The sequence below is a fragment of the Acyrthosiphon pisum genome, chromosome A2, assembly GCF_005508785.2.
Source record: "Acyrthosiphon pisum isolate AL4f chromosome A2, pea_aphid_22Mar2018_4r6ur, whole genome shotgun sequence".
Lineage (NCBI taxonomy): Eukaryota > Metazoa > Arthropoda > Insecta > Hemiptera > Aphididae > Acyrthosiphon > Acyrthosiphon pisum.
In genome coordinates, this window is record NC_042495.1 from 56546432 (window position 1) to 56598719 (window position 52288).

At 29.9% G+C, this 52288-nt stretch overlaps 4 protein-coding genes across 5 annotated transcripts; 2 read left to right on the forward strand and 2 right to left on the reverse strand.

Moving 5' to 3' along the window:
- Positions 1–2912: 2912 nt before the first annotated feature.
- LOC100164718 (protein cueball) lies at positions 2913–27025 on the forward strand. Its single transcript, XM_001949772.5, has 7 exons — positions 2913–3531; positions 15365–15580; positions 15679–15871; positions 17276–17729; positions 19807–20246; positions 25085–25397; positions 26108–27025. Exons 1-7 carry the CDS (start codon positions 3462–3464, stop codon positions 26237–26239), a joined length of 1818 nt encoding a protein of 605 aa, XP_001949807.2. The 5' UTR covers positions 2913–3461; the 3' UTR covers positions 26240–27025.
- A 1911-nt stretch (positions 27026–28936) lies between these two features.
- LOC100166730 lies at positions 28937–31870 on the reverse strand. The gene is made up of 7 exons (XM_029489713.1): positions 31852–31870; positions 31561–31643; positions 31151–31502; positions 30949–31073; positions 30655–30889; positions 30368–30591; positions 28937–30300 (listed from the first exon to the last, which is right to left on the reverse strand). The coding sequence occupies exons 2-7, from the start codon at positions 31621–31623 to the stop codon at positions 30154–30156; spliced, it is 1146 nt and encodes a 381-aa protein (XP_029345573.1). The 5' UTR covers positions 31624–31643; positions 31852–31870; the 3' UTR covers positions 28937–30153.
- Positions 31871–32906: 1036 nt separating this feature from the next.
- Positions 32907–35271, forward strand: LOC100168805 (male-specific lethal 1-like 1). Of its 2 annotated transcripts, none has more exons than XM_016803196.2 (6): positions 32907–33599; positions 33695–33971; positions 34044–34159; positions 34244–34368; positions 34442–34654; positions 34866–35052. In XM_016803196.2, exons 1-6 carry the CDS (start codon positions 33237–33239, stop codon positions 34975–34977), a joined length of 1206 nt encoding a protein of 401 aa, XP_016658685.1. In that variant the 5' UTR covers positions 32907–33236; the 3' UTR covers positions 34978–35052. The 2 variants fall into 2 exon arrangements, with proteins under 2 accessions (XP_016658685.1, XP_001949745.2); XM_001949710.5 differs by having other exon boundaries at positions 32910–33599; positions 34035–34159; positions 34866–35271.
- A 2034-nt stretch (positions 35272–37305) lies between these two features.
- Positions 37306–39871, reverse strand: LOC100166065 (actin-42A). The gene is made up of 5 exons (XM_001948093.5): positions 39732–39871; positions 39488–39625; positions 39134–39373; positions 38254–38628; positions 37306–38135 (listed from the first exon to the last, which is right to left on the reverse strand). The coding sequence occupies exons 2-5, from the start codon at positions 39611–39613 to the stop codon at positions 37746–37748; spliced, it is 1131 nt and encodes a 376-aa protein (XP_001948128.1). The 5' UTR covers positions 39614–39625; positions 39732–39871; the 3' UTR covers positions 37306–37745.
- Between the last annotated feature and the right edge of the window lie 12417 nt (positions 39872–52288).

A 52288-nucleotide genomic window follows, 5' to 3' on the forward strand; every position in this document is an offset into this window, starting at 1 on the left:
GAGTACGTCATGGTCATATCAAATGTTCGTTTACTAGTTTTAATATAGTGTGGCTGTGTGCTGTTAGTTTTGATATTAGAGTGAATAATTGACCTATATGGTTATATCCATACTTTTGGGTAAGAAAATTATCTGTGCTCAACCCGTTGGCGATTTTTAAATATTTTAATTACCAAGTTAGAAATGAGTATGTGAAATAAAAAAAATAAGAATGCTCATATCTCGCTTGAAAATTAAAATATCGAATAAAAGCCAACGCTTAAGCAGAGATAATGTTCTTACTTAAAAGATTGTTAATAGGTAAATTCACTCTAATACCAAACTAATAGCACATTGTTGAAACTAGTGACCGAAAATTTGGTATGTCGTACAATTTGTGCACCCTTAAAAGTATTGATATAGTTGCGCCTATACCTATGCTTTGTAGTTTAATATTAGGTATATATGTTTAAATTTGTAAATTTTACCGGGAACCAATTCGGATGGTAATCAGTCAAAATATCCAAGAACAAAATTTTCAAAAGTCAAAATATCTTAATTTGAAATTAATGTAAAAAACCAATTTTATAAACAAACACAAACATTTTAAAATGTCATTACTCATTAGTCATTATACTCAAAATATAATCTATACATATAAAATCCAAATACCATTTAACCAATAGTCACTAATCGCTGTAACTCAAAAAGTACGCAATGTACGAACCTGAAATTTGGAATAGAGGTTCTTCCCATATTTTTACCGTGCATTAAGAAAGGATTTGCTGAAATTCACATTTTAAAGAGGTGCTCAAACATGGATATTGAGGTTCAGGATGGAAATAATTGGAAATTGTATTTTTATTTATTAATAGTTGCCATTGGTTACAGTTTACAGTAGAATTCAGTATTTATTTATTATTGATATTTGGGCAGATCAGGTAAAAGCTTGCATCTAATCAAATTATTGAATATCGCCTACCAGGGTGGCTGAGTTGCATTTGCTGCAGTAAGTTACACCCAAAAAAGTCGAGCAATCATAATTTTTTTAAGAGTTACTATTTTTTACGGGCATCGAAGTGCACGGGTTCAGCTAGGTAGTATGAAATAAAATATTGGTTAAAATGTAAAATAATTAAATTACGCAGATTATAAGATAATATTTTATTTTCTAACAAAATTAGCACAAATATTGAATTAAAAATTAGCTCGTAAAATTAATTCAACCTAGAGACGCTGTATTAATAATAGTAAATTAATTACCTACTTTAATACCAATAATATCACAAAATATACTTCACAAACATTAAATATTATAGTAAAATAATATATTATAATATTATTGTTAATTATAATATATATTGTTATTTTTTTTTTATTTATCATAGCGTTTAACACAAATTAAAAGTTCAGCCATGTGGTGGAAACTGGAAAGAGGGTGGGGCAATTTCGGCCCAGGAGAATACAAAAGTACCCGCCTACTTACTCATTTACCAATTCAATTACTATATTCATCGATACAACCTTTGAACAGCTTATGTTTACCATAGTTTACACGTTGATAATATTCCACAAGACCTAAGTAGGTACTTATATAACACAATAGCGAATAATTTGAACTATTTATGTTAAAATATTTTTATATTTTATTAAAAATCTTATTCAATAATAGTGTACTTTTAGACTTGAGCAATTTAATAATTTTATTATAATCTGTTTCGTATAAAACACCCTTTTCTGCTGCTATGAGCCAATAGCTCAATATACATGAGCTTCTATTTATAGTTCACTTTATGTACTACAAAAACAAAATCTGTGTGACTGTATACACCTTTATATGATTTCTAAAAAATGTTTCTATGCTTGCAATTTTATGAGTTAATATATTTGAGCTAATTTTATTAGAAAATATTTGAACTCATTTTGATTAAAAATTAAGTATTATATACTAATCTTCGTATAATAGTTGTATTATCTTACATTTCAACATTTTATTTATAAAATGGTTTTACTAAATATTTAAAATTGGATATTTTGACCTCGATTAAATAAGAATATATGTAGCTTTCAATAATGGGAACCAGTTCGGATGTTAATATTCAGGTATGGGATCATGGGAACTAATTCGGATGCAGTCTACTGAATAATATGGCAGAAAAATACGGCCGAGGACTATATCAGCTAAGAACATAGCCATACAAAAAAAAGTAATGTAACAATAAAATTTTTTTTTTTAAATTTATCCAACAAACGAGTATGAGAGTATCATGTTCATGATAAATATTAAATACCTACCAAAAACGGGATTTACCATAACCGAATACTGTGACATTATCGTCGCATTTTTAATCGAATATTAAAATTATATTTTAACAATTCAGCACAATCTGAGCGATAGTAGTAATAATAGTAATTAATTATTATACAAGTATACAACTATCCGAAAAATTTGAGTGCAACACACTCACAGAAATTCACAATATTGTACAACGCACATTGACATATTTTATATCGAATCGTCGAGTTCACGGAAAGCGCACGTGCGCCAGTCGCCGGTAGTACCACGCGTGTCGTTGACCGTCGCAGAAAAAACCCGCGAACGGGTTGACCGTCGTGGCGGCGTGGCGGGGCGGTACTCTGCGGTAGATATCGCGAAACAAGCGCGGTGCGCGGGGTCGTCGTTGAATTTTTGAAAAAGCACTAGCGCGGCGAACGGAGGGTGATCGGCACTCAGCCGGTAAAGTTGTAATGACTGGTGTCGTTTCCTACACCGTTGCGGACAGACGAAAAAGTACAAACACTTTATTATGATAAAATAATAATAATTATTATTATTCGAAAAACAATTGGCGGCGGACGCGGGACGGTTGATAAAAAACTCATCGGCGCGCGCACGTCAAGTTGCGCCGCCGCACGCCGGACCGGACTCGCGTCGCGCTGGCCTGTCACTCGGCACCGTCTAACCGTCTCGCTCGGTCGCACGCACACACGCTCAGTACAGCTGCCTACTCGCACTGCACACACGCGCGCGCGCAGAAGCAACGCAATACTCGTTCACAGTTCGCACACGTACGCCGACGTAGAGTCGAAAATATTAATAACTCGACGGCACGACAGACTGCCGCCGATCAGACTGAGCTCAGTCGTGTCTCAGTATATCCGCCGCCGCCGTCCGCCGCATCCCGGAGGAGCGCGTGTCGACTGCACGCGGCTAATTTCAAATGTTCCGAATTTTTTCCACGCTATCACCCGTCACATTTAACGCGACACTGTGCCTTCAATAGTTATTTATAGTCCATATTTTTGTATTTTGGATGTACTATTAATGTTATTACTTATGTTGTATTTGTAATAATTACCTTTTTACTGTCGAGACTAACACACAATAACTTAATATTTTTATAACACTACTCCGAAAGCACATTATTATATAACACAATATCGTATAATTTATTATACATACCTACCTACGCGCACACGCGATGAGTTTCCTAAAGTATACATTCGTATTGGTTTCGGTCGTTTTGGCCACCGCCACGGTTCGAGCATGGGGTAAGTCGTACTTATCATTATAATATTATTGCCTATATTTTCTATATTTTAACAATGTCATATTATTATCATTATGTGTACCTCTAATATCATTGTTTATAAATCCTACTATTACTATACTATATATAGTAGTATTTACTATTTATACGTTTATAATCAATGACAAATGACAATCATTATATCATGTGCCTACTTGTTCGCTCACAAGTCGCATATTGGCATATTATTTTATTATTATCGTTGTTAGTACCACGGGTACGTAATTGATGCACGGTGTATCTATGATTATTAAATCATTAACAAGCATAACGATTATAATAGACATGTGCGTACAGTTGTAGCGACGCACACGCACGTCTATAGGCCGTCTCGCGCTCACGGATAATGTATGCGTACATTATTTTTGCCTACAGAATTTTTTTTTGCACGTGATCGGCCATAGACCGAACACCGTTCGTCACGTACGCCACACGCCCGGCGCACATGACCTTTCCCTATTTCCCGACCGCGGCGGCTGCCGGATTCTTTTTCACTTCTTGGTTCTTCTTTGGTTACTTCTTCTGCCTCTTCGCCGTCCTCAGCCCGCCCTCCCTGCGTGCGCGTGTACCGTTCGCCGCCGAGTGGCGTACGTGACTAGCTGCACGTACACCACACGGGTTTTTCATTCACCCCGCACCCCAACCCCCCGACAAAACTGCCTACGCCACCGCCGCGCCGCTCCCACCCTCTGGAACAATAAACGTAAAATGTAAAATTTTTAGCGCCGTCGTCGACCCCGCGTTCGTCGGATTAGGATTTATCGACAATCGACATTAATATTATTACAGACATAATACCTACCACTGACTATGATGAATAATATTATACATTTTTTTTTTGAAAATTCTACATTCTGTACTTTGTTGTAAGTATAGGAACATACATAGGAACATTAAGTTGGAGATTAAATGTCGGAATCATTAAAATATGTTTTTTATAGTATTATTTAATAATGATAATCACTGACGAATACTTGTATTTTATCATCGTTTTTTCCCCGCAGTCTTTGTTTTTTGTCTTGTTTTCCCCAAAGAATGTCGGACGCGATTGTTATAGTATAAAACGAGTTAATTTGTTGATCTTTTGCGAGTCGGTTTTATAATTTCCAGAACGACTGACTACAAGTTCAATGAATGACGTTTTACCCCTTCTCTTGTTTTCAATCGGTCGAAACTCGTTTGTTTATTTATCATACCGATATGGCGATACCTTATTATTTATTAAATACTGGTCAAATTAGTCGGACGATTGCGTCATGTTCACGGAGCTCGTTGTCTGCTCGATTTTAGCGTTTGGCAAGCATGCTCTGCATTATTCTTCCCGAGTGGAAATTGTCTCATTTGACATGTGCTTCCACTATAAGGCGTCGTTGAAAAGTTCCAAAGGAATATTCTTTTTAAATGCCCACCCCCTTCAAAAAAATATAATTTCTGTTGGTTTTTTGCGTTCTGTCCAATCTACTTACTTTGGAGTTATTTGCTGGGGTGCTAGACAAACAGTTATTCGAGTATAGCACCGTTATGGAAATGTGTTTGTCTATATAGCAAAGTTAATAATACTGTTCACTTGTTATTATATTGTTGACAATGTTATAGTTTATTGGGCAACTTAACACCCATCAGCCAGTCATAAAATTAATCAAAATAATCATTGTTGGTCGATAAATATTATGATTTTCTGATTGAAATACAACTACCTCGACAACTAATGGGAAAAAAATGAGAACCCAATGTGAGCTTATTGATTGATATAAGAAATATTTATCGTCATACTAGTAGGTGCTTATTGGCATTCTTTAAAATTTTTCATTGACGTGCAGTAAGTTAATTATTATTAGTTATTGCATTATTAATTTAATGCTTAATTACTAGGATATTTCGAAGGTCTTCTGGTAAAACAAATTTGTTGAATCAAACCAATGAATAGGTATAATATTATTATCATAATAAAACAAAAACTAGTTGTCAAAAATAAAAAGGAAGAAGTCGGTACATAATTGATTTTAATATATTTAAAATTTAATATTATTTTCTATTCAAGTAATTTACTTATAATAATTAATGTTAAATTGTTTAGATGCCTAGTACCTACTAACAACTGTAATTTACCATTATTATTATAATATTATTATTATATTTACCATTACTATTATTTACTCGATTATTTACCATATAATAATATGCGCACATTGTAAGTATCGGTTTTAAAATATAAAAAAAAACGTTAACTACGTAGTACGTTAACTTTCTATAGATTGTCAATACGTGAAACCTACTTAAGCTAATACATTAGTATATTGTATATCTCGAGGTATATCTATACCTAAATCGCTAATTAAAATATCATTATGTAAATACGTTGTAGCACAATAAACAGTTCGATTAAATATTAACTTCTTTTATTGTTGACAAATGAATTTCTATTATTGTTGTTATGTACTTTTCTCGTAAAAACGAAATTTTCCATAATTCACAAGTACTTTTACATTGATATTCATAAATTATTTCAGTATTTATGTTTTTAAAAATCTAGGTAATATAGTGATATATCTGAAAAAATTTGTATTTAGTTTTGAATACAATTTTTTTTCTAAATAGAAGTACCTATTTATTTACTTTGTTTATTTGAATAACTTCATTAAATAAGTGCCTCCTTGAATTATTTATTTATCATATTATTTAGTGTTTATTTCAGACCTTTTAGGTATCGTGGGGGTATCGTACATTTTCAAGGGAGTATGCTATATGAGTAAATTTTGAGGGATAATAAAAATATCGTAAGCCATTGACTAAATAATTAAGCTTGATTTATTGGTATTAGATACCTACAAATACATAAATTCTTAAAAATGCATAGTTTAATTCTTCAAATGAAAAAAAAAATATATTAATATAATATTGATAATACTCCATTTTGAGCTTAAGTCATTAAATTAAACGAATCCTGGGCTGATTTTGACGTGTGTATACATAATTAATTCATTCACAGTATCTTTATCGAGTTTTTGAGGTTTCCTTCTGTACTAATTTTCACGCAGGATTTCAATATTTCTTGTCCCATTTGATTTCTTATTTTGCTCATAATTCTATTCATCATCGTACAGAAAGGTTCTGCAGAACGGTAGATGTTTAAACTTTCATTGAAGGCTGAATCTTTCACGAATTTTTAAATAGTTCCAAACTACTTGTCTAAGTAAGAAAATGAGGAAACGTTGAATATATTGTTCTATAATATATCTGCGGTAAAAAAATGTCCCATAAAAGCGGGTCGATTAGGTGAGCGAAATAATTGCAACAAATTTCGGTGACTCGAATACTCGATAATGTTCGGTATGTGTGTGGTCTATCCGATAACTGAGGAATACCGTAGTGTCACATTGAATATAATATTATAAATTGTAATATATTAAGAAAAATGACCGGTGTATAAGCAATTGAACCGTTTGACTTTTTTCTAATTCACTTTGGATCAATGTAAGAATAAGTCCCGGAAATTTGGATCTCGAGTACTTACGCTATTTTTCTTGTACAAAATCAAAACACTGAATATTAAAATTTAAAAATATCTACGTATACATTATATAATTATACAGTGGACATTTTTATACTGCGGTGACGCGGGCATTCGTTTTTAATTATTATGTATATAGTAGAATGTACAATTATGATGTTATCGTTTAGTGTATCTAGTGTAATATTCTGTCTCCGATTCCGTCTATTACGTAGACATAATTCACAAGTATGGTTCCTCATAATTTATGTTATCCTAGAACGCTAGTATTGCACGTATACACATTAACTTGCGGAATGTGGGGCCTTGTGGGCAAGAGCGCAGTACTCCTTCGCGTATTTTACAAGATTTGGATGGGGGAAATCAGGATTTCAAAATGTCTGCATTTTTTTTTATAACTATTCACCAGTTGTATTATTTTTATTGTTATAATTAGTTTTCGGCACACTATTACTTATAGGCCTAGTTAAATACTTTTTTACGAGAGATATGTCTCCTTTGACTCTACGATGGCCGCTCATTTGTGAAGTATTCGTTATTCCAATTATATTTATATCGCTGGACTGCTGGAGTGATCTAATTTCTAATAACACTTAAAATTAATTTAGTTATTTTGTATATTAAACTGGCATAATGTACTTTTTTAGTATTGAATTGAAATTCTACAAATACTAAACACCCTTTGAGTATTGATAAAATTGTGCTGTGAAAAACTACCTTGTTTTTATTTAGTAGAAATAATATAGCGACCTACTTTGGGCGGGTAAAAATAAAATATTTTTAATTACCCTTTAATGTATTATTAATTTAATACATTTTTGTATCTTGATATGGAATGGTTAAGATAAGATAAAACTTGCCAAGGTAATAAAATATTGCATAATGTACCTATCTAGTATAAAGGCTAACCTAAAATCTAAATAATTTTATGAAATGTTTTGAAAATATTAAAGGGGCTCGAAAGTAAAATTATTCAAATATACTATAGTGTACCATATTAGTAAAAAGATCAACGAACTTTTAAATGCTATCGTCATATAATTTATTTATATAAATCAAAAATGTAAATTTAATTGTTTATAGTATTGTAGTAATTAAAAGCATTTTGTTTTAATGATAATGGATTACATTTATCAAATTACCTTATACCCAGACAAATTATTATTATTGTTCTGTTTTTATTATTATCAAATTATATAAACTACACATTTTTAATCTAGTCGAAATATTATTAACGATTGACCTAGGGTTTAATGACTTTTTTAAGTTTATTAATAACATTAAATACCAATAATTATTAGTAGGCGATAGATATTTTTTTTTTCAAAAACTAAATAAATAATAACAAATCAATAACCTAATTTTGTCTGTAGAGTTAATAATATTATATTATCATTATTAAGCCGAATGCTCACTTATCTTGTATACTTTTACTATACTATACTAGACGATTGTAGTATAAACAAAACACTTAATGAATGGTCTTAAGACAAGTTTTAAATAATATAATATGTATTATTATAATTCTTATCATATCTAACAGGTTTTTTAATAATACAAAAAACTATTTAATGTACCTATATATAATTCTAACCTCTTATGATATATCTTAGTATTAAGAGTAATTTTTGGGATTTAAGAAAATTGTATTTCATAATTCATCGGAAATTCCTCGAGAAATCAAAAAAAAGGATTAAAATGTTTTCAGTCGAAACCAATACGAAAATGGTTACAAAAAAAACGAAGTTTCATTTCAGTTTTTATTGAAATACATGATTGAGATAATATAACAAGCTTATGCCACTAACAAGCAATGGATACTTAATACTTATTATAGAATCAAGGTCAACAATGTTATGTATTCATAATTTTTTAAATAATTAAAAAATATTTTTAAAATTTAATTATTAACTGTTAATTATTTTAGTTTCTTCTACATTGTTCATAGAATAAAATAATTTTGTTTTAAATTCGAAATAATATAGTATATTATGCAGTCGTATATTATTATAAAAACAATTTTCTAGATTCTAATTGTTTTAATTAGTTTTTATTTACAATATTCAAACTAACATTTAATATTGTCTATTGTACGATCGTCGATCTTCCAAACACCATTGAAAGTATAATATTACGTTAGGTAGTTAAATTAGGTTAGGTATGTACGTTAAATAATATTTAAAAAAGTCAAAACTAATTTTATTTTGCCAAAACCACGCGATTTCCTTATATAATTGCATATAGTGTTCGAATGTTAGGTATTTCAATATTATGTAAGATTTTTACATTTTAGATTTTTATGCTTTTCTAATTTTTTTGTTTAGTAGGACTTGATAAATACCAAAATATCATATAAAGCAATTTGCCATGAATATTAATACCGGTTTTGTGTATACACATGTATCTCAAAATATATTTCAATCAATAATTTATTTTCAAGGTGCCTACTTAAATTATATGGGTTTTCGTATATTTATCATTTTTCAAACTGTAGATTATTAAAGTTTCAGTAATATTGTATATTTTGTATATAAGGAAATGGTTCATAATATTATCCAAAGTTCTTACAGTATTGGTCATTAACAGCGGATATTGAACAAAGTGAAATCACAAATTATTGAACAGATTACAGATATGTCTATGATATTCAAGTATTTTGATGAAAATACAATGAATAATTATGCAATTATTCAAAGCTAGCATACTAAAAATCAGTTATTATTTTATGCAATAACAATTATTATTGTATTTAAAATTTAAATATTTAATATTATAACTGGTTTTCATACTTATTTTTATCCTAGACATTTTTACTAGGTATTGTATTATCTATCTAAATTCTTTGAAATAATGTACATTTTAAAGAAATTCGTAAATGAGCTTATATTAATGTTTGGCAAAAAATTAAATATTTTAATTCAACTGACTGACTAGTTTCCGAGATTATCGTTATTTAATCAAAAAGGGGGGGTTATCCTTGCGTATATACTACAAGACGTTGCAATATTTCTTGTGTGTACGTGTCGTTGATATCTTATTTAATTTCGTATTCCTGGATTGTGTGTAATATTTTGGCCATAGAGATAATTAAAATACTTTAAATTCATAGATTATATAATTTATTTTTACAAAGTAGATATAATTATCCTTACGCCATATAGTGATAGTGAGTCAGACGAATTTTACAGATAATATACGTCTTTTTATTCGTATCTAAACGATCTAATTTTTACCAATTAATATTAAATATGGAGAATTTTGAAACTGTCATTGGTGAAACTATAAAAAAATCCCAAAAATGTATATTATTATTTATTACCAGAATAAATTATAGTCAATTTCGCATCTCCCAATCAATTTCGATGTGCGTAAAAAAAATAGTAGGTTATGAATTATGATCGTTGAGTTACGTATAGTACAAAATATTTTGTATGTTTGAATAATCACAACTTAAATCAAATACATTTTATACAAAAGTAAACATAATTGATTAATTTAATTCATAGATCTGTACATTTAATTAAGTTTTATTTGTGTTCTCGAAGTAATTAACAAATAAAGTATTACTTACATCAAACATTTTTAATATCGTGTAAAATAAATATAAATATTATATTATACAGTATTTTTGAACAATGTATAATAATAATACACTCGAACAAGAGAAAATTTTGTATTCTTTTAAATACCTTAATTTTTGTAATATCTTTATAGCATTTATTTTTAATAGTCGGTCGAACAAATATAATGATAAGTAATGTATTTTATTATTACTATTATTATAATTATTAAAGCGGTAATTGAGATTTATATTGACGTTGGTAAATTAGGTTATTAGTGACGTGTGAATGTGTTTGCATGGTGTTTTTGTATTGTTTTTTTATTACTATTTGCATAATAACACGAATAAATTGTGTGTATTATTGTGAATGCATTTAATTTTAAAATCTGGTCATCACTAGATTTGTTGATTAATGCGTATTGCATTGCTTATATGTATTTGTAATATTATCTTGTTATCAATACATTGGTGTACTATAAATTATAATATAATTTGTCATTATGACACGTGATTCAGGTGTTAATCGAAGGGCTTAGCTCTAGCTACAGTATTCAGAGTGTTCGGTATTGACGTTAAAAATAGATGATGGTTGGCTACTGAAGTACTGTCTAGTGCTTACTGTAAATCAAGCTGTGATTGTTTTGAACTGTACATTTTTGGTTGACACAGGTATAGAACTTATTCATTGACTAAATACAATTATGTAAATTTGGATTTGACCGATTTGGGAGACCTTATGATCAGGGGTGGATAGGTAGTATTTATGTTACAGGGAAATATTTGAAGGAGCCACCAAACTGAAAAAAAATTGGTCACTTCGCTCGCATAGATATTCAATCTAACACCTTTACCTATAAATAAAATGTTTCGTGTGAAAATGTATTTTTAGTTTAGTGAGGGGCTGGGGAAACGGCATATGAGGAAATAAAATTTATAATAAAAATTAATTATTATTATTATTTATTTAATATAAAAATTTTAATTCTTGACTTGTCGTGCTATTATTATATTGTTGAAAATAACAGTAAGTAATAATAATTTATATAAATTTAAACTATTTCTATTTGGTGAATATTTTATTCTACAAAAAAACAAAGTGTAGACCCGAGTGGGCCCCCAACATAAACATAGACGGGGGCCCACAGGGGAAATCCCTTTTTCCCTATGGGCCTATGGGCCACCCCTGCTTATGATAACGATATAACCATTTTTCAAATACTAAATTATTTACATTCTATTTCAGTGTTTTGAAATTTTGTTTATTACCTATAAGATGTAATAAGTCAATAACTATAATACAAAATTAGGCTACTTAAAGTCGTAACACATTAGCAGGTAAAATAAATAAGTAAAAATAGTATTAAAATATTTTATTTTAAAGAAATATTCTGTAAAAAGGTATACCTATACGAATAATAATGATATTTCGATGGTAATTTTTATTATATTTATAGGTATTGATAAATGATAATATTAACAAATATCAAATAATATAATTTTTATTAGATATTTTATGGCTAGGTAGATAATGTAATATATATTATTCTAAATCATAAAATATGCATTAAAATTCAAAATATATAAATTTAAATTTAAATATAGTGATGAAAGCTTCTATTTTCTAACTGCTTAATTGGATTAAATGGTCTATATAAACTTTTTACGTACCTACATTTTAAATAATTTGATTCATCTTGTTATGATGTCACTTTTTATAGTACTTAAAAAATTACAAACGCTGTTAAATTCTTAGCTATATAACTATAGGTTTGAATTGTTGCCAATTATAAAATTAGATGTATTTAATATAAGGTTAATCATTTAATATATTTTATAATGTTAATTATTGTTTTCGAATACATTTTACAATGTAATTTAAGTAGAATTTTTACTTAATATATGTATAACAAATTAAAATTAAAAAGAATAAATAATTCTGGTGTACATAATACATTTTTTAAATTATATTTACATAAATTTCGATACTAGATGTTTGTGTTTGTAACTAAACGTCCTATATTAGAATATGATTATTAAATAAGATTAAATATTTTGTTCGGTGTGCCTATCTATTAATAATACAATAATTATGTAATTTTTTGTACAACTACTTACAAATTATAGAAATTGTGAAATAACGCAGTTGACTATGATAAATCATTTTTCTTTTTATTAATTTATGTAAATATAAATAACTGAAATGTTATCGTTGTAGGTGTTTAGTAAGTGTTTGCCTACTGAATTAATAATTGATATATTAACAATATTATCTCTATGAACTTAAAAAAAAATGTACTTAAATGGGTTTTTTTTCTAATCTGGAATTTATTCATTGTAATCGTTTCTTAAATAATTGTTTACTTGTGTAATGCATTTATCTAACTTTTTATATACAAAATAGGTATATTATAAATGTTGGTAGACATAAGTAAATTTTAATGAATAATGTATAGGTGGGTAATTATTATTCGTAATTTCAAATTTATTGAACTATTAATTTTGTGGTGCCTATTAATATGATGAAATTATTTATTGTATTAGATAACATTTTTAATATCACTCAAAATGTAATGTTACAATGTAATTGATTGTCATTTTCATTTAAATTTTCGTTTAGTTACCTGTTCATAATTTTTTTAGTTTTTATTCCTGAAGAGTTGTTAACGACTTAACGACTATTCATTTACTTTCCATATAATTGTTATCATTTACCTTACATTATTATATCTATATAAAAGCGTACGTAAATAAGTGAACGTAACCTTCCACTGTTTTTGTATACCTTTTTATTGTAATTGATTTAAATAATCAGACTATCAGTTGTAGCAAATTATAATATAATTATTAAATCAAATTTTGTATGAGTTAAATAAAACATAGATACTAGTAAGTAGTAATGTGTAGACTGTAGGTACACGTCAATTTGAATATGTAATTCAGTATATTTGCTGCGTATAAAATTACTTAATAATAAATGGTGTTCGTATGTGTATAGCATTATTAAATAATTACAAAATAATTGTATTAAGTTATTTAACCGTACATTTGTGATAAATTACACTTTAAAGATCTATAATCGGAAATTCATCACTCATTCATCATACTCGTCCATGTAATGAAAATCTTTAATAATCGCTAAAACACGATAATATACATTGATATATTAAGATTACGGTTTTCATTCACATCACCATCACCTATTAAGAGATTGTAATGACATTTTTTGAATTGTGTATTTGAATAACAAATGTTCTGATTATAATATTATAATATGTCGTACAGACTTGAGACTTCTATATAATATATACAGCAACACAATATTTGTAACCAATAACCATATAATATAATCAATTTCAGTCAATTTACATTTTGTGACGTCTAAAACTATTTTTTGTGCTATACAATTTGTGTATTATTGGTTTTGTTGTTTTTATTTTGAATTTTTAGACGACTATTTAAATAATAGAGGAAATCAATGAACAAGTTCAAGGTGAAAATCTGCAGGTATTAAAATAAATTGATAGATAGGTATTCATAGTATCTCCAATTCACAACAATTGAAAATAGTAATTTCTGGTACTTTCAGTTCACATTCCAGGAAATGAGCTTTAAGACTAATGGTATGGATAGTTGCCCTTGGGTAAATTTATCTCCTCCACATCTGATTATAGGTATATTGATGATGTATAAAATATAATTAATTCCTGCAGAACCAAACAATTTGAAAACCGGAGTTATATCTTCGAACTTGTCATTTTAATTATTGTGTATCGGTTTTTTTCACCTTGTTTTAATGTTGATAACCTTGTAATTAAAATTGAGGTCAATGTTGAAATAGAATCTAAGTATATGGAAAATATAGGTATATTATACACCTATATAATCTATATATATATGTTAATTAGTAAGCGCAAGTACAAAAGGGATGAGATTTTTTTTTTTTAATATTGGTATAATGGTATCTACGTCCTATTTACACATTAAATATCCATATCAATAAATGTATACAGGTAATAATAGGTATATGAATTAATCAATTAGCTATTTAAATAACTACCTCGATAACAACTATAATTATTCAGAGTGAAATTTGAATAAAAATCAGTTCAAACTCTTATATATCTACGATTACATTGTATTTTTATAATCCTTGAAGAGATAATTTTTAGTAAATTTAAATTCAAAAAGGTTTTTATTTAACGTTGACCGGAAGTCGAACGTATTTGTTTCTTTTAATTATTGCATACATCGCCCAGTTTATGACGTTGTTGTTAAATATACTTGATACACTTTCATTGATTCATTGATATTGGTCTTATTATTTACATTAATTTTTATATTTTTTGATCATTCTTAAAGACCAATGAAAAATAAAAATTTAATGGTCCAACCAAAATATGTACATTTATAGTATAGTTTACCGGAAAAAAAGAAGAAACAGAATTACGTAATCGTAAGAAATAGTATATTTTTCATTCTAGTGAAAGCTATAGTGCGTACCTGTATACCTGTATATATTGCATATTATATTATACACGCATAATATTTTTATATATATTAGATTTTACCTTTACCTATATAATATTATACTGCAAATCAAAATATATACTAATCATACCTATAATAAGTAATCTGGATTAAACAATAATATTTCAGGTGTACCTACTGTTATATTTTAGTAGTGTAATCAATTGGTTAATTTGTATGTATCTGTTTGCATAGATTTGGGCATCGTAACTCCAGCTCAGATTCAGTTCCTTACAAAAAATGTCGTGGAGAATACGGCGGCCGATAAGTTAAAAAGTATGGGTGCTATTGCTTATGATCCTATTAAGAAAGACGTATACGTCAGCGATGCCAATCAGAAAGTTGGAAGTATATTCCGGTTGAAGACTACCGGTGATACGGCATACACCATCATCGAACCCATCGTTGCCAGTAAGTATATCGCGGGCTCCGGCCGTTGCGGTCACCGGAAAAGGGTTTACCCTCGCCGAATAATAAATGTATCAATGGTTTGGTTTTTTTCCCCACAGAACAAAACGTTACTGTACTGGGTATGGTGTTCGATGACCGTACGTCCACTTTGTACTGGACCACCGGTAACGGGCTGACCATTAATTACGTTCGCGTACCAGAAAACACGACCAAGGTCCCTCTCACAGGACACGTCCTGTTAAAGTTCAAGGATGCTATACCCCAGGGTATCGCCATCGACACGTGTCGAGGGTGAGTTACTTATTTTTATCAATTTATTGCTTCAGAGTTATAATATTTAAATATATTTTATAATATGTATACTTTTGAATTGGAAGAATTTAAGGTTAGGTTAAGTACAGTTTCGGTTTTATTAGACACTAATTCTGAACACCTGCAAACCTAAATTACGCATCGAAGGTCATTTGTGAATAAACGATCTAAAATGCCATTAATATTATTCATTAAAATTTTTTATAGGTACATAATATTATGATCTTTCATATTCAATTTTACTCGAATTTACTTACATATAAACGAATAACGATCACAGTTTTTAAGTATATCTTTATTATAACTTAACTTATATTGTAGGTACAATTTACCATAGATATTATTATTTTCATTTTTACATTGAATTTTTATTTGAATTTTTACATTCAAACTAAATTTAAAAATTATTATTTGAAACACAATTTGTATAGCTTTAACTGAAATATAATTTGAACAAATGGTATTAATTAACAATAAGAGATTTAATGAACATACAGATAGGGCACTATAATATTATATGTTAATGAGTAGTATTGATCACATTATTTTGATAACCTTCACGCTGGCCATTGACGACGTATTACTTTAGCGGGTGGATTATACATAAATATATTATTATTAGAAACTAAATAAGATAACAAATTTACGATTCTAAAATGTTGAGCTTTTTCTTTCTGTTTAAGTGTTTTATTTAGTATTTAAAGAAGCAAATTATATAGTAGACAATGTTAAATATTTTAGTACGAAACGGAAAACAATGATTTAAGTGGATAGTTGATCACAAATCCTGATTATTTATTCATATTTTGACGGAATAGTCAATACTCAATGATATCGAACAAAATATAATATAAATATTATTTAATGATGTAATACATTTATTTCGCCAAACGTCACAGTTTTAAAAATCTGAACACTAATAACATCGTACAATATTTAATTTTTGATAGGATTCTGATGTGTACAGACTGCAGTAAGGCATACTAATAATTCCAAAGAGTTAAAAGTGTCTCTTCGGATAAAAATATACACACTTTAGCTGTAAAACTATATAGAATCGTTTTACCTCTTTTAGAAATCTACATTAAATACTTGTACGTAAACAAATCAATTTTTATTTTGGTTGGCAATAATTTTGAAATCGTTGTTTGAAAACTTACAAATGACAATGGTAATTTTCAATGGATTTACGGCTAACTTGAAAAAGCTGGCTTATCTAATCAGCATTTGAATATTAAGCAACTATGCTAAACTTAAATCCGTGCTCTTCGACAGTGCAACTTTCAATGTCTGCTTGATTTTCCCCTCTCCCTCCACAAAAAATTTGGAATTTGACAAAACCGTTTCAAGAATAATAATCGTTAATACGTTTTCGTGTTTCAGGTATCTGTACTGGACGAACTGTAACCATCTAAACGCGACCATCGAACGGTCGCGCCTGAACGGCTCTGATCGTCAAATCATTGTGCACGAGAACTTATTCCAGCCGCTGGGCATCGCAGTGGACGTGGAACGTAACTTGATCTACTGGAGCGACGAGCACGAGGGCCTGTACTACAGCATCGAGAGCAGCAACCCGGACGGTGGTTCCCGGAGGACGCTCATCCATGGCACGCACCACCAGCCGTTCTCCATAGCGGTGGACGACCGGGATATCTACTGGAGCGACTGGATCAACAACGCCGTGTGGACCATGCCCAAGGACTCGTTCCAGGGCGGCGTTCAGCCGTCGCTGGTCGCCAAGTACGAGATGATCAACACGCCCATGGGACTGATAACGCCCACCGGCAACACTACCATGGTCAACAGCACGTATTGCGCGATGCACAGGTCAAAAGTACGTATCACCCTGATTTCCCACAGTGGTGACCCCCGCCCGCCCCTAGATAGCCCAACCCGTTATCGCTGCACCAGAATTAAATGTGTAATTTTTTACTAATTTTCATCCAATTTTATTATCTGGTATAAAATTCATATTTTACGAAGTCGGATACAACATGCAGGTACGATGTATATAGGTGTCTTCCTTGCCGTGTCATTACTCCTCGTTTATTATTTGTAATGAAAAAATATTATTTTTATGATTTTAACCATATAGGTAGTCTTAAAATGAATTTCCCTAAGTGATGAAAATAATGGAATGTCAAGTTCTGCTATCCTATTTTACAGTTACTTATTTATTATAATTACTCATACAACTATTACGATATGGGAAATCACCTACTATTAAATATAATATCTACAGAGTGACACCCTCTGACACCCCTTACATTTGAATAAATACTCAATCGAACATAGGTGTTTCATATGACATAAATACAGTATTAACAGTCATCGTCAGTTGTCTTATATTATTTAACTTTTTAAATGGATTTTTATCAGTGTTTTGTTTTATACCCTGCAGTAGTTACTACATTTTACACTCATTTATAAACGCCAATCGTGGATGAAAATAGTGAAAAATTATTTATTAACGTATCTCTACTACTCCACACAGCTGTGATTGCGATATCCAAGTTTTTCGCAATTTCTATTCTTAAACTCGGAATTTTTATGTTTATGAGTTTTCAAGGTTTGTTTTAACAAACATAACATGACACTTAAAAAAAAAACTAGGTTCATATTTATTTTAATGAAATTAAAAACTTAAATATTTTTAATTAACATATAAATTTGTAGTTTGTACAGTTGTACACTTTCAAATGTTCAATATAATGGTCTTATTAAATGACTAAACTATGGTCCGTCGAGACCGAATATCCGTATTTATAGTTTTAAGATTGCCACCATAAAATCGTTGAATTTTACCACACACAATTTTATATCGTAATTTCCAATTTGAAAAAAAAATAGTACCTACCTATAGGTATATGAGGTACTGCAATTGAACACTTTTATATTATTAGTTATTAGTTATGAGTTTATGACAATAGCTAGTATACTTACTACAATATATATTATATTATTATAGCCAATATTCATTAATTTTAATATATTAATAATAATTATACAAAATAATTTGATAATTAATGTAAATTAACTACATAAATGTGTAATACAAATAATTTCAATGTTTTTTTAAATATTTTAATTGTGATAATTTATACATATTATAATGAAAATCCCAGTTTTCATTATAATTATTTTTTTAATGTTCGGTTTCATTGCATATTTTGTCAAGCGAAGAAATGTGTGCGGTTTTATAGGTACCTAAATAATGTAGTTGATAGTCTACATTTTTTTTTAAAGTGTCTGTTTTCGATAAACAAATAAAATCAATAGTACGAATTTTCGGAAATCGGACGTTAACTATGCGCCAATGATGTATAATGTATATATATATAGCTAAATAATAATATTATATAATCAGCTGTGTCGTTTCTCCGTCCCCGCATCCCGTTACTGTAGCAGCCACATCCCGCGTACTATATAATATATATATATTATGCTTTTAGAGGACGCTACACGCGCATGTGTTGTCCCTTACACACGAGTAACATGGACAATATTCTTACATGATTCTTATACTACGCAGTTAATCAGCTATAGTAAAAAGTAGAGCAAATTGACATATTATTGAATATTCGTAGAGTAAAATATCGACTGAACCCAAGCGTTGAGCTTTTTTCTCATGTTTCTATTAGGTATAAAATGTGTTATGACTTATGAGTACTTACTTACATATTTTTAAACATATTTTTTTCAAATTCATATTATTATACTCGTTTTAAAATAAAATAAGGAAAAAATACCCGAGCGTAGAGTATTCTGTTGGTATTCTTATCCACAAATACAAATATGTAATGCTATAATTTCGCGGTTATGTCGTGCAATAACAACATAAAAATACTTACATCCCCCCCCCACTCCCGTTCACGCAATAATAATATTAATAACGTCGTTCGTTTAAGCAGGATATCGCGGTGGTGACGACCACGGAACCGACGCCGGAACTGATCCCGTACGAAGTGTTGAGGAACATTTGCAAGAACAAGGGCGTGTTGCACGCCAACGGGACGTGCACGTGCGCCCCGGGATTCGAGGGTGAATACTGCCAGACTGGCGTGTGCGACGGTTACTGTGCGTACGGTACGTGCACGCTGTCAGACGCGGGACAGCCGACGTGCCAGTGCTCGGAGACCAGCTACGGTGACCGGTGCGATAAGCAGCTGTGCGCAGGCCGGTGCCAGAACGGCGGCGATTGCACGATGGACGGGGCCGGCAACCCACGGTGCGAGTGCCCGGTCGGGTACGCGGGTGACGCGTGCGAGTACAAGGCGTCCTGGCTGAACGAGGTGTGCACCGTGTACTGTCAGCACGCCATGTCCAAACAGCAACAGTCGTCCGTCTGCAGGTGATTTATAATTTATTAAGCAAATCGATAAATAACCGTCGCGACGCGTCGAAACAAAACCTTTAGGTACTTAATTCAGGAACTCCGAACTCGTGGCACCACGTCATTGTGGACTTGTGCACATTATTATATTATGTACAGTGTACAGTGTACACCTTTTATACATATTATCATTGATTATAAATACTATAGTATAATACTGGTAAATACTGGTATTTATAATTAATGACAATGATATTATGTATTTTGTTTTTAACGCCAATGTTCTGAGGTTCGCTATGGTCTCGGTCAGCTGTGGAGCTGGAGGAAAAAAATGCTCTTATATATCATATATTTTATACTATTATACTATTATATATTTATTAATTTAAATAATCGTTAAATTACGATTTTGAATACAAATCTAATTTTTATGGTTGTTTTTTGATTTTTTGTTATGAATATATTATTTTATACTTAAATTTTCGTTACTTATGGATAAAGTTCTGTAAAAAACTATTCGGTATTTTTAGAAAAGTATCCCGCTTCCAGTTAAAAAATTTAATTTACTACTTCAAAATGTATGAAAAAAAAATGTTTATACGGTCAAAATACGGTTAAAATATTAGATTAGTCTCATCGCATGATCTAAATATAGTATATTTTGTTGTAGTTTTATAGTATTATAAAAATACTGTTAATATGTATTGTAATTATTCATTATGCTCATTTTGTCTGAAAACATGAACATAATATACATAAATTCATCGTATAATGTCCGCGAGTCCTGATTCGTATAAGGTCATATATAGGGTGGTATATAGTGTCTGGTTGGACTGTTGATAACCGTTGATTATCTGTATGTAATAACTATTATGAGATACGACGTGTTTATTACACACGGCGGATCGACGTACATAAATGGTGCAATAGTTTTAATTCTATACCACTTCTGTGCGAGATCTCGAGGAACAACTTACAATTATCGCAATATATATACGTACCCGGAAAGTATACTGTAAAAACCGAGGTAAAAACTTATTCTGCTTTAGGACACCTGCCGTCGCCGAGGTCCTCGATTCGTTATTTCAGTCCACCTGACACCACATATACATATATTATACGTGTTACATATATATATATATATATATATCATACTTTTATAAAATATACAGAGCCATAACATATATTATGGTACACCTTCACGATATTGTGTTGCGGCGGCGACCGCCTTGAAATCCAAAAAATCGTAGTCTCGCGAATATGGTATACGCAGTGGCGTGTCCGAGATTTTCAATGAGGGGGGGGGGGGGTAGAATGCTATAAGTAATAAGACATTTCAATGAATTGTGGTGGTAGTACCAAAGACACAAACATGGGGATTTATGGGACAATGAAGGGTGAGGTATAATCCCTAACCTCCCCTCTGGACACACAACCAAATATACGATCGTCTATTCGTCAATAGTTGCTATATATATTATGTCTATTATAGTATTATACATTTTTTATCTCAATATGTCAAGGATGTCGACTACTTGTGGATTTGTCTGTAAACGTCTTTATCTGTAGTGCACCGTGGTTATCCCGTTTTCATAAAACGAGACATTAGCCCTAAAATTAGTAAAATATAAGTTTAACCTTATTAAACTTTACGAGCTTCACACACACTTGAACCGTAGACACGTAGACCGTAGACAATATTTGAAGATCGTTTAATTTCGATTAATTGATAGGCACCAGCTACAGAACATAATATTCTATTGCGTCGCAGTACTCACAAGTTCTCCCTCCAGTTTTAGTTGTACCTATCACGTTTAAATTTTGATGCAATAAGCCAATTAACAGTGAATATGATTTTGTCTATATAATTACGCCAAATGTAAAATAACAACGAAATAAGTATAATTTGTATATAGGTAGTGTCAGTCTGGCCATGGCCGCTAAGCTGCGAACGCGCCCGGGGCCCCTGACCGTAATTGTGTCGTGGGGCCCTGATAGTACTATGAATATTGGATATTATTGAAAATTATATACTATACCATTATAATTTATTATACTATTATCACTTTATCAAAAATTTTAAATTACTGATTTAAAGAAAATAAATTACACAATTTGAATCGCGTTAAAAAATATTAAGTTGTATAAATAGCAGTCCTGTAAAGAATACTGTACTTGAGTAAATACTCAAATACATTTTTTTTTAAGTATTTAAGATACTACTCAAATACATTGAAAAAATATTTGGAATACTTTTCAAATACTTTTGGTTTTTAAAGTGGGTTTCTAATTATCGTAATATAAACACATAGGTAGTAGGTAATCTAATAGTTATCTAATAGTTTTAAAGGGAATATTGTTATTCAATATTCAATAACTTTTTTTAGAAATCTGGTTTTCACAAACCTTTGGGCTTCGGCTAACACAGAAATACAGAATATTAAATAAAACTATTATTCTATTATTGTAGTAGACAATAATATTTTTCCAACCAATTATTTCGAATAAAAATATAATGTTCGAAATAAAAAACCAAAGTATTCAATACCAAAAAGTATTTAATACAAAAAAAAGTATTTAAAATACCATTCAAAATACTTCATGCTGAAAGTATTTAAAAATGTATTCAATACTTAAAAAAGTATTTGAATACTTTTGCTCAAATACTTTTACTTAAATACTTTACAGGACTGATAAATGGCCATAAGGCGTATTAATTATATAATTTTTTAATTCATAAATAATTGCTCTAACTATATAGTTAACTTAAATGTGTGTTTTAAGTAAGGTAAAAAATATAATATTTTGCACTACTTATAAGCGCTTTTAATCATTTTATGAAATAACATTTTTGTTACAAATGCATCCGGGGCCCTTTAAGTACCAGGCGGACACTGTATATAGGACTTATATAGTTTCCTTGCAAATGTACCTATTTGTTTGTCTTGCAATATTGCTTCGCCACCGCGATAATTTTCTGTTACAAAACGTTAGGAAACATTCAAACATGTATGATGTATAGTTTATACCCACTATCTATATATTCATATTATAAATCCGGTAGGTGTACAATATGTTTTAAAATTTCAATCATTTTTAAAATCAACGTTAACATGACAACACCGCTCATAAGTGAACTAAAGTCTAAACTACTGAATATACCTCTGATTAGGTACCTACTTAATAGTTCTAAAATCTATACCTATATTGATTGTTACTTGTTTGCCGCGGACCATTAGCCGTTTGTGTAACATATTGAACCGGGTTTAAAAAGAGCTTGCGTAATCAATGTAGGTACATATTATACATTATATATTCTAAATTTGTAACCTGTTGAACCTATATATTGTATGTGAATTATGATTGCACTGCTTCTCGTGGCCTGACGATGCAGCTTGGTTGTTTTATTATATAATAATAATAATTAATTATTATAGACCTACACACTTAAAAATATTGAATACTATTTTATTATAATTTCGATGAACCCGTATATATTATCATATATAATATTTGCACCATACATATATAACACCATTGATTATAAATAGTACTTATAATCAATGATAATATAATATACTGTATTGAATCTTGCTTATACTGTTCTAAAGTACATAACAATATTTAACTGTGAAATATAATATACATTATTACGATTCCACTACTGTTAACGGTTTAGTGCTTATTTATACGATTATACCTGTATTATTAAATTTATTTGTCGTAAATATTTCATAATTTTATAGAAGAAGGAGGATGCCAAAACTCGAATATTTATCCAGAACTTATTTTTGTGTGTCATACTAAATTGGTTATGTATATTACCTTTAGTACCTACGAAGTTATTAAGTATTAAACGACTAATTTGCGATGGTATTTTATCTTAGAATAACGTTATAATACTTTATAGAAGTATTTCAAATATTTTCTAATACCTACTTACATTTTTATACAAAAATTATTTCCCCCGAATATATTTAAATTGTTTGTCAAATATTTACCATTATCATCGATGAAAAAAAAAAAAACATGTCTAGGAAATAGTTTGAAAACCCCAAACTAAAAATATTTGTAAAAGATTTTTGAATTTAATTTATTTAAATACGAAATACAAAAAAACTATTTAAATACGAATGTTTAAATATTTAACAAGTATGGATGACATACACAATATTTGATAAAAGATAAGCTTTGATGTATTTTCGACGGCTGTATCAATAATTTATTATTTATGTACTTATGGATTAGACCACAGTATCCGATAATTAAAAAAAAATATATAGGTAGTTATGTTGTTTTAATTAAACATTTAATTAAGGCTTCACAGGTACAGGTTAAACAACAACACAACCAATATGTTTTTATCATTATTATTTAAATAAAAATATGAAGTCTCCCACGTACATGATGTTTGCTTGCTGTGTACACTAAAATAATGCGTGTAAATAATACGTAAAATTAAAAAAAAAATAGGCCTTGGATTTATACCTCCGTACGAAATTTTATATTATATTATAACTAGCTGCCCGACGTTCCTCCGGAAGAAATTATTTTTTTATAATTTAATTTAAAAACATGTGACTATTTTTGGCTATACAAATAATATAATATAATTATATATTGTAGTTATTGCTATTACTAATTTCTGAAAATTTTATACCTTACATTTTGAATTCAACCACTGGAGTGGTAAATTTTATTATTTTTATTATAGAATAGAGATAAGGTAGAAAAAAATGTAACAATAAATGATTTGTTCAATGAATAATAACCTTAGGTATACCCACTCGCCCGCGCGTATTAGCCCCTAACGGTTTTCGACGCATGATGACAATTTTTTTTGTTTTTTTTTGCAGGTGTGACGAATATAGCAGGCAGTTCGATTATTCGGAAATGGCCATGCTCAACCATTCGGACATGTCGCCGTGCAAGCTCAGCAAGAGCATGGTGGCTGTGATCGCCATACTCACGGTGTTTGTCGCCAGTCTTGGCACCATAACCATAGTGCTGTCAAGAAAAGTGAGGTTGCTGGGCCGCCGACCCAGGATCAAGAAGCGCATCGTCGTGAACAAGAGCATCACTCCGTTGACGTGCCGACCGCCGCAACAGGAGAATCAACAGTGCGAAATAACCATCGAGAACTGTTGTAACATGAACATTTGCGAGACGGTAAGCTCAGTCGCGGTGTCGCAAAAGCTTAAAATAATTCGTTACAACTTACAATATATATAATATTGGTAGTCCCTATTTTTTATGTAAATCCGTATTATTCTTCTACAATTGATTTACGACGATTAGGATTAAACATGCCGACGTTTCGTAATGCCTATATGGATTCTGTGGTCGATTTTTTTTCGCATTCTTGAGAATTCGAGTCGAAATATTAATATAAGTTATATAGTTTGAGGTAGTCGCGTAAAAGTTGCATATTTTATAGACATTAAGTAAAAAAAATTTAATTTTGCCAAAGTTTGATTACATTTGGATTGTACACAATGGGGCTTTAAAGCTATTTTGATCCTAAGATAATCGAACGGTCGGTTGAATGTTTATTCAATATCGCGTGTGAGAATATTTTGTACAATAGATACTAATTATTGTATATAAAAATAATTAAAAATGGTACCTTACAATAATTGTACTTATAACTTATAATACCTTAACTTTATAAAAATTTTCAAGTATTTTTATGGATAAAGTACTTACAATTTACAGTGATTCGCATATTTTTGAGATTTTGTATGCATAAATATGTAGGACCTATATATTCTTCAACATTGTTTACATAAAAAAGTGGGTCCTAGTTATAATGTAAAATTAGTATTATTAATGATTAAAAAACATTCAGCTAAAAATATTTTTAAAATTATTGTTTTTAGCCATGTTTTGAACCGGATTTCCGACCCAAGATGGGAGGTCTGATGTCGTTGGGAAAGTCGAAAAAAGAAGACAAAGCGAACTTGCTGAGCAACACAGACATGTCGAGTGAAGACGAAAAACCGTTGTATTGATGTAGTCTGGTATAAAATTGAAATGTAATTTATTCGTTTTTACCAATGTTTTTACTTAAGGGGCTGTATAGGTATAACACGTTGTGCGTTGTTGTTGTCGTTGTTACTGTAGTTGGACAAATTTGTGATATTCTATATTGTTCCAAGCCATTAGGTTTCCATTATTTTTACGATTTAAACTGCTGAGGAGGGCATCGTTTTAGAGCATTACTATTTTTATTTTTGTAGAAAAATACTTACACGAAAAGCTCGATTTAAATACCGAATATTTTCTATTGAAACGTATCGTGTGTTTGCGAAAACTATGTACTTACTGAAAATACGGTTTATGTAGTTCCTCACGTACGACACGTTTGACTCTAAATGCATGTGCCGCTTTTTATTTAATTTAAACGTGCAGCCCCCCCCCCCCCCCCCAAATCCATATAATTCTATTATTATTATTATTTTATTTTAATATTATTTTATTATTTTTTTTTTTAATAAGCTGTTTTAAATACAAGACTGGAAATTTGTATCTTAAGTATTTTTTTTTCGTTTTATTGTTAAAACTAGTGAAATTAGTGTATTGTCGTTAAAATGAGTATTTGTATTTACTATATATTTCGTAAATTAAATATTTATCTTTAAAAATAAAACCATACATTCATGATAATATGTATGTTATATAATATTGTTATATTATATTATACTATACCTACATACTGTTAAGTATTTGCGAATTTTTTTGTAAAACGTCGCCTCGTAATATATACATTAAAGGTATTATTATTTAACTCTAAAAAATGTTTGTTTTATACGATCTAAGATCGAACAATATTATAAGTTATAACCTATCTCTTTTTATTTTATTTTTAACCTCAAGCCATATTATGTTTAATGTTCACTATAGTAAAGATTAAAGTGTAATCTTTTAGACAAAAAAAAAAAACTGTACTCCAATCAACTTTATGGTTGATGGTGAGGAGGTATTAATGTTGTTTATGAATTTATGTGGTTAGACATTTACATTTTCAATACGGATGTACGAGGGACAGATTAAGACCATTCGTGATTGATCAGATCACGATCGATGTCGATTTTTTGGAGGGTGTACATGGAGTCTGGGGATTCCAGCAGAATAAAAAAATGACTATTTCTAATTCATATTCAATTTTTTACTTTAAGTTAAAAATAATCATTTAAACGATATTTTTTAATAGGTTATAATGTTTGTAAATGTTATAATGTCACGGAGTGCCCGAGCGAACTACGGCGTCGGTTCGAATCCCAGCCACGGGTGGTATTGCTCCCTGGGCAGGCAACCCAATCGGGCATGGTGATGGCAGAAACCTACGGGTGCCCAATTAGAAGCTCTGCCAAATAGGCGTCCGATCTAGGCCTTCGGGCTTACTCCCGGACATGCCTATAACATTTGCCTAAGTTATGATTTAAAATATATGTTTTGTATCATCCGCTGATTGCTGTCATAATTAAGAGAAGCATTTTATGTCTCCGTCCCACAAACTCACTGTGCTGTTAGTATTGTTAAATTTTTAGATAAGAAAATTATCTGTCCTTAAGCATCGGATTTTATTCAATATTTTAATTTTCAAGTGAGATATTATGGGCCTTTTTAATTTTTGATATTTCACATACCTACATAGGTTATTGGTATACCTATATATATTGCTTGAAAATGAAAATATTAAAAAATCGCCGAAGCTTAAGGGGCCTGGATGCGGATATTATATCTCATATTAATTAATATACATGTGTTTATTTTAACACCCGAATTAACCACAATAAATTTGCATTTAACCGTAACAAGAAGTGTATTTATACCTTTAAAATCTGAAACAATGATTCCGGTGTAAAGGTCTGGTAAAAACTTAAGGTCTTTTACTCTTTTGAGCTAAAATGTACGCAGTAGCGAGGCCCCTTAAGCACAGATAATGTTCTTAAGTAAAAGTTCGATAATAAGGAAATTATGTCTTTTTTGTCTGTACGACTGGCGGATTGTATCTATATATAGAAATATTCAAACATTTTTTGTAACAGAAATAATGCTTCGATTTTCAACTTTATTACCATCTTCTATTTACTTATTGTCGTTAAAGCATTCTTCCTCGGTCAAAATACTTTAATACAAGGTTTCTCATAAGTTGTTGGAAATTCAAAAAAAAGATGGGTGTAAATCCACAATATTTTTTTAAGAGCATCCGAGATTAGAAGAGTCATACAAATGTTTCTGAGGTTACCGGAAAGTCAAACTAATTTTTTATGAGTGTTTGAAGTTAAATTTTTTTGTTATTGGGTTTTCAGCCGTACATTTACAAAATGTTCATAGAACGATTTTCTTACTTTGTTGTGCAGATACTTGAAAAGTTGTAACTAGTGCACCCTTGATATTTCGTAGTAGCGTAGTACACAAAGTGTGTCGTAGGCAGTGCACACAAAAATAGCCACTGTTAAATGAAAAGTCAATGAATAAAATAGATATAAATGATTTAATGAATCCAGTCCCAGTGGCATTGGAATAATAAAATATTTGATGAAATATCCAACCACGGAGTTATTATGTTAGTGGTGGCGACGGGATGAAAACTATGTAGGTTAAGACATATAGAAGGCAACAATGAACAGTTATGAGGTCGGGCCGCAAAAACGAGATGTAGCCAAGAAAAAAATTAAAATCAGCCAAATACAATTTTTTCTGACTTAAACATTTAGTTTATTACTCTTACATATTTTTTTTATACATAAATAAATAATATTACAATAATGAGAATAACTATAAGGTACAGACTACAAACGTACAAAAAATGTAATACAAAAAACAGGCAATACAGCATTCAACAATGTGCAGTGCTTGAATAGAGAAAAAATTATGTAGTTGTAAAGGTTTAAAATGTCTTATTGATTAAAATATAATTAGAAGGGGTACATATAAATATTTTTAAAAAGAAGAGGGTCTCCAACCCGTTTGTGTACTTTCAATTCAAACACTGAAAATGTATTAATGTACAAGTAAATAATATAACACAGTTACAATGATGCTAGTTTTAAAAATGTTTATATATATAAATGCACATTATATGCCTATAAAATATACCATTATTAATATTCCATATATTATATGAAGGACCATTAACATGGTCCATGGATAATACTAATTATTATAAATACAAGAAGGTTGTAGAATGTAGGTAGTATTATTATTTAACACGTAGACTGCGTATGTCTTTTTGCTGTTTTCACCAAGTGCGTATGATAAAAGTAAAAACAAAATAAATTTAAAAAAAATAAAGAAACTGCTCATAACGACGTATGTATACATCTTAAAAAACATGCGTTTAATCCGCGCTAAATAATTATAAAATAATATTCAGCCACGTATGGAATTTTAAACCATTTATTTTAAATCTATATTAGACGCCATTTGGCGTCAAACGCGTTGCTGAATGATACTTATGACGCCAATTGGCGTCAGTACGCAGTCAACGTGTTAATATAGGTAGTAGTATATTATTGTTAATTACATATTTTGGTGTACCTATGGTGAACTATTATTATAGGTTTTTTTTTTAGTTTATGAAACATGGTACAATGATTATGTACATAGTCGAGCCATGGCCACTATAGTATATACTTTAGGATGTTTTCATCATTCTTTATATCACACAGTATAAACATTTATGAAGCCAAAACTAAAATATTTACAATTATGGATTTTTATATAAAATTAGCTAAACAAGTATATATCTCTATTGGTAATCACAGAGTATTTTGTATAATATCTAATTGCAATTATGTTTCAAACATTTATGAAGGACGGCTACTATAACCTACAATAATTATATTTTATAAAAAAAAAAAACAAGAATAAAATATTATATCATTCAATGATAAGTGGATGTTAGGTGTAATAATGATTATTCCCAAAATATGCGACTAAATGTACTTTGCGATTGTAAAATTCGCACTTGTTTGTAAAATTTCATGGCGTGTCCAAGTTTCAAACCCATGTTAAATACAATATCATTCCGTTGAAGTAATTGTATAGCACGTCCATCAAGATCCTAGAATTAAAGAATACTTCATAGTACAATACTATAATTTTTTATAAATTAATTAATAATATCTTACATATTTAATTATTTGATCAATAATTTCTTGGGGTAAAAGATCTGCTAAATATTTAAACACTTGATCTTTGTTCCATTTTGTTATATTTGGGATATTATTATTTTGATATGCATCATATTTTTCATAGTCCGATGAACAACTATAAGATCTATTACTTTTTGAATCTGTGTCATATTCGTCAGATGATATAGACACAACACTTGAGGTATGTGACTTGACGTCATCTAAATACATATTTAATTAAATTAATTTATAGTTAATAATACATTTGAATTGTCCAGTCTTACCTTTAATAATATCATTTACTGGTTCAACTGGTTCAGCTGCTTTAACTACTTCAACTGGTTCAACTGTTTCAACTACTTCTTCTTCTTCTTCCGGGTTTATTTGAGTTGCCAAAGTCATGCAAGGGATACATACATACATGTCAGTTTCTAATTTATGTAATGGTTTAATATCACACGATTCATAACAAATGGAATGTAAACCAACTTCACAAGTTATGCAGCGACGCTGTATCTTCTAATGAAATTTAACAATTAAGTTTTTAGTTATTAATAAATATTATTATTTTTACTGACCGACCGGGAATCATCTTTGAGACATTTGCTACAATTTTGTTTTCTGCATTCTTTACAGAGCCAAGGGCCTAAATCTAATTTGAATTTCCACATGGGCTCATTAACTATTAAACAATGTCTATGAGCTAAAAAATAATAAATAAACATTATAAAATAATAAAAATAAAAAAAGGAATTTATCTATTACAATAAAATTTTTTACCTCTGATCGAACAAATTGCACAGTCAATCAATTCTGACTTTCCTGAAATTGTTAAACAAATAAAACAGCTAGCTGGAGGATCTTCAGCAAGAACAATTTTTTTTACTGGAGAATTTGTAGGTGAAACTATTGGAGATTTAGTATTGTTTTCAGTTGGCAAATCATCTAATGATTCGGTTACCGGAAGAATTTTTGATTTTGTGGTAACTCTTTTTCTTTTTTTAACACGAGTTCTAACATTTGTAGTTTTTTTTACAGTACTAGCTTCTGTAAGTTTTTCATTTTTAAAAGAATATTTAGCTCTCTTCTTTGGTATATGATTATCAGATGGATCAAACACTACTTTGGCTTTCTGTAATAAAAAAACTAATTTAAAGTACCGTCACACAATTTAGTAAATTAATACTAACCATATTTCTATGAGGTCTCACAGATACAGGTTCATCATGATGAATTATTTTCTTCTTAGGCATTGTTATTAATGGAAATGTACCTTAAACAAATACACAACATGATTAAAATAAAAATAATTTATAGGATAGGTGCAAAGTAGGTTAAACAGTTATTTACTAAAATGTTAAAAACTACTTTAGTACCAAAATATTGTTTTAATATTTTAAGTATAATTGTATTGTATTGGTTTATTTATTATAAGCTCATTATAATGTAAAATAATTTTAACGTGTTAGCATAAATACTACCTATTAATTTATTATAAAACATGCGATAATATTGAACATTAAAAGGGGTTATTAGAGAAAAATATACATTCAATAATAAGACATGTATGTTATTTTAATATTTGAAAATCATTATAAAAAGTTTTTTTTTTTGGAAACAATGATCCTTTTATTATAAGTACATAATTTATTTGATTAAAAATCTTGAAAACTTGATATAGGTATCAACTAAGTTTTACCAATCACAAGAACATAATATTTTCTTATGATAGGCACCTACAACATACGTACATTTTTTAATGATTATTTAGCAGTAAACATATCAGTAGTTGTTTCATATTGAGATATTCCAATAATCCTAATCATTAGGTATTTAAGAATACAATAAATTTGCAGTAAGCGATTAATAAGAAATATTGGATTATTATGTATACCTAGACAGTACAGTAATAATTTGTTTATACATCAGCAAAAAACAAGTTATAAAATCATATTAAAAATACAAATTACTTAAGACTTACTTCCCTTCTAGGGCTAAAGAAATAGTTGTTGCTTTAAAAAATGTAGTGCAGGCGTCGCTGAGATATGTTGTTATTAATATATTTATAGGTACCTAATAGATATAAGAAAAAGTTCTAATATTTAATGCTATATTGCAATCGGCAGTTGTAATCTATTACAATAATACGAAAAAGATAAATTTGAATTATTACAGAATTCACAACAATCGATAATGGTGAAGACGCAAAATAACACAAGTCATAACTCACTATTGTAGAGGCATATAACTAGTATATGTGCTCCGATTTGGATACAGAATTTCGTCCAAGAAGTTAAAGAATACCTACGTGAAATTTTGTTCTTATATATAATAAGCGCCAGTGCGCCACCGTCAGTATGGTTTTAACCGAACAGACTTGTGGTAACGCGGTATAGTCTGTAGAAGGTAGAACGAGTGACTATGGAAAAATAACTAATGAAACGTTGGCTGACCTGTCAGCCAGATGTCTGTCTCGCTCGTTCAGTCGTCGCTCACTCCCGCACTGCTGTCCTTGCGCGCTGATAACGCGTTTGTTTGTGTTTTGAATATTATTGTGTTACCGTAATTGCGGACCGCGTTAGTTGATCAATCATTTCACATTTGTTATTAATACGTACCGAAACGCTACGGCCGAGGCCGACAAACGGACAAACAATAGCACATTGCGCACGCGGCACGGCGTTTGACCGGTTTCCGCGTTTTTTCGTTCCTCGTCAACCAACCCATATCGACGTTCATACTTCACCGATCTGTTTTCGGCTAAATTGTTTCTTTTTCCACTAAACGTGCATGCGCGCGCGATCCTCAAATCGCTCCGGTCCGCTGACGGTCATTGTTAGTTAGATACGCACGACAAAACTGTTAGATGATAAGCGCGGCGGGGAGATGTAATAGCGGTGGTGGCGGTCGTGTCTCGGCGATGTCCAAAGATTGTCGGATCGTAAACGGCGGTGGTGGTGGCGTCGTCGTCGGCGGATTCGTGAACCACTGTGAGCAGGTGCTCGATGACCAAAACGAAATGGTGATGGCCGCGTCTAAGATCGGCGTGGTTTCTGGCAGCGATCAGACTGTGGCCTCCATCAACCACCGCGTCTACCCGCCGTCGTCCAATGAGCTGGGTAAACTCAAGGACCTGGCAATCGACAATCTCATATTATTAGAAGAGTACTCAAAATCTGTTGCCCTGCAAAATGAAAAGATATCACAGTTGACAAACGAAGTGGATATTGTGAGTTGCAATTTGAAAAGTTTAAATCATTATGATATAAAACTTTAGTGAAAGTATACAGCTTGCATGTAATATTTTAACGGTTTGTTGTACAGCTTAAACAGAAGTTGGCGTTAGCTAATCAACATATAGCTGAAATAGCTACTAGAGAGGAAAACTTGGATGTCTTACCATTCACACCAGTTTCTTCAACATGCTCATCTGGCATGGGAGATTTGAGTTCGGCTGAATTACAAGATCAGCAAGAACAACAGGACATTAAACCAAAAAGGCGAAGACTTCGTCAAGCTGTTACTAAACAACCGAATCCAGATCCATTAGAATCCACCCAAACAAAACAGCCGAGAACTAGGACTACACGAGCTAAATCAGGTTGTTTTTTAAAAATAATATTTTCCTAACAGTGCATAATTTTTATTTATTTACTATGAAAAGCTAAAATAGGAAAAATGCAAGAATTGTCTTTGATCACAGCAGATGATGCATATTACACATGCCTAGGAAATTATGATCCTGTAAAAGATGAACCAGTTTCCGAAAAGACTAATAGTAATTTAGAAGTAAGCATTTCATTTAGCATGTATAATATAATCTGTTAAGTATTTAGTATTGTCTTTATTACATAAGCATGTATGGTTTTGCAGATACCAAGTTGGAGAGTTAAAACATATTCTAGTTGGTATTCTATGGAAGGCACAGAAAATATGTCCGATGATATCTTTGAAAGCAGACATTATAGACTTGAACAATGTGAACAAAAACGTAAAAGGTAATGCAATCATAGATTTTTTTTTTGTATACTTATATTATGTAATGATAACATTTTGATACTGTTATTTTAGATGGGATTTGCAACGAATTAGGGAATTAAAACGAGTAGAGTATTTGAAGGAAGGTCGTAATAAACACCATTCACAGAAATCTAATGACAATAATAAGGAAGAATTGACAACTTTATTGCCCAGCCCATCAAACATCAAAGCAATTGAAATCACAGATAAATTACCTGTGTCCGCATTTGGCAGCAATTTACATATTAAAAAGAAACTTGAAATGTTAGTACTTATATTATTTATCAAAGATTTATTAAACTTAGAATATTATATTAGTTATATTTTTTGTGATATTATATTAATATTTAATTTACTTACATAATATATATTATTTTATTTATTTAGTTTGAATTTAACTAAGCATGCAGTTATTAATCTATATATATATATTATGAACATATTTTAACAAAATTCTATCCTTGTTGATTTACAGATACAAATTTTATCACAGTCAATGGTATAATGATGGGTCTCAAGCGCCAAAAGAATGCAACATTGGTGGACTTCGTTCTTCAGGTTGTAGTCAATTTTATGACACCATGTAAGTTACTACTTTCATGTAATTTTTCATTTTTGTGACAAATATAACAGATCTGGACTCTTCCGCTTAAACTATTTGATTATTTGTTATATAATGTATAAAACAATCTTGTATGTATGATTTACAACCACAGAGGTTGTTTTGTTGTGATATTTATCTAGTATTTAGGATATACCTTTTTTTTTTACTTTATTATTTTATTATAAATTTTATTTTCCTTTGAAATTGTAAGAAGTCTAATTTATATTAAAGTGTTGCAAATAATAAATATAGTACCCTGCTAAAGTCCTATGAAATAGTATTTTTAATTTGTTAAAAATTAAATTAATTATCTATTTATTAAACATTAATGTATTGTATATACTATATGATTTTAACGTGTGTGTCACTATATTATTATTTAATACTTATGTTTTTTAAAGCATTTCCTGTGTATAATGAATAAGCTGCCTCTGTACTGGCATACTAGAATTTTTTTCCCCATAAACCAATGCATTTTATTTTCACACTGGTTGGTGTCCACAAACTTCTAGATTATTTTTTGCGGAAGCTTTTTTGGAGATAATATATTTTTAATACCTGCAGATACTATGGTGTTATCATATCAATGGTGACAGCACACTTAACAATAACCAAATATGTTGAAAGTTAAGCAGGAACTAATTCACTGATTCACACACATTTATTACTAACTACTAACTAGTTACTGCTGTTAGTTAATGTGATTTCTGATTGGACTTTATGTCAATTACTGCTACTTGAAGAAATTGCTGTATTAATAAGCTGTTTTTTTTTAAAAGTTTTTGGTGTACTTGGTTTGCCGATCAAACTGTTAATCAAATCCCAGTTCACATATAAGCATTATAATTTAATTTCTGTTAGTTAGTATATGTGAGGGCACACTTTAGATGATTACTATGGGTACTTATCAGTTTCTCGTGATAATGTTATAAATATTATAGATTACTCTGTAATGATAGTTGATTTTAAACATTGTTTTCATGTATAAGTTAAACAGTAGAACAATTAATTTTAATGGAGAAATTAACAATACTAATTTGAAATTAGTTTCACATATGCTATTGGTTGTAGAAATATCTGAATAAAAATGTGGATATTGTGTCATGAAGATGTTGAATGTATATCTTGACATCAAGGCATTTTTAATTGAGAATAGTGTCAAATTTAGATATAAAACATTCAAACAAGTATTATTAAGAAAGCAAAATTTAGATAATTTTAATTAGTTAAACCAGACAATATTTTTAATAGCTTGTATTTCACTGTTTTATGTACAACTAAGCTTGCTATAGAATATTGTATAGGTATTTATAGTCGTTTATACAAAGCCTTGTAAGTTATAGGCAATTATAAAAAATTAATATAATTTTTGATTAAATAAAAACATTAAAAATGAAAAATAAATTAAATGTTTCTAAATTTACATGTGTCGCTTAAGTAAATTCAAGAAAGCATTTCCTTCTTTATGATTTGTATCTTGTATTTTATCAGTGAACAAAAATTTACAGTGACACAAATAATATTTTAAATTAGGTAACAAGATAAAATAGTTATCCATAATTATTTTTTGGATATTAATTCTTTCATTAGTGGCGAAAATCACATCAGCCAAAATATATAACCTTTTTGAATATGAACTACAATCTATAAAGTTCTACTATTATTACTTAAAGTTGTTAAAATGTTTATGCGGTAAAATTATTTATCATTTATTAATTCATTATTATTGACCCTTAAATTTATAATATTTGTGAACATTTTTTATATTATCTAGATTTTTATATGATTAATAAATTAAATTTCAAGTTTTGTTTATTTTTTTGTAACCTGTGTTGAAAAATTTAAATACCTGTTATACTTTGTTAATAAGTACCTATTACCTATTTAGGATTATAACTAATAGCATTGATTTTAAAATACACAGATAAGCCATAGCATAGGAATGAGGAGTTTTTGGGTTACTAAAAATATACTGCCAGTCGCTAGGTTCTCTGTATCCGTTTACATTGCGCTTAATGCAAACGGATACAGTGAACCTAGCAGCTGAAAACATATTTTTTGTAACCAAAAACTCCTATTCTATGGCTTGTTTGAGTACCTATTTTAAATTCAATGCTAATGGGATTATAATGCTCTGTAAGTTGTAACGTATAAACATTGACATTTTAAATTTTTTACAAACTAATTTGTTGGTAATATTTATCTAGTATTAAGAACTAAGAAATGATCCAATTTTGCTCTTATTATGAAAAAAATTTGGGCTAAATTGATAGTTTCTGAGTGGCGTAAAGATAGTAGAAAAATGTATTTGTTTTGAATGTTTTGATATATTTTTTTTATTTTATGAGGAAATGTGGAGCATGTATCTTACTTCAACACATTATGCTCATTTATAGTAGTTAAATATCAAATAAAATAGGTAATTTTTAGTTTTTACATGATGAAGGTAATACAATTATAAATTAATTATTGTTGTCGTTGTGATATTACTGATATTTAGACAGATAGGTAGGCATAAGCACCAATATACTATAAATTATAATAAATTGCAGCTAGATGTATTTTCCCTATATATATATAATTTTTAAAAAACTGTTTATACTTCCAAATAACTTAATAAATTAAATATATAAAAATATATAAATAGTTTTATGTGTACATCAATATAATATATGTATAATGTATATATATATTATTATATATTGTATATTGTGTGAGTGTGTATATCCTCTATAATTTTTGTCCTGAGTCTTAAAAGCATTTTCTGTGAACAATGGACGGGCCACTCTCATCGTATTCGGTCTTTGAAATCCACATTTGTTGGAAAGTAGATAGGGACGCCAAGATGGATCCACCGATCCACACGGAGTACTTGCGTTCGGGCGGTGCGATCGTTTTGATTTTCATTGTGGACGGGGCGAGTGACGTGATTTCTTTCTGCATCCGGTCTGCGATGCCCGGGTACATGGTAGTGCCTCCGGATAGTACCGTGTTGGCGTACAGGTCCTTCCTGATGTCCACGTCGCATTTCATGATTGAGTTGTACGTGGTCTCGTGAATACCGGCCGATTCCATTCCCAAGAACGAAGGTTGGAACAACGATTCCGGGCAACGGAATCTTTCGTTTCCGATGGTGATCACCTGGAGTATGAGGAACGATTATAAATCAATAATTGATATCAGGTCATTAAGAATCAACGACTCCTGGAGTCAGGGTCGAAGCCCGAAGGACTCGTTGGTCTTTACACTCATGACTCACCTGTCCGTCCGGGAGTTCGTAGGATTTCTCCAGAGCGCTGGACGACGCGGCCGTCTGCATTTCCTGCTCGAAGTCGAGAGCCACGTAACAAAGCTTCTCCTTGATGTCGCGAACAATTTCTCGTTCAGCGGTAGTCGTGAAGCTGTAACCCCTTTCGGTGAGGATCTTCATAAGGTAGTCTGTGAGATCGCGGCCGGCCAAGTCCAGACGGAGTATGGCATGTGGTAGGGCATAACCCTCATAGATGGGAACGGTGTGTGACACACCGTCACCTGAGTCCAAAACTATACCAGTCGTCCGGCCGGAAGCGTATAAGGAGAGTACGGCTTGGATGGCCACGTACATTGCCGGGGTGTTGAACGTTTCGAACATGATCTGAAAACGATAATAGGTACATCTTATATTTATGTCAAATATGTGCGGTGACTGTCTTTCAGCACAACGTGTTTAATCCTGAACCTGACTTAACGCCCCCCCTCCCCCCTAATCGTATATCTACATTTTAGTTTCTCCTAGCCCTGGAATGTGGACTCCTACCATATTGGCATATATCATGTTTTATACCTTTCTGCTAAACGTGCAAGTGTGCAACGTGCAAGAAACTTATATACAGGGGCTTAATACCATTTAGGTAAATTATAAATACCTAAGATATTATTATAATGACATCAAATGTATTGTAAGTATATTTTGGACTAACACTCGTCTTGAATTCGGTACACATAAATTAGTAATAAACTTCAATTGCATATTGTTTGACCATGGATTGAATCGATCAACTAGTAAATCGTGAGTAGTGAGTAATATGTACTCAACAAGACCGTATCAGTACAACTTTCCGGTGGGCGAAGTCCAGAAGTTCTGTATCATCACTCCTTACCTGTGTCATTTTCTCTCTGTTGGCCTTCGGGTTGAGCGGCGCTTCGGTCAGCAACACTGGGTGCTCTTCGGGAGCTACACGTAACTCGTTATAGAACGTATGGTGCCACACCTTTTCCATGTCGTCCCAGTTGGTGACGATACCATGTTCGATGGGATACTTGACTGTCAGCACTCCCCTTTTGGATTGTGCTTCGTCTCCGACGTAACTGTCCTTTTGTCCCATGCCCACCATGATGCCCTGCAGACACGCGCCATGTGTATATTATACAATAAAAAATGTGACGCGGTAATATAAAACAATCATAATCGTTAGTATAGAACATATTAACCGCCCCTTAAGAGTATAATTTACCTGGTACCGCGGACGTCCGACGATGGACGGGAACACGGCTCTGGGTGCGTCGTCGCCAGCGAATCCGGCCTTGCACATACCGGAACCGTTGTCCACTACCAGAGCTGCTACGTCTTCGTCGCACATGATTACGGTTTTCTAGAAATAAAAAATAAAAACTTATTATCGACGACGACGACGTTGGCGACGGTACAAAAGACGAATAATCTAGAGAAAAAATATCGGCCTCACTGAGAACGTTTACCTTTCGAAAAGTGACGAATAAATAAATAAATAAACGGAAAACGGCGTTTTCGCGATGCGATCGGAGAGCGACGAATGTGATGTGTACACTGCGACGGCGGGCTCGCGTCAATTTATATAGGTACGTAGTACGGCCGCCCCGCGACACCGTTCCGCGGTCGAAAGTGAAAATCCGCCGTGGTAGGGTCTCCACGCCGCAGCGGCAGCGGGCCCGACGACGGTAAAGGTCGTCCGTCCGTCATCGTCGGCGACGCTAACACAATACGCGCGAGTTTATGACCATATCTGACGCGGTCAATCACGCTGCAGTTAATATAATTCCTTTTTCAGAGGCTGTCGGTCGGACGAGTGTACGCGATAGCATAATGTTTATATATATTTACTACCTATATAATATTATGTAGGTTCCTATATAGCCATATACTCGCGTACCGATAACGTATTTATTATAAATATATATACGCGCGTTCGTCTCTATTCGTCCCCCCTACCTCCCGCCCAAAGTGCATTAATTCATTTTGTTCGATTCTCGCGGCGTCATAATGTAATAATGTTTGACCGTGTGGTCGTTGCAATTACAGTGTTATATTATTATTATGCACCAATATATAATGCTCTTCGAAAATGGAAGTATTTCCGCGCGAAAACAGATTTTTCGTGGTTCATATATAGTTACACGTAGGATTTACACCCTACTACGAGAATCATTTCTTTTACCTTAAACGGTTAGTTTGATGTTATAATGTTATTACCTATTTACCTATAGGTACAGTATACGACTATCGGACTATACAAACTAACATACCTACCTATTTATACTCACTACTCACATATTTATATATCTATAGGAGATTCACCGAACACGCTCACTACAATTTTTCCCTGAATTGTGAATTTATTCAAATTCAGATTTTTGAAATTTTCAAATAAAGTATACCTATACTTCAGTACCTATTATAAAATATTTTGAAAAATTGCGTTTATTTAAGTCGTGTTGCGTGGCTATACAAACTTCTTTAAGATTCTGAGTGAAACGATGAATGTATTGATTTTACATTGATGTGTTTTTTTTTGTGTCTGTGTACACGATAAGTAGTCGAAATAATGCTACGATTTTCAACATCAGTATCTTGTTCGATTGGAAAGTGAATATCGTTGGTGCATTGGGGAGGTCAAAATTAAATTTACCAGTAATTTTCAAAAGCGCCAAGAAAAACCAAAGAAAAATTAAGGAAAAACGGGATTTTTCAAAAAATTGAATTTGGTTTTTGGTGTAACTTTAAAAAAAAATGACCGTAGATACATGAAATTTTGACTGAATGTTTATATTAGCATTTTCTATACACCATAACATTTTCAAAACATTTTGACTTATTTTGAGCTCTTTACGGACATTGTCAGTTTTCATTTTTTTTTCGTTTTTTTTCTAAAAATATCAATAAAATTTTATTTGTTGATTAAAAAAGCTTGAAAATGTAATAAAAGGCTCCTAGTATATTGTTTCAAAAGCAGATGAAAAATATTAAAAATCCTTAGTCACAGTTTTTTTTTATAATCATTAAAGTTCAAAAATTGACAAAATATGGGAAAATCACGAAAATTAGCAAATTATTTTGAGTTAAGAATTCGTAAAAATTTTTCTTTTTTAATCTAAGATTTTAAAATGTAATACAAGATTCCTTACAAGATTATCTACCTTTATCAAACAAAAAATATCTATAAGAAAGTCAAATTAAATTTTTATGATCGTTTGAAATTCAAATTTTTACAACATTGGATATTCACTCGATTTCTTACGTAACGATTTTCTTATTTTGTTGTAATTAAAAAACAAGAGACTGTAGAAACTTGAAAATTTCACTGAATGTTCATATTAACATTTTCTATACACCATAAAATTTTGAAAATATTTTGACTCTTTTTGAGCTGTTTACGGACATTTTCAGTTTTCAATTTTTTTAGTTTTTTTTTCTATAAATATCAATAAAGTTTTATCTGTTGGGCCAAAAAGTGAAAAATTTAATACAAAGCTCCTGATATATTGTTACAATATCAGTTGAAAAACATTAAAAATACATAAGCACAATTTTTTTTTATAAGCATTTAAATCGAATTTTAACAAAATGTATCAAATTTTAATTTGAATAATTATTTTGTAGTTAAAAATGTATAAAATGTTCAACTTTTGTATCTAAGAATTGAAAATTTAAAACAAGATTCCACGTAAGTAATTAATTCTGTTACCAAAAAATCTAAAAAAATATATTTACACAGTTTATTTTTATAGTCATTTTAAGTATAAATTTGGACGAAATTACATATTAAAAACCTAGAATAACTATTTTAGTTATTTTGTTGTGATTGTATAATATTATTCTTGGGTATACTTGAATCTTCTAAAGTATACTATTATATATCTTAATATCTATGATAGTATCACGGTTTGTTATTGATGTATAACGCGTTATAAGTACCTAATAGATATTATGATATGATTAATTTGGAATTTATTATAGGTACCTATTATAGGTCAATTTTTTTTAAATACTATAGACTATAATATAATATTATGTCTTATATCTAGACTGGCATACCGTCTCCGTTCAGAATCGTTTTTCTTATACAATGATATTGTATCATTGAATTCAAATTTAATACCATCCATTATACAGTGACACACTTGTAACCTACTGTACAGCAGAGCGAAATCCACTTACCCACCTTTTTTACAAATGAGAACTAACGTTCAACCTGTTTTACTTTAAATTATCGATGCATCTAATTCAAAATTCGAACGAGTATAATATAGGTAAGCAGTGGCGTAGCTAGGATTTTTGTATGGGGGCTAAGTCCCAATAAAAAAAATCCCCATTTAATTTTCCTTCATTCACATTTTTATAAAATATAATAATATGATATACGCTTAGATAAACACGGTCAATAGGCAGGGGTTATAGTATAGTATCCCTGGATACGCCACTGACTACAGGTACCTGGTACCTAGCTTCTGAGTTATTAAACTTTTGGTACTAAAGATAATAATCCATGATATCAAGAATCAAGAAACGAGGCTTTGATAAATGATAATTTTGAACATTATGAAAAATATTTTTATACTAATGGTGTTTAAGTAATCAGTATAGGCACTTATATCCAAAATAAATATAATTTGAATAAATGCATTATTACAGAATAAAAAGGGGGTAAGCATGTTTGATAAATAATAATAAGTTACATATTATGAGTGTATACTGTAGGTATAGTGTATTAATATATTATGGGTACCTATGAATCTTTAATTCACATATAAGACGCGTATAACCACGCCTATATACTTACCTATATACCTACACATAAGGTAGGTAGGTATATATAATAATACTACATTCATCCATACATGAGTACTTGACGATGCAACGCATGTAGTTCATAATATAACATTTTTTTGTAATGACCAGGTAGGTACCTACGTTATTGTTATGCAATTGAAAATAATTGTAATTTGTAACTTTATTTTTTCAATTTGATAATTTGTAGTAGTGTAATGTACTAAGTACTTACCTATCGCCCACCTATCGGTACCTAAAACCTACCTATATTGTATAGGTAACATTTATTATAGTCTATAGATTTATGTTATGTATTTATCTCGTTCCTTAAATAAGGTATTTTCTACTTATAACTTAATAATAAAGTATAAACTATAGTGACTAAATCGAAATTTAATTTTTGTACACCTAGGTTAGGTTATATACCTAATTCCTACTGACATTATTATTTTTATTTTATACAAATACATTACAATCTGTTAAACATAAACAATAAGTAACATTCAAATTTGATAAATAGGTAATAATATAAATTATATGAATTACCTATGTGGTACAATAAGTCAATAAATATGAAAGACGAAAAGTATTTTTCACATATGTAATATGTTTACACTGTTTACAATATTATAATTTTGGAGTGTACACACCCTAGCTATGTTACTACACATTTTGTGATTTTTTGAGGAAATTTTAATGCATTAATAATAAGTTACGTAGTTTTCTATAGCATTAAATTCTTAGCTCAAGATGTTTAATGTTTTAATATTTAACAATTTAAATTAAAAATATATGTCTGAAATCACGTGATTTATGATTACATAAGCTGTTTTGACATATTATATCCATTAACCCAAAAAGAATATTCGATTGGTAGAACTTAAAATGGTATTGTGTATCGTTCATTAATGTTTTAAAAATATGTGATTTCCAGTTGCCAGTATTTATTTACTTTAATAGGCATGTCGTGTATGTCGGACGCAATAATGGACAGATCGCATATATAGCTGTACCTTGGACGTACAAAAATAAAATTATACAAGCTGCATAAGAAATGTAGTAAAAGTGGTTAATTTAATTAGAAATAAGAAGTATCAACCTTAAAAGGTTCTATAGTTTTAAATTTGGATTTGTTCGCATCACACATTAATCTAATTTAGTGTGTTTAACTTGTAATTTTTCTAAATCTCACAATAATAGCGGGAAATTGAGCTTGTAGGACGTAGGTACATAAGATAATAAGAGTAAAATAATTATACAATAGGTAATTTTAAAAATGTATTATATTTTTTAAGTAAACGTCATTTGCAGTTTTTCATTTATATAGTCCTATAGACACCTAACTAATTGTAATCGCTATACGTAAATCAAAATATTATAAGCGAGAATTTGTATAATTTAAATAATATAGCAAGCTCAATTGATGCATTACACTGTTACAAAAACTTAAGATTTTTCCTAATAGTGTAATAAATTATACCTATTTAATTTTTAATGCTTGTAAAATGTCGATGATCTAAAAATGTTCTAAAGTTATTTATTTATTGATTAAAATATTAATTATTGTTATATTATAGATATATACAAATGCCAAGAAAACAAAATGGAGGTGGGGGTCTATTAAAAATCCTCATGTTATCACCCACATGGCGACATGTACTCTACCGGTGTATATATTGTATATAATGTATACATACACATATACATATATTATAATATTATATAATTCTATTCTGTATATTATATAGCCAAAATATAAAATCAAGGATTCAAAAATACAATTTAGACAATTTATGTAGGTACGAAAACAGCAAATTGCATTACATAATAATAACATTAGATTAATATTTTTTTAACATTATATTAATTATTATTATATAAATTAACATTTTTTAAGTTCGTAAAAATAAAAACAAATTTATCACAATCACTAATCAGATATTAAATAGATACTAAATTGTATAAAATTTATCGTGTCTAGCGCTTGAAACAGCTCGGGGCAGGCTAAGGTTAAGTCTGTCCCCCGATTTTACTTCCATGGTCAGATACGAGTATGTTTACACTTTAAACTTTAAAGATCCATAATAGCCAATAGGCCATAGTAATTATAGTATCTTGGTATTTTAACGGTGACCACGTTTTTGCGATAGAGGAAATAAGATCAAATATCATAATGCATTAATGCGTATATTACTGCATATAGTATTATAGTCACTTTATTATAAGGTTTCCCTTTCTGCGTCCAAGTAATACAAATATTACGTGTGTGCGCTGCCATAGTATATATAGATACAGAGTGATTCTTTTAAAGTTAACTACACATTTTCTCGAAATGTTTTCAACGTTTTTATGAATATTTTTTTAGATTATTTGAAGGCATTAAAAACAAAATTTTTATTATTTTTACTGTTATACACAGGTAGTTTTTAAGTTTTTACTTGTAAATTGGTTAATTTGAAATAATTTCCATCGTTATAATTCGTTCGAATTTGAATGTAATGTTTAGGAATTATTAAAAAACATTCTTCTACGGAATATGCTGAAGTTAAAAAAATGCACTCTCTCTCATTCAAAAAGTTAAAAATAGTAAAAAATATTTATTTTTCAAAAGTATTGTTTCAAATTTTCTAAAAAAATATTTCCCGAATTGATGACTTTTCGAAAAATTAGAGTTTATGTTTAAAAGAATCATCCTGTATATTATGTACATACAAAATTCATTAATGACATCGACGGCGAATCTCGACAAATATGGAAGTGTATCGGTACGCCCATAAATGGGCCTGTTGTCGCTCGCATGGAACCTGTTCGCGGTCCGCAGAGGTAATCATATAATATAAATAAGTGTGCACAGTATTGTATTTTACTATAGTTTATTATTACACGTTTACAGTTTACGTGTGTGTAGATAGTTATGAAGTTATTTCATTGTTATGTATCTATATAGTTTATAATAATATGTATAATGAATTAATGATAAATTAAAACACTATTAATAATGGTATATATAAGTATTATTATAATAGGCACTTCGCACTTATGAATACAAACGTATTGAAAATTGAGATTTTTATCGTACCTAGTGTCGCTATAAATAAAATTGCAATACCTATACTCGTTGCTTTCGTGATGTGTCTCATCGTTATTCATATTACCAATAAGTAAATACGCGTCACCGTTGATGTGATTAGGTCGATATTTCTATGATTATTTATTATTTCCCTTAGACTATATTAACTATATACCTAAGCCGTGTTTTTAAATGTATACACAATCATTGTAATATTATTTGTATTGAATACCCAATTCTTTTTTATAAACATATTTGTCAAAAGCACTGTCGACTATCGATTTTCTAATGAATACGATCTATGTGGGGTCTTGTTTTTTAATTCTCGAACAAAATAGTTTTTACACACACACACACACACATACACTTGATCCAATATAATATGACTACTGTTATGGTTCATCTTTATTATAATTGCAATATATAAATGTATATAAACGGACTTAGAGACAAGAGTTCAGATCAGAGAAGAAGAAGCTATAGCTCACAAGGGCTACTTAAACACAGATTGCCAAATTGGCATACATTGCTTAGATATACATTCACTATAGAAGGCTGATGGCTAACCACCACTTGTCCAATAATTTATTAATTTGTATTTTGACAATTTATGAAATATGTGTACAATTTTAATTTTAGATTTCCATTTGAAAATTGGAACTGCAGTTTTCATAATTGAGTTTGGTAAATATATTATATAACCCGTGTATATGAGCCCCAGCCCATCACAACAACGAAATCTCTCTAAATAAATTGTGATTTATTTCTCTTAATTTGTAAGTAATTGTAAGTTAATTTCCAGAATTTGTAAATTTGTTACATTATATACTGTTTATAACAGTTTCAAATTTATCTCTTGGCATAACTTGGGCGCCCCCCCCCTCCCACCAACCACTATACAATCGAATAAATTGTAAGTTAATATACATATAATTGACGCAGAATGATATTATGATATCGATATCAAACAAACTTTCTAATAGCGATATAATTAAGTACCTACCTACTTATATTGATATTCGATATAAATATAGGTATATAAGAATTTATATTTTCTATTAATTTATATTTTACTAACAAATAAATTTAGTGATTTAATCAGATATTGTTAACTATATAGTTAATTAGTATATATACTTATATATTTTAATATTTATACTTGTTTTATGTATCTAGTCAATATAATTATTTAATTTCATTAATATTATTTTGAATTTTATTTATCAACATTTTATTATTTTATTTTATATTGTGTGGTACACTGTAGGTATTAAAAATATATAAAATATCATAAATGTATAAAAACTTTTTATAAGTGAAAACGAAAATCGATAATGATTATTATGCATATGATTATTATTTAATTGCCTAATATCATATAAATTTTTTTTGTGTCACAAGTTTTTATGATCCACAAATCGGATTGGGGCAATTGGGCAATTGTGTACACTGTACAATGTACTGCAATAATATATTATTTATAATATTATGTAGAAAATAATAACAATAGAACATTATGTAATATGTCATATTTTTATAGTTAAAATTTAGTGTTTGCATATAAGCATGAACGATTGTAACTTGGTAATTAACTATTCTATTTAAAAATTAACCTTTATATAGTTATAAATTAAGTACCTACCTATATATTAATCAAGTGTAATTAGTTAAATGAACTGTTGTTTACAAACATTACAGTGAATGAAATTTATTTTTTGATCGGACAAATATATCTCAAGGATGAATTATATGTATGCAGTAGTGCAGTGCCAGCCACTATGTTGGTTTTCAATGACAAGATCTTCTTGATAGTGTCGAATGTGTCTGACGTCCGTTAAATCCTTTTACGGATATTATCATATTAAATAGCAGTATATATATATTATATACCAAGTGTACGCGCACATCATTTCCTGTTTAAAAATAAGTAAATATTGTTAATATTATATTATATTATATTATATAGTTAGGTACCTACACCATAGTACCATAAACGATATATTATAGTTTACATCGATGCCCAAGTAAAGAATTTGAGTTGATTTGACAACATTCATTTTTAAGGAGTTCGATGAGGCCATAATATGGTTAGACGTAAGTTTATGCGTATATCTGCCGTGCAAGCCATATTTTATAATTTATACGTAGTAAATTATCATTATTCATTAAAGTTATGTAGTACATTGTACATAGTATAATACCAGTATGTTTATGTACGATTTTGTCACTATGCCACCGCATAAGGTGCTACTATACGCAAGAAGCCTATATTTAATATTATACATCACAAAATTGTGGAAATGTACTTAACCAGGAATATATTATATTGTTCTATATGGCGATTATATCAAATGTGTTACTGAAGCTCGGTCAACGAGGAAGAGGGGAGAAAGTAAAATTGTTTAATATACCTCTTGAGTCATATACTTAACCTAACCAAGGGCTCCCACTCCACATACCACATTAAAAAATGTCAAAAATTTTTTTTTCACAGTAATCTATACATTTTTATTTTATTTACTATTTAGGGCTATTTATACAATGTAATCGTTATTATTACAGATAAAATATTATAAATATACTAGCTGCATTACCTGTTACTGCTGGTCAAAGTAAAAAAAAATAAATTGTAAATAAAATAGTATTTCTGTTGATTTGGCCTTAGTGTTGAAATATCAGATCTATAATACCAGTGACAGTGGTGTACCTAAATTGCCTATTCAACACGTTGTGTGATCATTATACTTTATCACTAAAATGCATAAAAAAATAATATTATTTTATAATTACCTACTTATAAAAACATATAGTTGGATAGAAATAATGTTACCATCACATCAACTGTCTGCCTGTCTTTAAGTCTTTATTATCTAATTGTGTTAATTTTAAAAATCACTTCAAATGTCTGATTGACTTAATATTTATTGCAATATTATTATGAGCGGTTAATGTACTACTTAAGAGTCGAGATTCAACTATTCATTACATTATTTAAATTTACCATACAATACAAGTATAACATAAAATATAGGAAATGATAAATTTACAGATACTATCTGAGTGCTATTTAGATTTTAAAATGAGGATGAATCATTTGTATAAGTGTGATGGTTTCTAACAAAAAAGTAGTCAATTGTATTTTATTGTAATATTTTTATTTTAACATCCACACGTTTATATTATTTCATGTTTTACTACAAAATATTTCAGTTAAATAACATATTATAGTGTGATAATGATATAATTAATAACAAAATAATTATTGATTTTCGATTTGCATAAATTAAAAATGAACATAAACATGTTTACATTCCAGATTGACAAGAAACTTTTGATGATCAAAGTTATTTTTTTTTTTGGTAATGGCCAATAAGAATATATTTTGATAATTAAAACAATAATTATTATTACATACATTTTAAAATGCTATACATATTTACTATACATTTACATTAAAGGATATTATATAAACATTCTTTTTTATACATTTTACTATTTTAGTATGATCAAATTACAAGTGCTTTATTTTTTATAATATGAATTTTTAACTAAATAGTTAGTAGAATGATTGTTGTGGAATATCTGACGAATTGCATAAAATATATATGCTCGAGGTAAAAACAAATATGTTTGTGGTGTGTATGTGGTGTTTGTGTTGTATTCGGGAAGTATAGCGTTCTATGAAAAATGTACGTTTTATTTTTATCTGATGACATAAGTTTAACGTCAATCAAGCTTGATGATTTAATAATCTTGATAAGATTATTCTTTGTATTTTTTAATAAGTATTTTATTATATTGTATTAGCTTAATAGACAAGTTTGATAAAAAGTAAAAATAGGTACTCTAATAACAAAACTGTATTGGAAATGTTAAACGGAAATTTAGTATTTGAAATATAAGACAGGCGAAAAACGAATACGTGTTCATCGAAGTATCGTCTTAGTCCTCTTAAAACAGTTAAAACATTAATGTAAATACATTTTATGCAAATTAAATAATATATTTTTGTTTAGGTACGCTTGTTATTTAGGTTCTGCTTCGATAATTCCATTCTTGTCAACGATATTGATACAACGGGGCAATGGTTTAATCTTAACATTACTTCAACTTCTAGCATTATTTATAAGACCCGTTGTCGGTGCTATAACCGATAAATACAAATGCCGCAAGACTACATTAATTTCAATTATAGTTATCAACAGTCTACCTAACCTAACGCTGTACTTTGCTTCTAAAAAGATTCCTCATAAGTTGCAATTGTACCTATTTAACAATATTTCAAAGATACATAGAGGCACGATTTTTTTTTTTATAAGTATTTTCAGTTCAAATGATGAAAAACTATTATACTCCGGCCCACGAGAGAAGTAACCCGTGTCCCGACCAAATCGCGTCCGAATCCGACTTCTCTCGTGGGCCGGAGTATAGTCAAACAATTATTTCGTAGTTATACATTTTTGAAATGTTAAACATTTATAGCCAATACTTGAAAATGTAATACAAGACGTCAAGTCTCCTCATAAATCATAACTCTTAAGTATATTATTCTGAAACCATAAAATCTAAAAAGTACGCAAAAAAACAATTTTTTTTACAAACTTTTAATGTTTAAATTTGTACCAAATTTGTTATGATAAAACCCAATAGATCAATTTGTTTCAATATGTTGGTTATTCTTTGCGTTAATAGTTAATAATACTGTATGTAGACTTATTATGTATATATATATATATATTATAAAATTACACTAGCTTGGTTAAGGTAAAAAAAAATTAATAGTAAATAAATATAAAATAAAATAGTTTTCTTAAAAGCGGGTAATCAATTTTAATCAAATAATACAATTTCCAATTAATGTACAGTTATTAAAGTCATCAATTGAACATTTTTATTTTTATATTTAGACTTGTTGCTTTCTATTTTCAATCTTTCAATGAACAATAATAAATCTGGATTTCTTGGTAAAATATATTTTTCATGTTGTCTCTAGTCACTACCCGGTACCTACATCTGCAGCTGATACAACCTTAGCGTTATATAAAAGTCCATACCTGTGACAGTAGTGTACCTAAATTGCCTATTCAACACGCCGTGTGATCATTATACTTTATCACTGAAATGCATAAAAAATAATATAATTTTATAAGTACCTACTTAGAAAAACGTTTAAAAATACATCTTATCAATAAGTTACTATCACGTAAACTGCCTGTCTATCTCAACTTTATTTTCATAAATTTTAGTTGTAAAAATCACTTAAAATATCTGATTGACTTAATATTTGTTGAAATTATTATTAACAGTTAATTTACTACTCAAGACTCAACTATTCATCACAATAATTTAATTAACCATTAATAATATAAACTTTTTACCATTTATAGATAACATCTATTTCTAGAAAAATACGTAACATTTTTTTTTGTATTTTATCGACACAATCCTCTTGGACGTATAGGAAATGGTAAATTTACAGATAGTATCCGAGTGCTAATTAGATTTTAAAACGAGGGGAATTATTTATATAAGTATAATGGTTACGACTGTAAAAGTAGTAAATTGTTTTTAATTGTTCTTTTACATAGACACGTTTATATAGTTTTTAAGTTTTACTATAATATATTTAAAGTTAAATAACGTACTATTTAAGTGTAATAATAATATAATTAATAGAAAAATAACTATCGAAATCAAAAAATCATGTGTCCATTCCAGATTGACAAGAAACTTTTGATGATGAAAGTACATTTTTTTTTGGCGATGGCTAGTAAGAATACATTTGGATTATTACATACATTTTTCAACACAATACATATTTGCTATACATTTATTTTAAGGGATATTATAAAAATATTTATTTTTTTTATAAATTATTGTAGTATTTTAGTATAATTAAACGTGTTAATTATTATATACAAAATGTATACATTTTGTATGTGAATGGCAAAAAACAATAATTTTTGCGGTGTTCATAAAATTTGAACCCAGCTGGGCAAAGTCGTCACGCGTCCGAACAAACGCGCCAGTGACACTCGTCAACCTGGGGGACCGGTCGGCGGTCGTGGGAACGTGCAGAGGTGATCAGTGGCCACATTATGCATATCCGCACCAAATCGCCATCTCGTATCCTCCCCTCCTAGTTTTATTGTGTCTCCT

What these genes read in the sequence shown, in the direction of transcription:
- LOC100164718 (XM_001949772.5), top strand. Translation starts at nt 3,462, where the DNA reads ATGAGTTTCCTAAAGTATACATTCGTATTGGTTTCGGTCGTTTTGGCC. An exon ending in CATCGAACCCATCGTTGCCA is followed by an intron (nt 15,581 to 15,678) that starts GTAAGTATATCG and finishes TTTTCCCCACAG; the next exon opens with AACAAAACGTTACTGTACTG. An exon ending in GCGCGATGCACAGGTCAAAA is followed by an intron (nt 17,730 to 19,806) that starts GTACGTATCACC and finishes TCGTTTAAGCAG; the next exon opens with GATATCGCGGTGGTGACGAC.
- LOC100166730 (XM_029489713.1), bottom strand. Translation starts at nt 31,623, where the DNA reads ATGCCTAAGAAGAAAATAATTCATCATGATGAACCTGTATCTGTGAGA. An exon ending in TGCAATTTGTTCGATCAGAG is followed by an intron (nt 31,074 to 31,150) that starts GTAAAAAATTTT and finishes ATTATTTTTTAG; the next exon opens with CTCATAGACATTGTTTAATA. An exon ending in TTGATCAAATAATTAAATAT is followed by an intron (nt 30,301 to 30,367) that starts GTAAGATATTAT and finishes CTTTAATTCTAG; the next exon opens with GATCTTGATGGACGTGCTAT.
- LOC100168805 (XM_001949710.5), top strand. Translation starts at nt 33,237, where the DNA reads ATGATAAGCGCGGCGGGGAGATGTAATAGCGGTGGTGGCGGTCGTGTC. An exon ending in AGACTAATAGTAATTTAGAA is followed by an intron (nt 34,160 to 34,243) that starts GTAAGCATTTCA and finishes ATGGTTTTGCAG; the next exon opens with ATACCAAGTTGGAGAGTTAA. An exon ending in TGTGAACAAAAACGTAAAAG is followed by an intron (nt 34,369 to 34,441) that starts GTAATGCAATCA and finishes CTGTTATTTTAG; the next exon opens with ATGGGATTTGCAACGAATTA.
- LOC100166065 (XM_001948093.5), bottom strand. Translation starts at nt 39,613, where the DNA reads ATGTGCGACGAAGACGTAGCAGCTCTGGTAGTGGACAACGGTTCCGGT. An exon ending in TCGGACGTCCGCGGTACCAG is followed by an intron (nt 39,374 to 39,487) that starts GTAAATTATACT and finishes GCGTGTCTGCAG; the next exon opens with GGCATCATGGTGGGCATGGG. An exon ending in ACAGAGAGAAAATGACACAG is followed by an intron (nt 38,629 to 39,133) that starts GTAAGGAGTGAT and finishes TATCGTTTTCAG; the next exon opens with ATCATGTTCGAAACGTTCAA.